The sequence below is a fragment of the Rutidosis leptorrhynchoides genome, chromosome 3, assembly GCF_046630445.1.
Source record: "Rutidosis leptorrhynchoides isolate AG116_Rl617_1_P2 chromosome 3, CSIRO_AGI_Rlap_v1, whole genome shotgun sequence".
In the NCBI taxonomy this organism is placed as follows: domain Eukaryota; kingdom Viridiplantae; phylum Streptophyta; class Magnoliopsida; order Asterales; family Asteraceae; genus Rutidosis; species Rutidosis leptorrhynchoides.
The window spans coordinates 23,503,131-23,575,219 of record NC_092335.1 but is presented as its reverse complement, the minus strand read 5'-3'; the positions used below and the strand labels follow the sequence as shown (position 1 = coordinate 23,575,219).

The 72,089-nt window shown below is 34.7% G+C and overlaps 2 protein-coding genes and 2 long non-coding RNA genes across 5 annotated transcripts; 3 read left to right on the top strand and 1 right to left on the bottom strand.

Annotated features, from left to right (window-relative positions):
• Positions 1-17,342: 17,342 nt before the first annotated feature.
• Positions 17,343-18,488, top strand: LOC139899771 (leucine-rich repeat extensin-like protein 6). The gene has a single exon (XM_071882606.1). The coding sequence runs from the start codon at positions 17,343-17,345 to the stop codon at positions 18,486-18,488; it is 1,146 nt and encodes a 381-aa protein (XP_071738707.1).
• Positions 18,489-21,465: 2,977 nt separating this feature from the next.
• LOC139895850 (mannose-1-phosphate guanylyltransferase 1-like) lies at positions 21,466-24,528 on the top strand. The gene is made up of 5 exons (XM_071878401.1): positions 21,466-21,747; positions 22,946-23,071; positions 23,167-23,229; positions 23,324-23,563; positions 23,649-24,528. The coding sequence occupies exons 2-5, from the start codon at positions 22,961-22,963 to the stop codon at positions 24,318-24,320; spliced, it is 1,086 nt and encodes a 361-aa protein (XP_071734502.1). The 5' UTR covers positions 21,466-21,747; positions 22,946-22,960; the 3' UTR covers positions 24,321-24,528.
• A 25,507-nt stretch (positions 24,529-50,035) lies between these two features.
• On the bottom strand, positions 50,036-51,413 carry LOC139895849 (uncharacterized). The gene is made up of 3 exons (XR_011776051.1): positions 51,231-51,413; positions 50,861-50,895; positions 50,036-50,350 (listed from the first exon to the last, which is right to left on the bottom strand). It is a non-coding gene; the product is annotated as an uncharacterized lncRNA (long non-coding RNA).
• Positions 51,414-67,435: 16,022 nt separating this feature from the next.
• LOC139895848 (uncharacterized) lies at positions 67,436-70,317 on the top strand. Of its 2 annotated transcripts, none has more exons than XR_011776050.1 (3): positions 67,436-67,529; positions 67,620-67,804; positions 67,981-70,317. It is a non-coding gene; the product is annotated as an uncharacterized lncRNA (long non-coding RNA). The 2 variants fall into 2 exon arrangements; XR_011776049.1 differs by having other exon boundaries at positions 67,930-70,317.
• Positions 70,318-72,089: the final 1,772 nt, after the last annotated feature.

Sequence of the window (72,089 nt, the reverse complement as noted above, 5' to 3'; positions counted from 1 at the left end):
CGCCATGAATAACTAACTCTCCCCCACTTGGGGTCTTCAAGCGAATAAATTTTTCATGGCATGCAATATCGGCTCTATTATGATCGAGCCAATCCATACCAACCACGATATCAAAATCACCCAAAGTCATCGGGATGAGATCGATTTTAAAGTTTTCGGCACCAAACACAACATTACAATTTTTACACACATCAACCACTAGCACCGTCTTACCGTCCGCTATTTCAACTTCTACCGGATGACTTAACTTAGCTAATGGTTTATTAAGTTTAGGCACAAATTTTGGTGACACGAACGACAAGTTAGCACCACTATCGAAAAGTATCCTTTCCGAATTAGAATTAACCATGAAAGTACCTGAGACAACTTCGTTCGATTGTTTGGCTTCATCATTGGTCATCAAATGATTGCGACCCCTAGCCGTACCCTCCGCCTTCTCTAACCGCTTAACATTATCATTGCGCAACTCGGGACACTCGGGCCTTTTGTACCCTTCCTTACCACAATTGAAACAAGTGATTTTGGTTGCGGAGGATAAACTTGGACATTCACGAGCCATGTGGCCCTTTTGTCCACAATTGTAACATGAATAAGAAAAATCCCTGGAAGCTCCTTTCTTCCCACTACTAGCATTACCGAAACCCTTTTTGTTCTTTTTGTTCGAAAAGTTCGAATGGTTCGAACCTTCACTCTTTCTCTTGCCAAAAGTAAAGCCGCTCTTCCTCAATACGAGCGCCTCAAAACCCTTGGCCATATCAAATAACTCATCAAAAGTTTTCACCACCGTTACACTAATCTTATCTTGATAACAATCATTCAACGTTCGGTAAAAGTCTTCCTTCAACATCTTATCATTCCTGACATACTCCGGGCAAAATTGGGTCTTGGACAAAAACACGGATTTGAGAGTGTTCAAATCCATCGACCCTTGCCTCAAGGAACGTAACTCGTCCTTAAGCCTAGTAAGATCGGCTGAAGTTCGGTATTCCTTGAAAAATTCGGACTTGAATTCATCCCACGTGAATTCCATGCATTGCTCTTCACCATAAACTTGGAGCTTTGCGTCCCACCACAGCTTAGCATCACCCCTCAACATACCACATCCGTACCTTGTCTTCTTATCGGAAGGACATTCACAAGTACGGAAGGCCCCCTCCATATCGAAGATCCAACGGGCACTCTTTAGAGGGTCTCGTTCACCTTCAAAGTTGGGAGGTTGAGAATCCTTGAAGTTCTTATAGAGAAAGTCCCGTCTTCCCATATTATCTTCGTGAAGAACGGCCTTCACTTGCTCCTTGACTACATTGACTAATTGCTCGTCAATCGTATCTAGAAACATTTTCTTAAGATCCTCTAGGAACTCTGCCTTTTGACGTTTAAAGATGACCTCAACTTTGGTCGTGAACTCAACGTCCTCACTCGTACTTCCATCATTGGTGTCGTGTCCATTTCTCATCTTCATTCTATAAAACGGAAAAGATTAAACAACGAAACGAAGGGACGTAACACATATGTATATACATATACACCACACTACCGCATCTTGCTCAACAATCATCGTACATCGCTTATTTGACATGATTTGAACCCGTAACAATGGTAGCTAATCATTGTTACGCGAGCACGTCGCATTAACTTGCTAGTACAACGTCTATCTCACTTGATGATTGCTAACACAACACAAAATAATTAACGCAAGGTTAGTTCTCATAAACCTAAGCACTAATCAACTCCCGGTCCGACCCGTCTCCTACAAGTCCCGCATAAAGCGCTTACACAAATAAATCTAAGTCTAGGCACCTATCTCAAGTCGCCTAAATCCCTTAGACCATGCTCTGATACCACTTGTAACAACCCAAACCAAACCACGAACAACCCGCGTAAAAATAACAAATAATTTTTTTTTGCTGGAACAGCATATGGCGCGGCGCGCCAAACTGGTCTGTCCCAAAAGTCATGAAACGCGAAAAAGATCGGCCACTTCCCGACATAATTAGACAAAATGCTTTTAACAACATATTCAAACATGTAAAACTAACACAATTCAAACATAAAATAAGTTTTACAAAGCGGGGCCCACTTTGGCCGTTTTACGAGTTTAATACATAACGTGAGTTTCGACCACCAAAAAGTTTAAGTACCAAACTACGCGATGAGCATGGTGTTTGGGATTAAACTACCCAAGTCATGGTCAAACTCCAAAAGCTAACACATCCAAAAGGCGTCCCCTAACAAGCGGGATCTCTAATCCAACCGTATGCCCTTACCCTTATCCACGCCGGAACCTATAAAATGGTAAACAACGAGAGGGTAAGCTAACGCTTAGTGAATGCAATAATTACACACATACATATATAATATATCTATTTGCAAAAACTTACACGCATACCGTATACATGCTAGCAAACACAATTAGCTTATCGTCATAAATACAAGCTATAACCTCCAATAACCAAACTAGCATAACAATAGCATATTTAACTTGAACAAATATAATATGCATACACTACAACACAATAACCATGGTTAACCAATCGAATAAGGAACGGTGTTTAAAGACCGTCGGAGTTCATAACTACCATTATTGTACTTAACACTTCGTACACTAACCCCACGGGTGGCATCTTAACACGTCGATACTTCACCTCGAGTGGCGCCTTAACACATCGGCACTTCACCCTTCAACTTACTTGGAGTAGCATCTTAGCACATCGATACTTCACTCCGGGTGGTGTCTTAACACATCGACACTTCACCCCGGGTGGCGTCTTAACACATCGACACTTCACCCGTCATATTACTTTGAGTGGTGTCTTAGCACATTGACACTTCACTCATCACGTGAAATGTGATGTCTTAGCACATCGACACTTCACATCTCACGCTACAACAAATAAATACATTATATACCTACGCATATAATCATTCCACTCACCTTACGCCTTTGGTGAATCAATAAACCAAGCTTGAATCTTCAAGGTAACGCACCTATTATAATATACACATAATCAATCAACCATTCAAGTTGGTCAAACCCACAACACTCACTACTACTAGGTTATTTTGACCAATTTGGGCACTTAACCCTAAAAGTGGGTCATCTTTCGCCAAAACCCTAACATTAGCCAAGTTAGGTCTTAAAACACCTTTTAACACTAGGTTTATGCATTAATCACAAACATTAACTAACTTAGGTCCATTTTGACCCATTTGACCACTTAAAAGTCAATACACATTTTGGATCATCCGCTAACCCACTCGACACCCATTTACATTTATATAAGTGTTCTAGCAATTTACTAACTACTTAAGGTTCATTAACAACAATTAATACTTGAAAAACCCTAGTTAGTCATCTTTGAGTCAACATAACCCAAATTCACCCACAACACCCAATTTACTAACAAAGTGGGTTTTAAGTTCACCATAAACCCTAACTCTAACCCTTACACAAAATTGAATCAAGAAATCAAGATTAGAGCATACCACTACCACCAAAACGTAGCTAGGAAGTAGATGAACAACTTTAGAACTTGAGCTTAAGCAAGAATCCTCCTTCTTCTTCTCCAAAATGAGTTTTCTCTCACTAGGTTATCACTCTCTCTCTAGAATTGAATGGATGAGGTTGAAGTAGATGAAAATGGAGTTAATGAGGCCCCAACAACTGGTTTAGGGCCTTAAAGTCGGACCCCATGTGATTTTACCAAATTACCCCCAAAATATCTAATTTTAAAAAGAGGGAATCTGTCACAGACCAGTGGCGCGGTGCGCTAAACGCCCAGACCAGATTCTGCCTTCTTTTTAAAGTATGAAACAAACATCCACACTTCAAAGATCATATTTACACATATGTACGGTGAAATATTTGGGTCTTACACTCATATGGTTCTTTAATATCGCACCTCATTCTTAAACGATCAAATTCCCGTGTGATTTTGTCCACACTTTGAGAACGTTGTTGTAAATTGTGATAATCTACAAATGCTTCTTGACGATGATTTTCAGGTAAAAACTTTCCCTTCATCAACTTCTTCATCTTGTCCCATGTCTCCACTTTGGATTTTCGGGCGACAGCCCTATCGCGTTTTACATGGCCCCACCACAGCGAGGCGTGTTTTTGTAATTTAAGAGCAACTAATTTTACTTTCATTGCTTCTGGAATTTCTTTGAGATCGAAAATGTTCTCGACAGTGCTCAACCAATCTTGAAAATCGTCCGGGTGTGTGGAACCCGAGAATTCTGGGATTTCAACTTTCATCCCGATATTACGGAGTGGGTCCTCTCGGTAATTACCACGGTCCTCCTGGTGGCGATGAGCGAATGGATTATAATCATCATACTGATCATATGTTCTTTCAGAATCATATTCTTGCTCAGCCTCTAATTCAGCCAATCGCCGCCTTAACTGGTCGATCTCCAAGTCTCGAGGATTAGCATTTCTACGGCTACCTTCCCCAGAATAACCCCTGTAACGTGTATGCTCAGCCATAACCTTGCTCTGGATACCAAATGATGCACACGATCGTGGGCTAAACAATCACACATGTCAGGAATTTCACCACAAGCCAAATGTCGACTTGTATATTTTATTCAATAAGAAAATGTCAAAAAACTTGATAACTGCCAACAAAGATAGAACTCACGTTCTATTTAACAAACAATTCAAATTGAAAAAATAACAAACTAATGGATAAAAATTATCCTTATTATCTGCTGGAAGACTTCTGCCATCAGCCTTTCCCAAGACGCCATCCACTTGGCAGCCCAACAAAATACTCATGCAGCCCAATGGGCTTGGGCCCAACCTGCACCATAGCTGCATCAGTATGACTGTAGTTATGATCCCTAAATACCACTCTATAATTGAAGATGTATGCTTACATGTTTAGAGAGTATGTGAAGGTGGACCTACTAACGAAAATGGGTAACTGGATAAGTTACTATGAAAGCTCACCAAAATTTCTTTTGTATCATCTCCATTACTCTCTATTATTATTTTTTTGTTTTTTTTTTATCATGATAATACTCTAATATTGTTTAGTTGCTAAACTATTAAAATTTTGCTAAAGGGGTGTTGTGTTGCACATGTGATGTAACATATGTGGCCTATTGAGTTAATTGTCTTATATAATAGTAGAAAGTACAGAGAACATATGGTTCAATTGATAAGGTTTGGACTTTGAGATTTATTTGAGTTATAATAAAGAAAACATGATTATATGTTGAATTGAACACAAAATGATGTATGACATGATACATTGCATTTGAAAAGAAAGTTAAATCTTTGATTGAAGAAAATAATGAAAGATTTATTATTAGTAAATGAAAATTATATGCTTGAAGCTGAAGTAGATGCAATGCCTAATAATTGTAATCGTTACTCGAATAGGTTGAGGATGCGATGTGGGATCTATTCCATTGTAGTTACAACCCGAGGATGGTTATATATGTGCAAAGTAATATGTAAATATGTTTCTCTTTTGAATTGTAGCCCGAAGCTGATGTTTACAGTAGTCACAAGATCACTTCCAACCTACTAATTGCTTATGTTATTTTTTCCTTGTGTATTATATATAGGTTGAAAAGGTACAATAGGGTGGTAGTGAAGTGGGTAATATTGATGATCCCAACAATGATGACGATGAATGGTTGACTTCACCACCTAAAGTGCATTTTGATCGGACGAAAGCTGATTTCTTCAACTTCATCATTTGACTTGATTTGTTTCTTATATAAAACTTTTGTCGATTAAATTAATGTGCTCATATGTAATATATTGTATTTGTAATTTTTATTGACGAAACCCGCAAATCTTGCGGGTCTTAAGCTATTGTTATTATGTGTGGGATTTCTTCAACTTCATCATATTACTTTTAACACTTTTGACCCGTTCACGTTATAGGTCATTATTCTTATAGGACCAAACTCATACTAAAGAATACTTGAAAAGTTTATTGCATAAACCCGCGATTTCGCGGGTCTTAAGCTAGTTTAGTGTTATAGAAAAGTTCTAATAAATTATTGTTATATTTAATGTTAAAGTTTCAATAATACAAAGGACATAATTAATTTTTTAGTGATATTTTTGTTGTTATTTAGAGTATGAGCTTATAATTTTGAAGCAAAGAAAAATACTAAGGTGTAAAATTTTCATAAGACGGATGAAGTATTATTTAATTTCTTTTAATACTTTTATTTAATATTTAATTTATTTTAAATAATGAATTATATCATATTTAATTCATCTTAATTCTACATATTCTATCATTTAATTATTGAAAAGTCCACATTTTAACATCAATATATTTAATTAAATATTTTAATATCAATAAGATTTAATTGAATTTAAATCTTATTATTTAATATCTATTTATTTTATTATTATTAAAAATCCATATTTCTTTTTATTATTAAAAGCTCGTATCTCTATAAACATAATCCCATTCATTCTTCTTCCTTCTCCTACAAACAAAGAACAAAACTCGTTTCTTCTCCTTCCTTCACATGAAAAGAACAAAAAAGAAAAAAGAAAAAAAAAAACAAGTTTAACAGACGTATATTCAAATTATATACTTCAAACGTTGAAATCTCAAAGTCGGATATCCGACTCTGACCCTAAACGCCAACTCCTGACGCTGTGACGAAGTGGTCCAACGATCGAAATTTTAGCGTCGCCGATGCCCAACGTTGAATCCGACCTACGACTCTGCATGCTCTTAGCTTTTTTGTGTGTCATAATAGGTTGATAAATCATTACTCATACTAGTATGTTTTCATACTTATGTTATATATGTAGGATCATTTAGGCTAAACAACATGAACTACATATAAGCTCATTAGTTCCCTATTATGCTAAATCAATTGGTGATAGAGAGGGGTTCCCATGTCTTTATATGCATACATTTGTTTCTTTTAATTTTTAATGTGAAACTTTAGTTTGCACTCGTTAATCGATTATAATTTGTCTATGTTACTCGTTCATCACACATGTAACATTTAATGCGGCTTTTCCGAACACGTTCAACACCATCTCGACTCTTTCCGGACCCCTGACCTCTTCCCCCTTAACTTTCACAATCATCTCGATTTGAACCTCCGCTGCGCATAGTGATTACACCGGTGTCTCACCACCCTCGAGAACTTTAACATTTCTGATTAGGTTGATCCAATAAGCTTTTACACCATCCAGAAAACCAAACCACACACGCTCTACTGATTTCTTGTACTGCCGGTTAGCTTTTTTCACGAACCACAAGATCAAAGTTAAAGCTGCAAATACCATTTGTAAGGATTATTTTAACCTACCAACATGATATAACCTATGATCCCTAGTACTCTTAAATCAGTTGGTAATAGTGAGAGGTTCTCGTTAAAGTGATACATATATTACTTTCGTTTAATTTTTGATGTGGGACTTTACGAACCCATTAACCGATTATCTCATAAAATAATATACGTATATGTATATTTATTGTGTATTTTCAAAAACTTCTACGCATCTACAAAAAGGAATATGAATAGAATTGTGCTTTTAGAACTAAATTTTTCTACGTCAATGCATGCATACATATCTTCTTAGAAGGATGCAATGATGAATTAACAATTACGATAAATTAATTTGTTCAAAAAGTCCTATCATTACCAACTTTTCCAACCAAACCCAGCCCAACCCCTGATAAATGAATATTATATAACTCCATCTTTAAGTACTTTTAAAAAAGAATATATAATAATAATTTTTTTTTCTTCTAAAAAGCAAGTAAAACTTTAATTGATAACTCGGAATATTACATGACCCTATAATCTATACAATATTATACCGTGCAATGGAAAAGTATAAAAATTACAATCAGAAACCTATATCAAACTTGGACGAGGGGCCACTAATCACCTCGACACTTGTATAAAACGAGCTGAAAAGAAGCAACCAAACAGTACCGCACTTGCAATGACAAAGTTGGTAACTACTTTTCATTTAACCAAGTGAGGGTAGAGACCCTAGACTAACTAATTTATATAATAATAAATTAGTTTCCAGATATCATATAAATTTACATACAAATCTTGATATACAATAACATATAGTATAGTATGATATTAGGGAAAATTATTTCAAATTGCGTTGAACTTTCACGATATTCCTATTGTATGCATTCAACTTTCAGATCTCCTATTGTATGCATTCAACTTTTAAATATTTATTATTGTATGCAAGCCATGACTTATACATCAGGTTACTAATTTTAATTTTTTAACACAGTTGGTCCCTTGACATAACGACAGTTAGTTTATTATGTACTACGGCAAGTTAGATCATTTCTTCTCTTCTTGAAGTTCATCATCTTCATTCATTCATCCTACCAATATTACAAATCCTAAATTCTTTATAAAATCCAATTTGATATTTTTTCCCAAATCAAAATCAATTCTTCTCCAAGCCTAAACATTAACAAATCATATTCAAACATTAATCAATTTACTGCATATATACAAACTCAAAACAAATTATGAATTCCAATAACTAAAACAGAACAAAAATCATGAACATATTTCATTAGAAATATAACAGAAATTGATTTCAAATATTTAACAAAGTTAATTTGATCTCTTAACAAAGAATGATCAAAATGCCTTGATTCATAATCAGAACTGCAAAAAACGCATTATGAAATCTTTTTATCTAGCAAACATCTAAATAAACATTCAAAAATTTAATAACTATTTAAACTCTGAATATGAAATTAGTATAATACATAGGAAAGATCTCTAAATATGAAATTAGTACTGAAAACAGTGAATTCGGCAGAACCCAAGATCAAGAAAACGGAAATCAAAATGAAAAAAGGGAAACATTTAAATCACTACAAACATTTGAATCAACATATGATTTATACCCTTAGATACTGGAAAACCTCCATCACAAGCCGTCTTCATCGGTTGAATCCGGTTGGATCTGGAACCAATCACGAAGATCCGGTTGAATATGTGATCCAATCACGAAGATGCGGTTGAATCTGGAATCCAATCACGAAGACCCGGTTGAATCTGAGATCCAATAAGTGGAGGCGGAAACAGTTTTGGATCTGAATGAAAGAGTGAAATTAGGTGGTGGTTATAAGAAGAGGGCAAGTTCAGATGATGAGCCATTGAAGCATCCGATGATGTAATTAGTTTCTTTTGATGATTTGATAAAACATAAATTTATTTGGTTTATAATTTTGGGAAGATGCAGATGAAAAGATATGTGAAGGATCAATAATGTAATTTTTACTAGAAAAAATAAATTCTACAATATCTAACAAATATTAGGGGACCAATTATGTAATTTTAAAATTAAGGTAACCTGAAATTTACCTGCTATAGTAGGTTAAATACATACAATAGGACAATTTAAATAGTTGAATACATACAATAGGAGATTTGAAAGTTTGATGCATACAATAGGAATTTAGTGAAAGTTCAATGCATTTTCAAATAATTTTCCCATGATATTATAACATATATTAGCAAAGAAGTAGCTCGTGAGAGATATACTTAATTAAGTTCTTCTAAAAAAACTTATAAATAAAAAATTATGTATATTTAATGATCAATGTTGATTATATAACCTTTTGATATCTATTTAGTTTTGACTGTATTTAATCTCCAAGAATAAAGAAAATGTGAGCTAAATGATACGAGTATCACACATTGGTGACCTGTTATTGTTTTAATTGTATCTTCTTAATATGATTTTTGATTTAATTGATTCAAAAACTACTTGTAACAAAAAATTCTACGGATATTACTTTTATTGGAAGGAGTCCTAATAAAGCTCCGCCCGTGTATGTTTGTATTCTCTCAAGTTATAAATTATAGTAACATGTAATAATTTTTAGTACTAATTAAATTTGACTTAAAAATACTAATTTAATTAAATTATTAGAAATTGCAATTATTTTTTAATTGTGGAAACACAATTATTTTAGTTAATTATCATGATAATATTTATAGTTATACTTTTAACTAAACCATGCATAACATTGTATTACTTCACAAAATCTTATTAATATCTTCTCGTGTATGCACATTCATACGGAGTTTAATTATTTGTATATAGTACTTCTCTCACATAACTACAAGTAAATATAATAGTATCTGAATTGTTTTACTTAGTATATTACAATTTACAATTGCGATTACAATGACGATTTTAGTATTATGTTATCTTATCATTTGTTATGAAATTGCGTCATATAATTATCCCTTCAAATAAAATAAAATTGAGCTGTAAAACATAAAAAGATTCTTTTTTTCAAATATAGAAGCATTCCGCGTTTTTGTGTTGATGTCACAAGAACTATTTGTACCCAAATATAAAAGCCATATTATTTAACCTTTTCTTTTATATCTATGCTACTATAAGCTTGACTTGTCAGAATACAGCTACAAGGACCACATTATCATATGTGGTATTTTAACTTTAGGATCAGAGAAAGTTCTTCTCATCATTTCCTAGAATAGAAGATCACAAGGTGACTTATGTCTGCTCTTTCAACGGATACAAAGGATCCCACCAAACAGCATATTTCCTTTTTCATAGAGTGGTTCCAAAAAGTGTAATGGAGCCAAACTCCAAAGTAGAATTAGCCGTTGTATAGTATGTGCATATAAGCACACTTAGCAAATGCAATAAACTGTAAGATTGTATCAATTCAAGCTCAATAATATAAACTGATCAATACAAACTCATTATAATCTGTTAATTCTTATAAATTATCATGGTATCAGAGCTAACGGTGTAGATCAGGGGGTCATTACAACCGTTTTTCTGCTTCAATCATTTACCATAAAAATCAAGCTGCCATGTCTAAATTTGACGGTAGCTCAATTAGTCAAAATAAGAACTCCGAGCAGTTAAGAGTCATCAAAAACACTTACCTGAATGTTCTCTGCCATTCATTACCGGTCACCATCAAAACCGATAAATTCAAAGCCTACCAACAAGGTGAAAGGTTGAATAAGGCGGAGATGGCGGCAACGGCGGGAATTGGAACGGCAGCCGGAGCTAAGAGTGAGGTAACCAACAACGGCACTTCCGTAATCAAACAGAAAAGCCATACTTTTGCAACTCAGACATCAATAAGAGGTACAGGGCTGAGATTAAAAACCTCAAACCCTAATAAAAACTCTCTACTTTTTAATTCGCATAAACCGATCAAATGGGTGAGGAAAAAATCCTCAAGCCCAAATTTCGACCCTGGTATTACACCCAATTCGTATAATCCGGCCAAAATAGTGAGGAAAACGGCCTCAAACCCTAAGGTTGCATATGATTGCTATGAATCGGGTAAAGCAATAAACCGAAACTTAAAATCGATAGATGATGAAGCAACATTTGTAAACCATAATCGCTTCAATTGTCTTGAAGAAATAGGTGAAAAGGGGAATTTAGATCCTATTTTTGGATCTGTGCAAAAAACCGATGGTACAAAAAGAGTTGGTATTGGTATGAACTTTAAATTAAAACACCAGTCTTCTCAAACAAATATATCAAATAACCCTTCAAGTAATAAAGAGTCAAAAGAAGTGTTAAATGACTTTTCAAGAAAAAAAGAGTCAAAAGTGGTTAACGTGTTTTCAGTGAAAGAGGAATATAATTGTTGTAAATCATTTGACTTTGTCAACCCACTCAAAAATAATAAATCATCACTTGATGGAAATAAACTAACAAATAATATTAAAACTGAGCTGTTTGAGACGAAAAATAAACCTGTCCAAACAAGTAATTTTTCAGAAAATATACTAACTAATAATATTAAAAATAAATCTTGTTTTATCGGAAAAGCAAATATAGTTTCAAATAACATAAAAAGAAATGAATGGATTTTTGATTGTGGTGCTACCCACACCATGAGTTTTGAAAAATCCGATTTTTATTCCGAATCAAAACCTCGGGTTAACAACATTCAAACTGCAAATGGAGGTGTTGTACATGTAAAAGGGGGTGGAAATATTGAAATTACGCCGACTATGAAACTATCTAATTGTTTATATATTCCCGCCCTATCTCATAAGTTGCTATCAATTAGCCACGTTACAAAAGAACTAAACTGTTCTGTTCTATTACACCCAAATTTTTGTGTCCTACAAGATATCAGGACTGGAGTAATTATTGGACGTGGAACCGAACGGGGTGGGTTATACTATGTGGACGAAGTAACCCAACAAGGTACCGTGATGCTTGCTCACGGAACACCTACGAGGGAAGCTTGGTTATGGCATAGAAGGTTGGGTCACCCATCAGTCGGATATTTACACGCTTTATTTCCTAGTCTTTTTCCGTCTAATGTAAACTTAAATTGTGAAACTTGTATTTTGGCTAAAAGCCACCGAAGTACGTTTAAACCTAGTAATACTAGAAAAGAAGTACCTTTTGCTTTAATCCATTCTGATGTGTGGGGTCCAGCACCGGTTGTTGGGGGGAGAAATTTTCGGTACTTTGTCTTATTTATTGATGACCATTCACGCATGACCTGGATTTATTTTTTAACTCACAAATCAGAAGTGTTTGAAAAATTTTCTCACTTTTATAAAATGGTACAAACTCAATTTAACAAAAATATAAAAATTTTAAGATCCGATAATGGGGGTGAGTTTGTCAATACTTCAATGAAACAATTTTGTGAAGATAAAGGGATTATTCACCAAACATCTTGTGCTCATACTCCCGAACAAAACGGAGTAGCCGAACGAAAAAATCGACTACTCTTAGAAATGACAAGAGCTTTATTAATTGAATCCAAGGCCCCGAAGAGTTTTTGGCCCGAAGCCCTTGCTTCCGCTACCTATCTTATCAACCGTTTACCCACTAAAATTTTGGGCACAAAAACTCCTAAAGATACTCTTTCCCAATTCCATGCCCTTCCGACTTCATTTAGCATTGAACCTCGAATATTTGGGTGCACGGTCTTTGTCCATATTCCAAAACATGAGCGTACTAAACTTGATCCATGTGCGGAAAAATGTGTCATGGTTGGCTATGGAATAAACCAAAAAGGATATCGATGTTACAGTCCCAAGAGACGTCATGTTTTTACTACAATGAACTGTGATTTTGTCGAAACTGAATATTTTTATGATACCCAACTCACGAGTGAGGGAGAGAAATGGGATAATGACACTCTCAGTTGGATAACCTGGATACCTAAACCTGGTAACATTCAAACACCAACACTCAATCCCGACAATATCCAAATACTAACACCAAATCCTGATCCCGAAGCACCAAATCCTGACCCTGAATCACTAAATCCTGAACCCGAATCACCAAATCCTGATCCCGAATCACCAAATCCTGATCCTGAATCACCAAATCCTGGTCCCGATTCACCAAACATTGAACCAAATGAAACCTCCTCAAACAATGAACATCAAACTCATGAGGAACAAAATGACACCAATTCCGATGAAACCACCCAACGATATGTCCTACCTCAAAGAGTCAATAGAGGTGTCCCACCTAAACGATACTCGCCAGAAAAAGAAGCGCAAAGATCAAGGTATCCTATGGCTAATATTGCACAAGGAAACCTATCCAGTGAAGCACAAAAATTCAATTCTGCTTTATATTCTGAAGAAATCCCAGAAAGTGTTGATCAAGCCATGAAATCTGAAAAATGGAAGAAGGCCATGGAAGAAGAAATGGAAGCACTCCAGAAAAATGACACATGGGAAAAATGTGTTATTCCTCAAGGAAAAAAACCAGTAGGGAATCGATGGGTGTTTACAATAAAATACAAACCAGATGGTACCATTGAAAGATACAAGGCTCGACTGGTTGCGAAAGGGTACACTCAAACCTATGGGATAGATTATTCTGAGACCTTTTCCCCAGTTGCAAAGATTGATACTATCAGAGTTCTTTTTTCCATCGCTGCAAATGAAGATTGGCCATTTCATCAATTTGATGTAAAGAATGCTTTTCTCCATGGCGAATTAAAAGAGGAAGTCTATATGGAAGCACCACCTGGATTCTCTGACAACTTTAAAAACAAGGAAGTTTGTCGACTTAAAAAGGCTTTATATGGGCTAAAACAATCACCACGGGCTTGGTTTGGGAGATTTACATTATTCATGAAAAAATATAATTTTAAACAAAGCAACTCGGATCATACTCTCTTTTTTAAACGAAAAGGAAATTTAATTACATGCTTAATCATTTATGTTGATGATATGATAATAACCGGAAATGATAAAGAGGAAATTTCTAACTTAAAAATGAACTTATTTAAAGAATTTGAAATGAAAGACTTGGGCAGACTTAAGTATTTTTTGGGGATTGAGGTATTACGATCCCAACAGGGAATATTTATCTGTCAAAAGAAGTATGTTCTTGATTTTCTTGCAGAAACAGGTATGATTGACTGCAAACCAGCTGATACTCCAATGATTCCAAACCAGAAGCTATATATGGAAGATGAAACTGATCTTGCTGATAAAGGGCAATACCAAAGGATGGTGGGGAAACTCATCTATCTTGCTTACACTCGACCTGATATAGCACATGCAGTTGGAGTTGTGAGTCAATTCATGCATCAACCACAGGTTCACCATATGGAAGCTGTAATGAGAATCATCAGATATTTGAAGAAAACAGCGGATCATGGAGTTGTATTCAAAAAGAATGGGCACCTTGAAACACAAATTTATACGGATGCAAGTTGGGCTGGAGAAAAAGGAGATAGACGATCAACTTCCGGTTTCTTCACAATAATTGGAGGAAACTTAGTTGCGTGGAAAAGTAAGAAACAAAAGGTCGTGTCCCTATCAAGTGCTGAATCAGAATTTAGAGGTATCACAAAGGGAGTAGTGGAGGCATTATGGATTCGAAAACTCTTAACAGAAATAGGATTCCCTCCAAAAGAAGCTATTCAAATCTTATGCGACAATGAAGCAGCCATTGCCATTTCAGAGAACCCGGTTCAACATGACCGAACCAAACATATTGAAATCGATCGACACTTTATCAGAGAGAAGTTAGATGCTGAAATCATTTCTCTTCCATCAATCAGATCAGAAGATCAACTAGCCGACATCCTCACCAAATCAGTCAATGGAAGACTCTTCACTGAAGTTCTTAGCAAGTTGAATATTGGAAACCCCACTATTCAACTTGAGGGGGAGTGTTAGAATACAGCTACAAGGACCACATTATCATATGTGGTATTTTAACTTTAGGATCAGAGAAAGTTCTTCTCATCATTTCCTAGAATAGAAGATCACAAGGTGACTTATGTCTGCTCTTTCAACAGATACAAAGGATCCCACCAAACAGCATATTTCCTTTTTCATAGAGTGGTTCCAAAAAGTGTAATGGAGCCAAACTCCAAAGTAGAATTAGCCGTTGTATAGTATGTGCATATAAGCACACTTAGCAAATGCAATAAACTGTAAGATTGTATCAATTCAAGCTCAATAATATAAACTGATCAATACAAACTCATTATAATCTGTTAATTCTTATAAATTATCATGACTATCATTATTTATTCATGAATGCTTGTTAGTTGATCCAATCTAACCATAGTGATTCAAACCAAATTTGAGGGCATAAAAGTGTTGAGATTGTTGTTATAATTTAAGGAACTTATGATTATCATTTTGAGATCATTATATCAAAATGTATAATTACCATGTCCCATTCATAACAATCCGTGCGATTACTCAATCAATACTTATGTGAGTACAATTTTAACATTTGTACCGTCAATATATAATTGACTATCACTTATAACCGAATCTAACCCCAAAATGAGGTTACTACACTCCTATATATAGTGTTCATAATTCATTATCCAACGCCTTATATTCATGCGCATGTTCTAGATTCCATACGAGCGCCTTTATCACACATGTTTAATGTGCTGCGGCATTTACATATGCACAACGGCACAAATGATCATTTTCTATAACAATTTAACATTGATCGTATTTAACTATTATTCACTTGGTTCTTGTAAATTAACCACACATTTATATAGTGATATTTTCATTTTTTCAGAATTGATAAGAACTTTATTTGCTTAAGATTTGGGGTGTCTTTGGCGTACCAGTTTAGAGGAACTTATAAGAGCTTATATGAACTTGAACTTATGATTTTAATAAGCTCCGAATCTTAACTATGTTTGGTAGACATAAAAGTTAGAGTTTATGAAAATCATAAGCTTTTAAAAAGAAGCTACTAATAGTAACTTATGAAAAAAGATAGAGCTTATGAATTGAAATAATAAGTTCTAGCTAGTTTACCAAACACTCATAAAAAATAATAAGCTCCAGCTACTAACTTCAAAAATAAGCTACAGCTCTAGGCAATAAGCTACAGCTCCAGTTACAAGTTTCAGCTCCAACTAGTTTCATCCAAACAAACCCTTGATCTAAGACGATTTCCTGCCGTATGTCAAATATCAAATATTTATTATATTAACTCGAGGGGAAGTCAAAACATTGACAAGTTTATACGTATAATATTTCATTTCTATCTTATATTTTTTCATCATCATTTTTTAAAATAACGATACATGATGTCTTCATCAATAAATAATGACTCCCGAGAACCGATTAATCCAAACCGTGATCAAAAAGACTTGAAAATAGTAAAATACTAAGATCTAACTAAACAAAAGCAAGCTATCTTTTTTTTTTCTTTCTTTTTTTTAAAGGCAAACCCCCCAAAGTGTAGCAGGTGGCGATTGAACTTGGGTCCCTTTGAAACTTTCCAAGCATCTTACCACCAAGCCACCTCTTGGGGTTAAAAGCAAGCTATCTTGACACGCGCCTAAACAAAAAGTGTCATCCAAAACCAACCGAGACCAAACCATATCAACAATAAAGCCTACGACAATACAACAACAAACAAACAACAAAACTAATAACGCAAAAGAGACCAAGAGAACCAATTAACCGGCGTTGGAGGCACCTTGCGGTTCATTTTATCTAGACGCAAAGTCTTCCTATCTACCTTGTCAACGTAAATACCCTTATCCTCTATTTATCTTTATTTCCTTTCTCAAATACTTAGGCTCAAAACGTATAGTATAACTTTCTCTACCTTATTTATTTACTGTCCCATAAATCACTAGTTTTTTGGTTTATACTCTATACACACATTCAATAGTTTTATCTGTTCAATTCATAGTTTATAAACTAATACTCACGGAGTGTAGTTGTATGTATTATTGTCACAATCAAACGATGTCCCAACCACCTTCAATTGGGTTTCACCAACACAATCCTAAATTCCATTTAAATACAACACCTTACTTGCATTCCTCTTCATTAAAAATCAAAATATATTCCCAAAAATGACCATTATATCCTCATCCCAAATATTCACCTACATTGTTCTCCTCTCATTCTTCACGACCCTTTCTCATCAAGCACCATCTCCCCCAAACCCTAGACTTCAAAAAGCCTATTTTGCCCTCCAAGCATGGAAACATTCGATAACCTCGGACCCTCAAGGCTTCACCTCTAATTGGTATGGCTATAACGTTTGTAACTATACGGGCGTGTTTTGTGCACCTTCTTTAGACGATAAATACATCACGACAGTTGCTGGTATTGACCTTAATCACGGAAACATATCAGGGTCTCTACCAGAAGACCTAGGGTTACTCACCGATCTAGCGCTATTCCACATCAACTCTAACAAGTTTTGTGGAACGGTGCCAAAGTCTTTTGATAAACTAGGTCTTCTGTACGAGCTTGATATAAGTAACAACCACTTTTCGGGTAGTTTCCCCTTAGTCGTGCTTTCACTTCCTTCTCTTAAATTTCTAGATATCCGCTTTAATCAATTCAAAGGCGACGTACCTTCAAAACTATACGATCTTAAACTCGACGCAATTTTCATCAATAACAACCTTTTCGATTCTAGTATTCCGAAAAACATAGGAAACTCTCCCGTTTCGGTCTTGGTGTTTGCTAATAACATCAAAGGGTGTTTGCCTTCAAGCATAAAGAAAATGGGCGATACATTAAACGAGATTATTCTATCCAATACGAGCTTAAGTGGTTGCTTAACGCCCGATATAGGATCATTAAAGAAGTTAACCGTTTTCGACGTGAGTTATAACTCACTCGTTGGAATGTTGCCGGAAAGTATAGGAGAAATGAAGAGCTTGGAACAACTAAATGTAGCCCACAACAAGTTTTCAGGTGAGATTCCGTCTAGTATTTGTTCGTTACCGAAGTTGGAGAACTTTACGTACTCAGATAATTACTTTTGTGGTGAGCCCAAGATTTGTTTGAAGTTAGCGGACAAAGATGATCGGCAAAATTGTATTCCGGATAGGCCGGCACAGCAAAAGGTGCCGGAGTGCAAAGCGTTTTATTCACGTCCGGTGAATTGTGGCCGTTGTGGAGCTCCTCTGGTACCTCCGCCACCTGCTAAGGGATGGCTGCCACCGCATGGTCATCACCCATACACGCCACCAGCAAAATATTGAATTGAATAAAAATACAATATACATACATACAGTAATGAAAAAAAAAAAAAAAACGAATGTTGAATTGTTTATTGGAACATATAAATATATAGATATGAAAGTTGGAATTAATGTCGTGTGAGATATGTTGATGTGGATATGTTACATCTTCTCATTGTTTTAACATTTAATTAACTTAATAAATTCTTTTAAAATTATAGTTTCAATTCGACGGTGATTACTTAATTTCGTTAAAGTACATAGACAACAATTTTTGTGACCTCCCTTTTTATGGTTGAAATATGGTTTAATAGTTGTTTGATTCTTATACTTTCTATATAATTTAATGCTTCAATCGTTCGTTAAATTTGTTTAAAAAGTTATATAAATAACGTTTGTTAAGAATAAACCGAATATTCACCTAAAATACTAGTGGTAACAAGCTAGAAGAATGAGTCACACAACATGTGGTTATTTTGTGGACATGCCAATTATAATCATTTTGTGGTTATTTTGAAAACTTGTCGAAATCGATACAATTACGAAAAATATAATTAACTTTCATTTTAAAACAATATAAGGTTCAAAACAGACAGTTGATGTAGAGGAGTTTGACATGAACTCAAGAAACTAACATCCATAACAATCAATATTAATTAAATTTGCTCCACATTGTGATTTATCACAAAAGGATTTATCTAACGGTAATTCTTAAGTAAGGATTTTCATTAAGGTAAATAAACATGTTGGATAATTCTTAAGTAAGGATTTTCATTAAGGTAAAAAAAAAAAAAAAACATGTTGTACATGGCGGTTAATTAAACATTGATTTTAAAATGACAATAACTTAAAGAATACCCTATGGCCATTGTGGTTAGAAAATTTATATATATTATACGATATTTATAAATAACAAAAGTTCTTAAATATAAATATGATTCTTGTATATAATACTATACTAAATACACGAAGTTCCGTTAGTGTACGTAAGGGGAACGCACAACTAGGTAGAGTTCCATATTTAGCAACATACTTGCAACAATAAAACTCGCAGACATAAAAAATAGTTCATCCAAGAAAACATGGTTTACAAGTATCGATACACGTTTTGAAAGAAAGTAACAGAAATTTTTTTTATATATAAAAAAATCTAAACAAAATATGTTAAATTTTCATATACGTTTACACACGAATCAAACTTGAAATAAATCCATCCACAATCAGAATAATATGTACGTGTTTGGTGTTGACTGATATTATTATTTTGGATATTGACATGGCCTGATACAAAATTGGTCATCAAAAAACGAAGTTCGGGGTCAAATCTTCTTTACATGGTGTTTTTGGTCAATTTTTTTGGGACTATTTACGTTGAACAATCAATATTGACTTGTGTGTTTTACTCTTAAACACAAAACTTTATTCAATTGTTCTTGCAAATGGTTTTCACGATAGACCTTTAGGGGAATTAACAAGTGGGCTCCTAAACGTATCTTAAAGGTGGGCTTTATACATAAGGTCCATTATATGTTTTTCTGATTGTGATCCGTGTTCGTGTTGGTGTTTCATTTGCTCAAGGCTTGAGCTTAGTTGGCATAAGCTCTTTGATTAGTTTTAGATATGTTTACTGTTTTCGAGTTTTGATTTGGGTTGGGTCAATTGTATATTTATTTTTATCTATTAAAGAAAAGATTTGATTATATGTTATCGTTATTTTAGGGGGGGAAAGCTATAAATACGAGAGTTGGGATAATGTTCAACGTAGTTGGTTGCCTATAAGCTTTTATTTAACATGCGAGTGAAATGAAAATTATGTAAAAAATAAAAAAAGTACTCCGTATGTAGTAATATCTTATGGAGTTATGGGTTCTATTTGAAGTAGTGATATTTGTTTAAAAACTTCGGTAGATGAGTTGTATCTCATACACGATTTGATAGATTCCATGTAAAGATTAGTAAAATTAAAGCATCCTATATAGGTTTTAATAACATAATTTGTTAGCCATGTTTCTCCTTTATTTATGGACTGTTTAATTTTGCTTTGATTTCAGTTTTGACTTTATTTATGTGCTTGTGTCAAAGTACCTGATTTGGTAACTTGGATCCGAGAAGTCGTAAAATTAAAGTCAAGTAAACGCGTCATGTTAGGCTCCTCTTATGAGACCTCCCAATTGAGTTTTATGTTTCGTTTACATGGATTTTATTCTATTCTATGTTTCAAAACTTGACCAAATCCAACTTACATTTGCTATTTTTGCTAGCTATATAAATTAAAGTAATAATAATAATAGTAATAATAATAATAATAAATTTTTTTTTTGTAAGCTTGACTTCACTCTTCTTGATATATAACTCGTTTAGGTTTGATGATCAAAAGATTGGTGCTGCTTTTTATATTACTTGAAATTAAAGTAGTACATCTAACCTTGTTGTAGTTCATATGTTAGTGGTCTAGTTCATATGTTAGTGGTATGTCTCACTTAACGAGAGATCAGGAGTTCGACTCCGTGTGGTGCAACATTGCACACAAGGTTGTCCCTTTAACTTTGAATTTCAACCAAGGGTGGCTTCTACACAGCGCGTTGTGGGGGCAGTAGAGGAGGGGGTTTTACCGCTCATGCCCTCGGATTGGTCGGATTTCTCCAGTAGTTGAGATCGGGTTATGCAATTGCCTGGACATGAACCCTAAAAGTAGGATGTAGAACAGTGAACAAGAATTATGGTTCTCCCAAAAATGTAGAATAGATTCGAACACAACACAAATTGTTCGCCCGTTCCTTTTTTATTTAAACGTCGAGTTTTCATGATTCTCTAACCTAAAAAGGTTTTGATTTGATCCTTGGGGTACATAGTCATACAAATAAATCCAGCTAACATTATTTGTAGTTTTTGGATTTTGGCCAAAAATCTTATTACACAGCGAATATACCGTACGCATATACAGACTAGTATATAAATGTGTGTGTGTGTGTATGGAAAGATAAAGATACAACAAGCCCTTTTTCTCCGTAGACATCAATCATCGGAGAAGCTTCTTGTTAATAAATAATAAATAATTTAAAAATTCAACAACTGCGTGTAAAAACCCCTGACTATCAGTCGTTTGGGGCTCTTAATTTTTTATATAATATTATTAATTAATTAATATCTAAATCTAAATCTATATCCATATTTATATTTATTCGGAGTACAAGGGAAAAAAAGTGTGGGAAATTAGGGTTCAATTTGGGTTCGAACAGAGTAATAATTATCAAAGTTAAGATCTTTTTCGTCCGCCAAGGTAATTCATATCTTTTCATTTCTCGAATTCGATGATGAATTGAAATTGTCTACTCCATTTTACATTATAAAGGTGTCGGTTGTTTCTTTATGATAATTGACCCAATGTAGATAGGTTTAATCAATGCAAATCAGGTTTTTAGTAACTTGTGAATTCATGATTTTAATTAAAAAAAAAAAAAAAAAAAGTCAATGGTTTTTGTTTCTTTTATGTGAAATTGATAAGCTTTTTGTTAAATTTAGGTACAGATCTGGTATTTGGTTATCTTCTTATGCTATCTGTTTAATTGGATTAAATCATTTTTTGGTCTAATTATCTAATTAGGCTTGTGATTTCATTTCTTGCTTCCCAAATCGAATTGTTGTTTTGATAATAGTTGTTAATTTATGGTGGTTATAGTGGATCACATTAATTAAGATCATCTGCATAAGTTATTAGATCACAGCAAGAAACACCTTGTTTGAAACTCAATTATATACCTCATTTGATTGAGTTACCATCTGTTTGACTTGAATTAGTTACTTAATTCTCTTAGACAAAGTAGAACAAGAAAAAAAGTTGTCTTAAACAAAAATTCTTAGTTCGGTATTAAATTAAGTAAGTAACACACATAGCTAGTAGACGGTTTAAGGATTTATTTGACACTTGTAAGCAAATATCTATAATTATAATACTTTTTCAACATTAGTAATGTTTATGTCATTACTCATTAAAGTTAAGAGCTTCAAGGCGTAGTATATCTGAATTTGATGACGCGTGTCAAAAGATTTCTTTTCCAATCTATCCGATTATGATACCAACACGTTATCCTTTTGTTCTTTGAATTTGATGAATGCGTGTCAAATTAGGACAGCATTGACAAATTTGTTCATGTATCTGAATATAGCGGTGTTTTATCATAACAAATTATTCGTATGTGTTTTCTGTTAAATTATGTATCCTCTTTTTCTATGAATGTGTTGCGATGATTAATGGATCCGTGTCAATTTAGATATAGCACCGACGTTTTTGTCCCTTTAGCTGAATTTAGCAATTCTTAATCATAGTTGATGATCTAGGAAACGTGAACCGAAAGTTTCTTAGTTATTCATCTTTCTAAGTTTATCACTTTAAATTGTTGAGCTTGAAGTACATTTTTTTTATAAATGTGTTCTGTTTACAGTCTCTTTATTAGATTCTGATAATTCTTGTTGTACAGAAAAATCGTCCGAAAATGAAGGCACTCATTCTCGTAGGAGGATTCGGAACTCGTCTGAGACCATTAACTCTCAGCGTCCCGAAACCACTCGTCGATTTTGGCAACAAACCCATGATCCTTCACCAGGTTTAATCTCATGCTAATTAAACTTAGTTTACAAAATATTTTATTTTATTTTTCTGGAAAGTTAATTAATATTGTATGATTATGTTTTGTGTTAGATTGAGGCTCTGAAGGCTATAGGAGTTACTGAAGTCGTTTTGGCTATTAATTACCAGCCAGAGGTAACTTTTAATCTTAATGTCCTTATCCGTAAAAATATGATACATTTAACCTAGCAAGTTTCTAACAAATATTAAAAATGTTGTTATAATACAGGTAATGCTCAATTTCTTGAAGGATTTTGAGGCTAAGCTCGGGATAACGATCACATGCTCACAAGAGACCGAGCCGCTTGGAACTGCGGGCCCACTGGCCCTTGCCAGAGACAAGCTTATAGACGATTCCGGAGAGCCGTTTTTTGTTCTTAACAGTGACGTCATCAGTGAATATCCATTGAAACAGATGATTGCATTCCATAAGTCTCATGGTGGTGAAGCTTCTATAATGGTCACCAAGGTATAGTTTTATAATTACCAAGTGGTTTCTGATTTTTTATTTTTATTTTTATAAATTTCTGGTTTTGATGGAATTAAATGAATAGGTGGATGAACCTTCAAAATATGGTGTGGTGGTTATGGAGGAATCAACAGGACAAGTCGAAAGATTTGTTGAAAAACCAAAAATGTTTGTCGGTAACAAGATCAATGCTGGGATCTATCTTTTGGACCCATCTGTTCTTGACCGAATTGAACTGAAGCCAACTTCGATTGAGAAAGAAACGTTCCCGAAAATTGCTTCTGAAAAGCTACTTTATGCAATGGTTCTACCTGGTTTTTGGATGGACATTGGTCAACCGAAAGATTACATAACAGGATTAAGGCTTTATTTAGATTCCTTAAGAAAAAATGCACCATCTAAACTGGCTACGGGCGCACACATTGTGGGTAATGTTTTGGTTGATGAAAGTGCTAAGATTGGTGAAGGATGTTTGATTGGGCCAGATGTTGCAATTGGGCCGGGCTGTGTGGTGGAGTCGGGTGTCCGACTGTCCAGGTGCACTGTGATGCGGGGTGTTCGTATCAAGAAACATGCTTGCATCTCGAGGAGTATTATAGGGTGGCATTCGACTGTTGGGCAGTGGGCCCGGGTTGAGAATATGACGATTCTTGGAGAAGATGTGCATGTATGTGATGAGGTGTACAGTAATGGAGGTGTGGTTCTTCCACATAAGGAGATCAAAGCTAGTATCTTGAAGCCAGAGATAGTGATGTGAAGATTGTGTCAATATATATTATAGTATGATATGATGGTTTCAGAGGGTAAGTTTATATACAGAACTTTTTATGTATGTTTCTTTGAATTATGTTTTTTTTTTTCTCCTCCTATTTTTCAGTTTTATTTTGTAAGGTGTAAAAGCTTAAAGGATCTCATTAGACATTTGAAGGTGCAAATATTATTTAAATGTTAAGGGGGTTTGTGATATGTTGTGGGTACGTCTATTTTTTTTTTTTTTTTTATGTGTTGGTTGATAATATAATTTAATTTTAAGCAGCCCCAAAAAGAACCGCAATGCCATACTTAAATTGATTTGGTCTTTAAAAGATGTGAGAATCATGAAAAACGTGAAAAGTAGGGAATCAATCAAGACGTAAATAATTGAATGATCATGATTATCTATTAGCTTATAATGAAACTCATTCCCCTCATTTTAATGAGTAATGATCCATTAACTAGTTTTGGGTAATGGACATTTCCATTATATGTCACTAAGCACTTACAAGTATTATGATTCCTATGCCTCAGGGTCCATTACTCCCAACCAAAGCATACCCCATAATTATATAAAAATTGGAGAATTGGTCGCTAGGCCACCAAAGATTATAAAATCGCATGAGGTGAATTTGATTGAAGACCCAACCAAACTAACGTTTCTTTCACATGCCCACTTGAATCATCAATTATAAGTCAAAAGTATAATTAAAATGGTTTGAGAAAAAAAAAAAAAAAAAAAAGCTTATGTAAAATATGAATTAGCTTGAATTTTGATTGTTTCAAATCGCTGAATAATCTTGAAATATGTGGTAAAATGTCAAAATTAATTTTAATTTACAATAAAATATCAAAATACTATTGTCTTATTTTAAGATTTTTATCATATATCCTTATGTGTAACAACAAAATATTCACATTTTTCATTAGATTTTACCCTATGTTTCAAAAAAACAGTCTCAGTTTGACTTTTGAGATCAATTTTTATGAACCTTGACCTTAAATAATTTTGAGGTCAATCATTATCAACTTGGACCTTAAATATGTAAAACAAGAGTCGAAAATCTTCATTGACATTCTTAATCTCTTATCAAATTCACCTAGGTAATTTGGAGCTCAGAACATATATAGTTGCAAATTTGTCTGTCAGCATCATAACCATCTTTCACAACATACAAGTATCATTCCAACTTACCATAATGAGATGCATAAACAAGCTTCATAGTACACGTGTACTTGTACATACATACATTGAATAATGAACGTGGTGAGCATGGAAAACAAGGTCAAGATCACTACATATTAGACCATTTGTATCGGGACTCATAAACGCCACCCAATGCCGATGTGGAGCTCAAGAAACGCCAGAAACGGCCGTAGCAGCGCGTCACTCCGGCGTTTCTGGTGCTCCCGTTCGATTTCAACGGCTGAAGAAATACGCGTTCATGCCATTTGTCACAACCTGATTTGTCCGAATTTTTATGACCGTTGGAATTAAAAAAAAAATCTAATAATTATTTACCTATTTATATATCTACAATTTAACCAAAATACACACATTTTTCCATTCATTCTTATTTTCTTATCAAACAACATACAATTTTAATTTGTTTACAATGGATAAAACATTCAAGATGCTAGAGTTTCTTATTGATGATTCCGATGATGAAAAAATTGTTAGTTTTGTTAATAGTTTAACGGAAGAAGAAGTCGAGAGAGAGGCTAATAGTTCGCGAGTCCCTCGAACCCAAGTTTATATTCCTAAGGATCGTGAAGATGCGGCTATAAGGTTATACAATGATTATTTTGCGGATTCACCGGTGTATCCCGAAAAGAATTTTAAGAGACGTTTTCGAATGCAAGGATTAAGGAAATAAGAGACAAGCAAGTTCACAAACAGTTAGAGGTTTACTTAACCGAGCACGTTTGAAACTTATTACCTTACTTTCGCAACACTAATAATAATAATAATAATAATAATAATAATAATGAGTAATTTGTTTTGTATTTTCTCGTTTCGTTTAAGAATTTTAAAACTATGTAATTTTCTTTTGGTAATTTAAATTAATGTACTTCATGTTTACTTATATTTATTTATTGGTTTTCCATAAAATATAGCCGTTTATTGTAATATTTCCTAAAACGATTACATTAATTCCTAGAAATAGAAAAACAACTTAGTTCCTAAAACGATTACATTAATTCCCAGAAATAGAAAAACAACTTAGTTCCTAAAACGATTACATTAATTCCTAACGGCTATCTTCAACAAACACCTTCATCAATCTTCGTAATCGCGAATATCGTATTGCTAAAACGGCGGAGATTCGGGTACATCTTCATTTTCACTTTCCTCAATGGCGTAGCTTTCATCCCTAAATTTGATGTAAAGCTTAACTGGTTCATAATGTACCAAGGCTCGCCCTACCAAACCAAACCAATCTTGGTCATCTTCAAGTAGTGTGGCAGGAACGTTGGGTTTTTTGAACAACTAAACCTGTTTGAACATTTGAGGTAGGGCGAGCATTGGTACCTTATGAAACAATTAAGCTTTATATCGAATTTAGAGATGAAAGTGAAAATATTGTTGAAAGTGATCAAGAAGTTGTACCTAAATCTCCAAAATGGTTTCAGGAATACGATCTTCGTGATTACGAAGATTGATCAACGTGTATGTTGAAGATAGCCGTTAGGAATTAATGTCATCATTTTAGGAACTATGCTGTTGTTCTGTTTAGGAAATAATGTAATCGTTTAGGAATTAATGCAATCAACGGCTATATTTTAAGGAATCACAATATAAACATAAAGTACATTAATTTAAATTGCTAAAATATAAAATTACATAATTTAAATAAAAAATACATAACAAATTATTCATTATTATTAGCGGTACGAAAGTAAGGTGATAAGTTCCAAACGTGTTCGATTAAATCTGCCTCCAACTGTTTGTGAACTTGCCTATCTCTTATTTCCTTAGCCCTTGCATCTCGATCCCTCAAATTCCTTTCTAACCGTTGTGGTGGGTTCTTTTGTGTCATTCTTTCTTCTCTCCGACCAATAACAAATCGTTGTTTTCTTGAATTATGTTATGCAACACAATACAAGCATACATATGTCCTGTAATTTTGTTGAAGTCTATAGATCTCGTCGGAGTTTTTAACATTGCAAATCTACCCTCTAATACTCCAAATGCACGTTCAATATCTTTCCTTGCACTTTCTTGAAACTGTAACATCCCATTTTTCCCGTATGTGGTTTAAGGTACGAAGTTGATTTTATGAACGTTTTATACTTAATCGTTTGTGTGATTAATTGATTTAAGTTCTAGTTTGAAGTAAGTGGTATATAGATATATATATATATATATATATATATATATATATATATATATATATATATATATATATATATATATATATATACTTGAGAATGTATGTATGTGTAAGTATATGCATGGGTTTTTGATGGTGTTAAGTCGAGTGAGGCTTTAGGATGGAGTTTAGATGTATATAGAAAGCGGGAACGAGGTGTACAAGTCGTAAATTCAATAGTTCGTTATGTTGTCGAAAAACTGATCATTTTATGCCTAATGTCGCGCCGGGGATGGCTGGGGCCGTGCCGCGGCATTTCATGTAAATCAGAAACAGGAAGCGAGCTAAACAGGATCGAAATCCCCTCAAATGTCGCGCCGCGATGAAGAGCGGCCGCGCCGCGACCCACTGGCTGAACTGACTCCGATTTCAGCTTTTTAAAAGGGTAATTCAAGGGTAATTTTGTCTTTTCACGTTTGGATCAGATTGTGGCTCAAATATCAGCCACTTATCTCATTTCTTCAATTTCTTTTCTCTTTTCTTTCTCCATTTTTCTCTCAAACACAAAACCCACTTAGATTTAAATTAAGATTTGAAGGTGAAGATTTGAGATTTGATCTTTGGAGCAAGAAGTAAAATTGTTCCCCTCGTTCTTAGCTACGAGTTGATAGTGTTGGTAAGTCTTAACTCCATGTTTTGAGTTTTAGTTAATTTATGGCTAGGGTTTGGTCATTTGAGACTTGTAAGACCCATTTGGGGATTTAATGGGTGAATTTGGGTTAATATGATGCAAGGAAACCCAAATGGTGTTAATCTAGGGTTTGGTCATGTAAATTGGGATTTTTAAGTGTTAATTGTGTTGTTAGTCACTAATACACTTGTAAAATGATGAAAGATTGTTAATGGGTTAAGTTCGACCAAAATTTGTGAGTCTAAGTGTTAAAATGGGTCAAATGGGTAATGGTTGACCTAGTTGGATGAGATGTATGAAAAAAACCCATAAATTGTGTTAGTTGGTGTTGTATGTAGTGACCCGAACTTTTCCATGTTTATATATATTAATTGAGATTGATATTTACATGATTAAATGTTTCCAACATGTTAAGCAATCAAACTTGTTAAGACTTGATTAATTGAAATATGTTTCATATAGACAATTGACCACCCAAGTTGACCGGTGATTCACGAACGTTAAAACTTGTAAAAACTATATGATGACATATATATGGATATATATATAGTTAACATGATACTATGATAAGTAAACATATCATTAAGTATATTAACAATGAACTACATATGTAAAAAAAAGACTACTAACTTAATGATTTTTAAACGAGACATATATGTAACGATTATCGTTGTAAAGACATTTAATGTATATATATCATAATAAGAGATATTCATACATGATAATATCATGATAATATAATAATTTAAAATCTCATTTGATATTCTAAACATTGGGTTAACAACATTTAACAAGATCGTTAACCTAAAGGTTTCAAAACAACACTTACATGTAACGACTAACGATGACTTAACGACTCAGTTAAAATGTATATACATGTAGTGTTTTAATATGTATTTATACACTTTTGAAAGACTTCAATACACTTATCAAAATACTTCTACTTAACAAAAATGCTTACAATTACATCCTCGTTCAGTTTCATCAACAATTCTACTCGTATGCACCCGTATTCGTACTCGTACAATACACAGCTTTTAGATGTATGTACTATTGGTATATACACTCCAATTATCAGCTCTTAGCAGCCCATGTGAGTCACCTAACACATGTGGGAACCATCATTTGGCAACTAGCATGAAATATCTCATAAAATTACAAAAATATGAGTAATCATTCATGACTTATTTATATGAAAACAAAATTACATATCCTTTATATCTAATCCATACACCAACGACCAAAAACACCTACAAACACTTTCATTCTTCAATTTTCTTCATCTAATTGATCTCTCTCAAGTTCTATCTTCAAGTTCTAAGTGTTCTTCATAAATTCTACAAGTTCTAGTTACATAAAATCAAGAATATTTTCAAGTTTGCTAGCTCACTTCCAATCTTGTAAGGTGATCATCCAACCTCAAGAAATATTTGTTTCTTACAGTAGGTTATCATTCTAATACAAGGTAATAATCATATTCAAACTTTGGTTCAATTTCTATAACTATAACAATCTTATTTCAAGTGATGATCTTACTTGAACTTGTTTTCGTGTCATGATTCTGCTTCAAGAACTTCGAGCCATCCAAGGATCCGTTGAAGCTAGATCCATTTTTCTCTTTTTCAGTAGGTTTATCCAAGGAACTTAAGGTAGTAATGATGTTCATAACATCATTCGATTCATACATATAAAGCTATCTTATTCGAAGGTTTAAACTTGTAATCACTAGAACATAGTTTAGTTAATTCTAAACTTGTTCGCAAACAAAAGTTAATCCTTCTAACTTGACTTTTAAAATCAACTAAACACATGTTCTATATCTATATGATATGCTAACTTAATGATTTAAAACCTGAAAACACGAAAAACACCGTAAAACCGGATTTACGCCGTCGTAGTAACACCGCGGGCTGTTTTGGGTTAGTTAATTAAAAACTATGATAAACTTTGATTTAAAAGTTGTTATTCTGACAAAATGATTTTTATTATGAACATGAAACTATATCCAAAAATTATGGTTAAACTCAAAGTGGAAGTATGTTTTCTAAAATGGTCATCTAGACGTCGTTCTTTCGACTGAAATGACTACCTTTACAAAAACGACTTGTAACTTATTATTCCGACTATAAACCTATACTTTTTCTGTTTAGATTCATAAAATAGAGTTCAATATGAAACCATAGCAATTTGATTCACTCAAAACGGATTTAAAATGAAGAAGTTATGGGTAAAACAAGATTGGATAATTTTTCTCATTTTAGCTACGTGAAAATTGGTAACAAATCTATTCCAACCATAACTTAATCAACTTGTATTGTATATTATGTAATCTTGAGATACCATAGACACGTATACAATGTTTCGACCTATCATGTCGACACATTTATATATATTTCGGAACAACCATAGACACTCTATATGTGAATGTTGGAGTTAGCTATACAGGGTTGAGGTTGATTCCAAAATATATATAGTTTGAGTTGTGATCAATACTGAGATACGTATACACTGGGTCGTGGATTGATTCAAGATATTGAACATACTTTGATATATATATATATATATATATATTGTTATAGGTTCGTGAATCAACCAGTGGCCAAGTCTTACTTTCCGACGAAGTAAAAATCTGTGAAAGTGAGTTATAGTCCCACTTTTAAAATCTAATATTTTTGGGATGAGAATACATGCAGGTTTTATAAATGATTTACAAAATAGACACAAGTACGTGAAACTACATTCTATGGTTGAATTATCGAAATCGAATATGCCCCTTTTTATTAAGTCTGGTAATCTAAGAATTAGGGAACAGACACCCTAATTGACGCGAATCCTAAAGATAGATCTATTGGGCCTAACAAACCCCATCCAAAGTACCGGATGCTTTAGTACTTCGAAATTTATATCATATCCGAAGGGTGTCCCGAAATGATGGGGATATTCTTATATATGCATCTTGTTAATGTCGGTTACCAGGTGTTCACCATATGAATGATTTTTATCTCTATGTATGGGATGTGTATTGAAATATGAAATCTTGTGGTCTATTGTTACGATTCGATATATATAGGTTAAACCTATAACTCACCAACATTTTTGTTGACGTTTACAGCATGTTTATTCTCAGGTGAATACTAAGAGCTTCCGCTGTTGCATACTAAAATAAGGACAAGATTTGGAGTCCATGTTTGTATGATATTGTGTAAAAACTGCATTCAAGAAACTGATTTCGATGTAACATATTTGTATTGTAAACCATTATGTAATGGTCGTGTGTAAACAGGATATTTTAGATTATCATTATTTGATAATCTACGTAAAGCTTTTTAAACCTTTATTTATGAAATAAAGGTTATGGTTTGTTTTAAAAATGAATGCAGTCTTTGAAAAACGTCTCATATAGAGGTCAAAATCTTGCAACGAAATCAATTAATATGGAACGTTTTTAATCAATAAGAACGGGACATTTCATTGTAGACTTTAATCACTAGCTTTTAGTGGATTATGATCAGGGCCGGTCCTGAATGTTCTGTTACCCGGGGTGAAACAATCAGATAATGCCCCCTATTCTATTTATAAACAAGTGTTGAAAAGCTAATCGACTTATATAACTCATTTTCACGTTATTTTTTTTAAATAAATTTAGTGTGACAATTTGAAGAGATAAACTACGATAAAAGTGATAATTCAAGTCTAGTTAAAATGTTTATAGTGTATTTTTCTTTTTCATACGTGTTTTAATTAATGCGTAAATTATAAAAGAAAAATATCAAGTTAATGTAACATGTGTCTAAATTGTTAGAATATTACTCGATCTATCCCGAAATATGTGTATATAATTCTATTTTTCTTTTGTTTCAAATTAATTGTCTACCTTCAAAAAAACAATCAACTTTACATTTTTATTCTCAAACATTTTCTCAAAAATTGACATCTTAAAAAGATTCATTTTCATACTATACCAAAATTTGTCTGTGACACACCAATAAAATAAAACTTTCAAAAAATGACTTTTGTTCATTTTAGAAATAATTAAATTAAAGAAATATAAAAATCAAGTAGTATGGAGTATTATATTAAGAAATCAGTAAATTTATTTTAAGAATTCACATTATTATGACACCTCTATTGTTAGACTAGAATTTCAAAATTCATATGTGATTGTACAATACGCTATATATAATGATATATTGGATTTTAATAAAATTAACACATCTGACAAAAGAAAAATAACTTTACAATATCAAGGAACAAAAGATTTTTTCTCTTTCCAACTTTTGATTTTTCCTTCTCCATGAAATTTCTAATCTGAACTTACAAAAAAAAAAAAAAAAAAAAAAAAAAAAAAAAAAAAAACTCAACTGAACTTACAAAAAAAACTCAGAATTCCAGATTTGATGCCTCTTAAAATGTGATGCCCGGGTGCGGTCGCCCCTGTGGCCCTACCCTAGGGCCGGCCCTGATTATGATGAGTCTTGACCATTAATGGGTGGTTTTGGTGTATGTGAGTCATTTAATGCATTTAGGCCATTAAATGCTTAAGTGTTAAATGTTGGTGACTAGTCCAACTAGTTGTGTATTAAATGTGTACTTAATGAATTAGGTACTTGCTTTGAAGCTTACGGAAATACTTAATCACCACCGGCGTGATAAGGTGAGTGGAGTAATTATATGCGCGCATATATAATGTATTTATTTGTGTAGCATGAGTTGTGAAGTGTCGACGTGTTAAGACACCACATCTCACGTGGCGAGTGAAGTGTCGACGTGTTAAGACACCACTCGGGGGTGAAGCATCGACGTGTTAAGGTGCCACTCCAAGGGATGTAACGGGTGAAGTGTCGACGTGTTAAGACACCGCCCGGGGTGAAGTATCGACGTGTTAAGATGCCACCCGTGGTGTTAGTGTACGACGTGTTAAGTACTCTAACGGTTGTTATGAACACCGATGGGAAATTCGAGTACCATTCCTTTGTATGATTGGTTAACCATGGTTGTGTGTTGTAATGTAGCATATTATATTGTTCGATTTATATGCTATCATTATGCTAGCTTGTGTGGTCGAAGGTTTAGCATTATACTTGTGATGGTATGATTATTTATATTGCTAGTATGTATGCGGTAAATGCGTGAGTGAGTGCAAGTAGGTTGTATATGTAATCGTATAATTATTGCACTCACTAAGCATTAGCTTACCCCTCTCGCTGTTTATCTTTTTAGATGCAGGTGCGGAGAAAGGGAAAGGGGTTGTTGGGCACTAGTTTCCCTTGTTGGATGCTTGAGGAAGCTTTTTGGAAGTCGACCTAGTGTTTTGGGTAGTTTAGCCCCAATCCATGCTCAAGTGTCGTTTGGATTAAAACTATCATTTTTAATAGGTCGAACTTGTATTACATTTGTTTAAGGGCCTTTGTGCTGGTTGTAAACATTAAACTTGTTGTATTGTTTAAATGAATTGTTTGGAACGGTTCACGTTATGTAACCGTCGAATTGGGCGTTAATGGTTTATTATTTTATTAAAAAAAATTGTCGTGTAGAATGCGGGTTGGGTTGTTTCAAGTGGTATCAGAGCATGGTCTAAGGGATTTAGGCAACTTGAGATAGGTGCCTATACTTAGACTTCATTGTGTGTGCGTTTATGCGGGGCTTGTAGGACTTCAGGTCGGATCGGAAATTGTTAGTGCTTAGGTTTATGTGATCTAACCTTGCGCTAATTGTTTTGTGTTGTGGTGGTAATCATCAAGAGAGATAGACGTTGTACTAACAAGTTAATGCGACGTGCTCGTGTAACAATGACTAGCTACCATTGTTACGGGTTCAAGTCGTGTCAAACAAGCGATGTACGACGAGTATTGAGCAAAATGGGATGGTGTATATGTGTATATATATGTGTCATTTCTTTTCATTTCGTTGTTTAACCTATTCCATTTTATAGAATGAAGACAAGAAACGGACCCGATACCGAAAATGGGGGCACGAGTGAGGACCCCGAGTTCACGGCCAAAGTTGAGGCCACTTTGAAAAAGCATCACACGGCTTTTCTTGAGGACGTTAGAAAGATGTTCTTGGACTCGATTGACGAGCAAGTAGTTGATCTTGTTAAAGAACAAATTAAGGCCGTTCTTCACGAAGATAATGTTGGAAGACGGGACTTTTTCTACAAGAACTTCAAAGATGCTCAACCTCCCACTTTTGAGGGCGAACGAGACCCACTTAAGAGTGCCCATTGGATCTCCGATATGGAGGGGGCTTTTTCGTACTTGTGAATGCCCTCTTGATAAGAAGATGAGGTATGATTGTAGCATGTTGAGAGGTGATGCTAAGTTGTGGTGGGATGCGAAAATCCAACTTTACGGTGAAGAACAATGTATGGAATTCACGTAGGATGAATTCAAGGTAGAATTTTTCAAGGAATACCGAACGTCGGCCGATCTTTCAAGGCTTAAAGACGAGTTGCGTACTTTGAGGCAAGAGTCAATGGACTTGAACACTCTTAAGTCCACTTTCTTGGCAAAGACCCAATTTTGCCCGAGTATGTCGGTAATGATCAAATGTTGAAGGAAGACTTTTATCGAACCTTGAACGATAGTTATCAATAGAAGATTAGTGTGAACGTGGTGAAAAGTTTTGATGAGTTGTTTGATATGGCCAAAGGTTTTGAGTCGCTCGTCTTGAGAAAAAGCGGCTTTACTTTTGGCAAAAGGAAGTTTGAAGCTACTAGTCATTCGAACTTTTCAAACAAAAAGCACAAGAAGGGCTCCGAGAGTGTTGGTAGTGTGAAGAAAGGTGCTTCCAGAGATTTTACTTATGCGTGCTACAATTGTGGACAAAAGGGGCATATGGCGCGTGATTGTCCGAAACCATCATCTACAACCAAGCTTACTTGTTTTAATTGTGGTAAAGAAGGGCACCGAAGGACGGAGTGTCCCGATTTGCGGGGTGATCATGTTAAGAAATTGGAGAAAGCGGCGGGTACGGCAAGGGGGCGAAATTATTTGATGACCAATGATGAGGCCAAGCAATCCAATGAAGTTGTCTCAGGTACTTTCATGGTTAACTCTAATCCGGCAAGGACATTATTTGATAGCGGTGCTAATTTGTCTTTTGTATCGCCTCGATTTGTGTCTAAGCTTAACAAACCGCTAGCTAAGTTAAGTCATCCGGTAGGAGTCGAAATAGCGGATGGCAAGACGGTGCTAGGGGTTGATGTGTGTAAAGATTGTAATGTTGTGTTTGGTACCGAAACGTGTAAAATTGATCTCATTCCGATGACTTTGGGTGAGTTTGATATTGTTGTGGGTATGGATTGGCACGATCGATATAGATCCGATATTGCATGCCATGAAAATTTATTCGTGTCAAGGCCCCAAGTGGTGGTATGGTTTTCTTAAGAGTGGCGATAAGCGAAGAAGACTCGTACCATTATGCACTTATGCACGGGCACGACATTTTCTTAAGAGTGGTGGTATGGTTTTTCTTGCCCATGTAGTTGATACTCGTGATGAGCCACCATTCATTCGTGAAATTCTGGGGTGGTTAATGAATTTGAAGACGTTTTTCTGGATGAGTTACCGGGTGTTCCGGTGAAAAGACAAGTTGAATTTCGCATTGAGTTGGTTCCGGGAGCAACTCCCATTGCTAAAACTCCTTATCGTTTAGTGCTGACGGAAATGCAAGAGTTGTTAAACCAACCCAAGAGTTGCTTGAAAAGGGTTTTATTCGACCGAGTGCTTCTCCTTGGGGCGCTCCGGTTTTGTTTATGAAAAAGAAAGATGGTAGTATGCGGATGTGCATCGATTATCGGGAATTGAACAAAGTGACGATCAAGAATCGTTATCCATTGCCTCGGATTGACGATTTGTTTGACCAACTTCAAGGTGCAACATATTTTTCTAAGATTGACTTACGGTCCGGCTATCACCAAGTGCGGGTCCATGAGGAAGACATAGAGAAAACGGCTTTTCGAACGCGTTACGGGCATTTTGAGTTTGTGGTCATGACTTTTGGTCTTACGAATGCACGGCGGCATTCATGGATCTTATGAACCGAGTGTACCAACCTATGTTGGACAAGTCGGTAATTGTGTTCATTGACGACATACTTGTTTATTCTAAGAGTATGAAGGAACATGAGCACCATTTGTGTGAAGTGTTGAAGACGTTGCAGAAGGAGAAGTTGTATGCAAAATTCTCCAAATGTGAATTTTGGCTAAGGGAAATGCAATTCCTTGGCCATATTGTGAATAAGGAAGGTATTCAAGTAGATCCGGGGAAGATTGAGACGGTGAAGAATTGGGAAAAATCGACTACGCCTACGGAAATTCGAAGTTTTCTCGGATTGGCCGGTTATTATCGTCGGTTTATCCAAGACTTTTCTAAAATCGCTTCTCCATTAACAAAGTTGACAAGGAAGAACGTGAGGTTTAATTGGGAGAACGAGCAAGAAATTGCTTTTCAATTGTTAAAGGAGAAATTGTGTCAAGCTCCGGTGTTGGTGTTACCGGAGGGGATTGAAGATATGACGGTTTATTGTGATGCCTCATTAAATGGGATCGGGTGTGTTCTAATGCAAAGAGGTAAAGTCATCGCTTACGCCTCTCGACAATTAAAGGAACTCGAAAAGAGATACCCGACTCATGATCTTGAATTGGCGGCGGTGGTTCATGCGTTGAAAATTTGGCGCCACTACTTGTATGGTGTCAAGTGTACGATTTATTCGGATCATAAGAGTTTGAAACATCTCTTTAATCAACGAGATTTGAATTATCGTCAACGTAGGTGGATGGATGTGGTAAAGGATTATGATTGTGAGATACTTTATCATTCGGGTAAGGCGAACGTGGTCGCGGATGCGCTAAGTCGAAAGAGTCAACATCCGGCAATACGAGTAGGATTGTTACGCATGATTATTACTAACGATTTTCTTGTAAAGCTTGGTGAGATTCAAATTGAAGCTTTTGTTAACAACAAACATGAGGAACGAATCGTGGGGCAAACGGAGTCCATTACCTTAGGCCCGCATGGTTAGTTGTCCTTTCAAGGTAGGGTGTGGGTACCCAAGATGGGCGATTACCGAAAGGTGCTACTTGATGAAGCACATAAGTCAAAGCATTCCATTCATCCGGGTGCAACAAAGATGTACTATGATTTGAAGAAAGAGTATTGGTGGCCCGACATGAAATGTGATGTTGTTAAGTATGTTGAACAATGCGTCACGTGTTTGCAACTTAAAGCCGAACACCAAAAGCCGTATGGTAAGCTACAACCATTGGAAGTTCCAAAATGGAAATAGGAGCACATTACCATGGATTTCATTACAAAGTTACCAAAGACGGCAAGAACCCAATTTGATACGATTTGGGTAATAGTTGATCGGTTGACGAAGAGTGCTTTGTTTCTTCCTATTCGGAAAACGATATCGTCGGAGACTTTGTCCAAGTTATTTATCAAGGAGGTGATATCGAGACATGGGATTCCTATATCTATTGTTTCGGATCGAGATACTCGTTTCACGTCTCGGTTTTGGAATAAGTTTCATGAAGATATGGGTACTCATTTGAAAATGAGCACGACGTATCATCCTCAAACGGACGGTCAAACCAAGCGTACGAATCAAACGTTGGAGGATATGTTAAGGGCGTGCGTTATTGATTTTGGTGGTAGTTGGGATGAGCACTTACCATTGGTGGAATTCTCGTACAATAATAGCTACCACACTAGTATTGGAATGCCACCTTATGAGATGCTTTATGGGCGTAGGTGTCGAACTCCTATTTGTTGGGGTGAAGTGGGTCAAAGAGAAATCGAGAGTACCGATTTGGTTCTAGAGACGAATAGTAAGATTGAGATGATTCGGGCTCGACTTAAGGCGGCCCAAGATAGACAAAAATCTTATGTCGATAAAGGTAGGAGACCGATTGAGTTTCAAGAAGGTGACATGGTGATGCTTAAGGTTTCGCCATGGAAAGGTGTTATTCGGTTTCGAAAGCGAGGAAAATTAGCTCCTCGATTTATTGGTCCTTTCAAAGTTTTGGCTCGTGTTGGTGAGGTTTCTTATAGACTAGAGTTGCCCGAAGAGCTTGCGGGAATCCATAACACGTTTCATGTTTCTCATCTCCGTAAGTGTCTTGCGGATGACTCGACTTGGGTGCCATTAGATGAGATTACCTTGAACAACAAGCTAGAGTATGTTGAAGAACCGATAGCTATTCTTGATGAAAAGGTTAAATTGTTGCGTAACAAAGAGGTGAGGACCTTTAAGGTCCAATGGCGTCATCGAAAGGGTTCCGAGTTTACGTGGGAATCCGAAGAGTTCGTTTTGGTTTACCTTCCCGCTTGTCATGCGGCTTGGATCGCGAGGACGCGCTCCGATTTAAGTGGGGGAGAGTTGTAACATCCCATTTTTCCCGTATGTGGTTTAAGGTACGAAGTTGATTTTATGAACGTTTTATACTTAATCGTTTGTGTGATTAATTGATTTAAGTTCTAGTTTGAAGTAAGTGGTATATATGTGTATGTGTGTGTGTGTGTGTGTATATATATATATATATATATATATATATATATATATATATATATATATATATACTTGAGAATGTATGCATGTGTAAGTATATGCATGGGTTTTTGATGGTGTTAAGTCGAGTGAGGCTTTAAGATGGAGTTTAGATGTATATAGAAAGCGGGAACGAGGTGTACAAGTCGTAAATTCAATAGTTCGTTATGTTGTCGAAAAACTGATCATTTTATGCCTAATGTCGCGCCGGGGATGGTTGGGGCCGCGCCGCGGCATGTCATGTAAATCAGAAACAGGAAGCGAGCTAAACAGGATCGAAATCCCCTCAAATGTCGCGCCGCGATGAAGAGCGGCCGCGCCGCGACCCACTGGCTGAACTGACTCCGATTTCAGCTTTTTAAAAAGGGTAATTCAAGGGTAATTTCGTCTTTTCGCGTTTGGATCAGATTGTGGCTCAAATATCAGCCACTTATCTCATTTCTTCAATTTCTTTTCTCTTTTCTTTCTCCATTTTTCTCTCAAACACAAAACCCACTTAGATTTAAATTAAGATTTGAAGGTGAAGATTTGAGATTTGATCTTTGGAGCAAGAAGTAAAATTGTTCCCCTCGTTCTTAGCTACGAGTTGATAGTGTTGGTAAGTCTTAATTCCATGTTTTGAGTTTTAGTTAATTTATGGCTATGGTTTGGTCATTTGAGACTTGTAAGACCCATTTGGGGATTTAATGGGTGAATTTGAGTTAATATGACGCAAAGAAACCCAAATGGTGTTAATCTAGGGTTTGGTCATGTAAATTGGGATTTGTAAGTGTTAATTGTGTTGTTAGTCACTAATACACTTGTAAAATGATGAAAGATTGTTAATGGGTTAAGTTTGACCAAAATTTGTGAGTCTAAGTGTTAAAATGGGTCAAATGGGTAATGGTTGACCTAATTGGATGAGATGGGTATGAAAAAAACCCATAAATTGTGTTAGTTGGTGTTGTAGACTTTAATCAATAGCTTTTAGTGGATTATGATGAGTCTTGACCATTAATGAGTGGTTTTGGTGTATGTGAGTCATTTAATGCATTTAGGCCATTAAATGCTTAAGTGTTAAATGTTGGTGACTAGTCCAACTAGTTGTGTATTAAATGTGTACTTAATGAATTAGGTACTTGCTTTGAAGCTTACGGAAATACTTAATCACCACCGGTGTGATAAGGTGAGTGGAGTAATTATATGCGTGCATATATAATGTATTTATTTGTGTAGCATGAGTTGTGAAGTGTCGACGTGTTAATACACCACATCTCACGTGCGAGTGAAGTGTCGACGTGTTAAGACACCACTCGGGGGTGAAGCATCGACGTGTTAAGGTGCCACTCCGAGGGATGTAACGGGTGAAGTGTCGACGTGTTAAGACACCGCCCGGAGTAAAGTATCGACGTGTTAAGATGCCACCCGTGGAGTTAGTGTACGACGTGTTAAGTACTCTAACGGTTGTTATGAACACCGATGGGAAATTCGAGTACCATTCCTTTGTAGGATTGGTTAACCATGGTTGTGTGTTGTAATGTAGCATATTATATTATTCGAGTTATATGCTATCGTTATGCTAGCTTGTGTGGTCGAAGGTTTAGCATTATACTTGTGATGGTATGATTATATTGCTAGCATGTATGCGGTAAATGCGTAAGTGATTGCAAGTAAATAGGTTGTATATGTAATCGTATAATTATTGCACTCACTAAGCATTAGCTTACCCCTCTCGTTGTTTATCTTTTTAGATATAGGTGCGGAGAAAGGGAAAGGGGTTGTTGGGCACTAGTTTCCCTTGTTGGATGCTTGAGGAAACTTTTTGGAAGTCGACCTAGCGTTTTGGGTAGTTTTGCCCAAAACCATGCTCAAGTGTCGTTTGGATTAAAACTATCATTTTTAATGGGTCGAACTTGTATTACATTTGTTTAAGGGCCTTTGCGCCGGTTGTAAACATTAAACTTGTCATATTGTTTAAATGAATTGTTTGGAACGGTTCACGTTATGTAACCGTCGAATTGGGCGTTAATGGTTTATTATTTTATTAAAAAAAATTGTCGTGTAGAATGCGGGTTGGGTTGTTTCAGAAACCGTTTAAAATTTTTACGTGGTTCGTCAGTTGGTTTATGGGGCGCTTTAACCAACATAGCCCAATATGGGTATATACTATCACCTAGGTAATGCCCTCTATGGTAGGGACGCCCGTTTACATCAAATGGTGAAGGTGGAGCAGTTCCATATTTTATAGTGTTGAACAATGGTGAAAAATTTAAAACGTTAATGTCGTTGTTCGAACCTACCTTACTAAAGAATGCATGCCATATCCACAAATCTTATAAGGCGACTGCTTCAAGCATAACACACGGTCCTTTTTTATCACCTCTTGTGTATTGTCTTTGCCAAGAAACATGACAATTCTTCCACTCCCAATGCATACAATCAATACTACCAGATTATGAGTTTAGTGAAGGTAGAGTAGAGATAAAAGATAGTGACATCCGAGATGATCTGTTACCTCATCTGAGGATTATCAAGAGAAATGTTACTTTTAGGAATCCAAGTGATGATGTGTTAAGTGGTATGGAAGCTATTCTCTTGATTTGTCTCGAGAAATGTATCAAAGTGAACATAGGATATCTAATTATTCAAATTATGAAATATATTCTTGATACCTGTTTGATAAATTAGACTTGATCAAGGATTCTTATCAGATAAAACCAGTGCCCGATGATTCCATTGTGGGATGACTTGTCAACCAGTGTTTCGTTGAATATCGTGTATTCGGATATTGTGTTTGTTTTAAAATTAAAATGCTAGTCTATTATCATTGTGACTATGATTCCAATATGTAAGAATTCGACAGTGATGACTCTATATATGCAATAGTATGTCTGTGTTATTTTTCATTTCTTGTAACCTACGATTGTTTAGTTTAAATATCTTGATGATTATTGTGGTGATTGTTTTAATGATGATACCCAATGTCACATGGTGGTAATATCTAATATTTTGTTTTTGAGTTTCCTACAGCTAGGTGAAATGTCTCAAGATCAAAGGCAATCTTCTGGGGACACTGTTGAGATTCCACTGTCAGTGAATTTACCAGGGTTAAAGGCTAGTCCATAATCAAATGTCATTGCATGCGTAGGGATGGAAATGAGCGATAAAAAAACTCGTGACCCCTGGGTACTCGATCCGCGATGGGCGGGTAAAATCATTAAACCTTGCCCGCGGACAGGGGTACGAGTAGAAATTTATACCCGACGACTGGTCGCGGGCGGGTCGCGGGTATATATACTACCTATCGCGGGTAAAACCCAACCCGTGAGAGACTTTTCTTAATTTACCCACGAATTAATACTTACAATTATTAAATTAAAAAGTTATTTTACTAGTATTTGAATAATGATTAAAAATATAATATTATATACAAGTAAAAAACTTAATTTTCATGTCATTATACATATAACTTGTACATATGGTTTTATAATTAATAAAATTATTTGGATTTTCTAATAAAAAGTTGTATATTATTATTACCCGCGGGTCACGGGTATCCGCGGGTCACGGGCATGGGCGAAATATTTTTACTCGAGGGTGGGTGTAACAACCCTGATTTTTCCGTTACTTCCGTTAACCTTCCGTTAGTTTATTTAACGGCGATTATTTAACTTTTGTGTGTTTATGTGTAATAAATGCATACTTGATCTTCGAAGGGTTACAATAATTAATATGGGTTGATATTAATTCAAATAAATATTTCGGATAATGAGATACGATAAAAACGATACGATTTTGATAATAGCTTTTTGAGCAACGAAACGCTCGGGTTTATTTTAATAATTAATTTTATTAATTATTAACTTTTTAAAATATTTAATTTATTGGGTTTTTAATAAATTAAACGATTGGTTGCGTTTAACGATCGGGTTAGCGTTCCGGGCCTTCGGTACGACTAAACGGCACTTAAAACGGACCACGATTACACGAAATTGCAAAACGAGAGCCCGGGAGTCACTCCCATGGGCCATTCGGCCGACCCCCTCCCCTCTCCCCTTATTTTGTTAAGTTTTGACTACTTGAGGGACTTATGTGCTAATTGTTTAAACTAGGGTAAGTATAAATGCAAGTATTAACACAAATTAGGTAAAACCCTCACTAGAAAAATTGTGAAGTCGATCCCTCCTCCCCTCTCTTGACCGTCGACCATCATCACCACCACCATACCTTCAATTTTCAATTTTTGATAAAACCTCAAGAACAAACGTTGTAATTCTCGATCTCCTCTACGCTTTGGTATAAACAATTTTGTGATCAAAGGTATATTTACATAAACCCTAATCTCTAAAATCAAATTTTTGTTAAGGTTTCATGGATTAGGTTGTCTATTGCTCAAGTCTTGATGTTTGATGATTACTAGATGCGATAAATTGCTCGTTGTGATTGTTTAATGCAAAAACCGAATTGTTTATTGTGTGATTAGTGAATTTTGATTTTTCAAATGTTGATATTATGTTATAATCAGATTCCTTGCGAAAAACTATTGAGTTTAGGCTTTGGAATCACCTAATTTCGTTTCCGTATGCTCTAGTTATGTCAATTTGAATTATCGTTGTGTTTTTGTTGCTTGATCAGAAATCTGGTATTGATAGACAACAAATTGGCATGTGAGACTTATACCACTGGAAATATAATTTAAAAACACTCAATTTAGACTAGGATATCATATCGTTTGCTTATGTATAGCCCGAGATATGCTTGAATTAGTGTAAAAGTAGTTTTATACAGCACTTGCATGAAAACGACCTTGTATGATAAAATTTGTTAACTTCTGTGGTTAAAGCTTTGCATATTTGAAAAGTAGATAAAAAGTACTTCATCTTTCATGTGGATATCATAGGCTAATTGTATCTATATCTTCGGATAATCGCGTGCGAATGTGATTAACTAAATGAGAATCGAATCTGTAAATTGCACACGGTTTTGTACTCTGTGGATTGTGTATATTGCATGAGAATGTATGATTCTGGAAAATGAAACTTAACATGATATGTAACTTACTATTAGTTTATGTCAATCTCTGAAACTTTATGCATTCGACACAATAGAGCTATACTTTATGTGAATTCTGATTTGAGCTGAAAACTGAATGTTCAACTTGCACGAATAAACTGTACAAATTGGCTAAACAAAAGTTGCTAGATTTTTGATATGTGTTAGATTAACTTGTTAGTGAACTATGGCCACTGTTCTTGTATCAATTTCATGTTCCTAACTCCGGTTATAGCCAAAACCAAATCAGTGCGCGGTCAGAAACTGACTTGGTAAACCCCAAATGTATCCCTTCTGATTCCTGACTTTTAATTGTTGTATGAGACCCTAGCCGGACTTTTTGGAATCAATTTTAAGTGTAGTGATGATCTGGAGTTTTTCATGTTTGCATGAATTTTGTACTATGAGATAATGTGCTAAGTATGCTACATGTTCATAAACTTTGTGCATAACGATAAACTGAAATTGTGAAAATGATTATTCATGACCTAAAACGTATTGTTTGACTTAGGTTTGACATGTTGACCAATATTTGACATGAACCTAATGATGTTGACTTTAATTGATCACATTGACCAAGTTTGACTTTCGGTTTGACTTCGGTTGACTTTGTTTGACTTGCATGATATAGTTGACTTTCACTTTGAATCGCGTCGAGTCGAGCAATAAGACAACGTACACTATGAAACCACACTTATATAAGATACTTATATTGACCAACCTACATACGTATACTTAGGTTACACTACTCGGGTCTAAACCGTACAAGTCATTTGTCTTTCAATCCGAGCTTGTTTCAAAGGTGAGTCTACAGTCCCGCTTTTTACATGTTTTCAGGGATGAGAATACACGCTGTTATATTTACATTTTCAAATACTTTGTATTGACATGAGTATTACACATATGCATACTGAATTTTGTTCAAAAAAAGCCTCTAGCTTGAATACTTTTAATACCATCGGTGTAAGCACAATTTAGATGGACGGATCCGTTAGGTTGACAACCTCACCCACTATAAAAGCAGTGGTGCATTTACTTTGAACATTAAATACATTTGAACAAGTGTATAACATTTTATGAGGTAAAGGCGGGTATAGTGGCTTCTATACTCGGGTTAATGCTAGTATTCAGGTGCTCGGTGTATGCAGCGATAGAATCTCGTGGTCAAGGAAACTAAACTGTTTTTCTGATAACTGTTTTTCTTCAGATACTGTTACATTACTTTAAACCTGTAGATTCACCAACATTATTTGTTAACCTGTTTTTGCGTGTGTTATTCTCAGGTCCTTAAGAGGTATGCTTCCGCTGTGTTTGCTGCATGACTGGCCATGGAGTCAGCATTTGATTTTAAAGAACATTATTTACTTTCGCATTTAAAACTTTTATACTGTTTAAATACTGTTGGCTTGTGGTTACGATCACAACAGTGTTTCTATTTTGGGATTATTGACTTATGTTTTTGAAAGTTAATTTTGAATAAAATTAAATGCGATTGCTTTAAACGTCTCATATAGAGGGCGTAACTATTAGCTGTGGGACCGGAATTAACACGCCGTCAGATGGTAATTTGGCGGGGTGTTATAGCGGGTAATGGGTCTCAACGTGCAAAAAACAAAACCCGACGGGCGGGTCGCGGGTATATAGAACCCATGCCCGTTACTTGCGGGGGCCATCCCTAGGCATGCTATATGAGAATGGCACTAAAGCCAAGAAGCAATTTGTTGATATTATATTGTTTCTTAAGCGATCAAGAATTTATAGGGCAATCACTGTTGAATGCACACCCTATTACTCACACAAGAGAATCTTCTGGAAGAATGCTAGAGTTGAGACGTAGGAAGGGAAGAAGTTGATTATTGGATCTTTGAACAATACAGTTGTTCGTATCTCATCACATACTATTAGGGAAGATATTGGATTCCTAGATGATGATAAATTGCCTACATCACTGCATCATAAGAAAGTTAGAAGTTGCCTCCTCAGATGTGGGTATGCAGGTGATATTACGAAAGCTATAAAGCGGACAAAGTTTTGTAACCAGTACAGATATCTAACGTTTGTATTGCTGAGATGTTTGAGTCCGATGAAGGGCGGTTATGATGAGATGACCGAGACCTACCGTTCGATGTTTACAACGTTGGTTTTTAACGCTGATTTCAATTTTCTCCGAGGTTATCTTCCAAGGCATGCTGCTAAATGTCAAAAGAAAGAGTCATTTGGTATTTCCAAGGTTTGTGCAGATAATGATTAACAAACAAGTGAATGGCCTTGCAATGATTCCACGAGACATGATAAGGCTGTTAAATCTGAACGACCTGACCTTCAATCGGATTATGCCGAAGAATAAATGTGTTCCTGAAGTACCTGTTAAACGATTGGTTGGTCATCTTGCTAATGAAAACTATGTGTGTCCAGAGGGTGTATCTTGTAGACACGAGGACAACACATCTGGTGTTGAGACTGAGATTCAAGTGATCCGAGACAAAGAGGTGACTCAACCGACTCCGAAAAAGAATGTTGGTCAACTGTATGATGAGGATGAAGGAGAGGACGTTGACGTAAGCCAATATGAGTTGCGTAAGAGAACCCATGATGAAGGTCCTAGTGTGTCAACGAAGTCGAAACCAAAGCGAATGAGAATTAGACCAGTTCAGAAGGATGGTGATTCCTCTTCAGCTACACAATCACCAAACGTTCCACCTTCTCAAATCAACATTGGTGTAAATGTATCTCAACAACAACAACAACAACAACAACAACAACAGCAAAATCAACCTGTAGTTGGTGCTACTTATGATCAGGCTACGACGAGCATGTTTGGTAAACGGCTGATTCAACTCTCGGCTGACTTTGCAAAGTTTCAATCTAAAGTTACGGATGATAAAGAGAAACAAAATTCCGAAATGACTCAATTGAGAAACACCACTGAACAACAAAAGTTGAAGATTGAGGAGTTGGAGTCAACTGTAAATAGTCAGGCGTTAAGGATTGTGTCAGTTCAGACCGAGTCAAGAGAACTGAAGGAAAGATTGGATGAGTGGGAAAAGAGAGTAGTTTTTGAAGATGAAGGAGAAGGGGTTGATCCATTTGAAATTTGGGATAGAGAACCTGAAGAGTAGGCCGTTGAAATTGCTAAGGGTTATGATGAGAACAATCCACTATACGTTACTCCACTTAAAGTAATAACTCTTTTTGAATATTTAGCTATGCAGGACCATCTTAACCATTATGTTGTTTATGATGATCTAGAATAGGGGGAGATCCCCTACAACCTAACTAGGGAGGAGATCGACAGGCTGGTGCGTCTAGAGTGAGAAGCGAGTGAATTTGCTGATGTAGGGACAACCACAACATCTTCAAGGGCTGATAACCTTGATGATGATTCTAGTGAAACTGTCACGACCCTACTTTTTTCGTTATCTTTTACCGTTTGTATTTAACGTCCGTTATTTGATAATCGTGCCACGTCATTTCTATGACTTATATTATTAATTTAGTAGTAATATATTCCTTATTATGTTTTATATGAATATTTGTATTCGTATTTAAAATTGTACGTTTCTACGTGTCATGGATTTCTATCCGGCGAATCATTTCAGTTTTAAAACCAACGATTAGACTTTTGAGATTTTTGAATTCAAATTATTTTAATTATAATATTTTTATATCATATGTGTATATAAGGTATTTATATATTTTATTTTTCGCGTGTGCGTAATTCCTCCGAAAATTTAATCGCGTAACGACGTTTTCGCATTTCGGGCTTCGTTCGGGCATTCGGGCCACAAGTATTTTTCCATTTGGCCAAAGTGGGCCATGAGGGGCCCACCCTACCTCCTATTTGGCCAAACCCCCTTATCGCCTCCCCATTTCCTTTTTTTTTTTGCATTTTATTTTCTCAATTTTCACATTTCCATTTCCTTAAAGCTAAATCTAGCAAGTCTCCTTTTCTCTCATCCTCCTCCCTTTTCTTTTTTTAGCCATCGACCACAACACACCAACATCATCTTCATCAAATTTTTACTCATTTCAAGGAGCTTTCATCATAATCGGATTCACCGTATCATTCTCTACGCATCTATACTAATCATTTCTTGATTAGGGTATAAACCGTAACCCTAGCTTTTTCAATCTTGATTATTTTTACTGATTTTTTATGTATGATGATGTTATAGTACTTGTGTATGATTGTATTGATGTTATTATGCGTAGAAATACTCGATTTGCTATGTTTTCGGTTTGATCAAAAGTGGACAGCCCTTGTTTCGTTAAAATCAATAAACTTAACATGTGTTTTTGATTGAATAAAGTGTATAGATGAGTACCTCTCATCAAGACAATAATTTTAGGCTTTGGATTCATGTCATTTCGAGTTTCGGATCATAAGTTATGCTTGTTTTAGTGTTTTGATGAAAATGAAATGTAAAAGCTTGTATGATCAGATGGGGTCAGACTTTGTGACCATTTTTGGAGCCTTTAGGGTGTACCATTGGGTTAGGATTAATGATTGGATGAACATTCATGTTCGGGTCATCGAAATCCGAGCCACGGATCACCCGGAATGGCTAAAACAAGTTTTTGAAACGGATTAAAGCAATGTTTGGTTCATGGCTGTATGACATGACTTATGAACTGATCTTAGGGTATTCTTGAGTGCACTAATGTGTCGGGTTGGTTGGTTAGAGGAGGATATATATAAAATTCGTCGAAAACCGACACCCGAGGCTCAAGTTATGACCCGACGAACTTTTAATTAAACTGATGGTTATAAAACTTAAACTTAGGTTATAAATAATGATCTGCATTATAATTAATTACTTATGATATAAAATTAATTATTTTTAATTAAGACTTGTGATATATATTTATTATATCATTTAATAATTATATTATTATTTATTTATTCTTATAATTAAACTGGGGGATGATTCTCACACACACTTTTTTGATCCTCACACACCAATTGAGTATTATTAGAAGAGTAAAAGGTTAAAATAGGTGTGTGAGGATCAAAAAAGTGTGTGTGAGAATCATCCCCCTTAAACTTATGATTTATAATACTTTTATTATTAATGAAAAATACTTATGATAAGTAGGGATGACAATGAATCGGATATAGATCAGTTGAGGCCGTATCCATATCCATATCCATTTAGTGTTTTTAATCCATATCCATATCCATATCCATTTATAAAAATTTCATCCATCCATATCCATATCCGTCGGATGAAGCGGGTTAATGGATAATCATCCATGTCCGTTTAAATTAATTTTATTTTTAACAAATATGATCAAAAGTAATATTTCTTAATAGTTTATGCGACTGAAAGTCACATTTTTACTAATCTATATAACAAATAGTCAACAAATATCCTATTAAACGTATAAAGATATTGATTACCTCCAAGTTTTTTACTTTTTAGTTATATGGAATCACATTTAAATCACCAAATTACGATAAATACATTTAACTAGATTGGTGCCTCGCGCTCCGCTGCGAGTTTTGAACAACCGCAATGAACTGAAAAAATTATTGGTCCTTGCTATTCTTTCCCTACTACCCCTCAAGTTGTAGGTTTGGATGATTTTTTTTTACCTGATGTTGTTGCTGCTGTTTATATAGTACACAATAATTAGCTTAACATTTACATGAGTTTTGTAGTTACATATGTTCCATTAAAAACTAAAAGCAAAACTTCAAGAAACAAAAGTTACTCTATCTGAATGCTTATCATAACCTAAATAAAAAATTAATTAAATGTACATATAAACTCAGTTGAGATATTATAAACTCTAATCAAATAACACTCAGTCAGGTCTATATCCTCAACAATCAACAAAACCTCAAAATCAGCTCGAACAATCAAAGAATCCAGATCTAAATTTCAGTTTAAGTCAAGATTTTTAGTAACTATAACCCTAAATCAAAACTATATTCCACAACTTAGCAAAGCCCATAGAAGAAAATTTTAAATGAACTAACTAATAATAAAACCCATATGAATCTCATAAAACCCACGTCGATTTAGCATAAAGTCAAGATTTTTAGCAGCTATACTACTCAAATCAACACTCTCTTCTTACAAAGATTTGCAACACAACAATAAAAAGAAACATCAAAATAAAGTCATATAAACAAAAAAATTCATATGTATTCCAGTAAACCAATATCTAATGTCACATAAAGTCAAGTTTTTTTAGCAAATAAGAAGAAATAAAATGACAAAAAAGTGAAAAAGCTTACAGAGTCAGATTCAAGATATTCAACATGTAAGAATGAAAAATGATTCAACCTTAATTTCTACTGAAATTCTCCACACAATCTTAAAAAACCATGTTGAAGTTCGAAGGAATTGCGCATTACCTGGAGATGAAGAGGAGAGTGGCCACCATTAATGAATGAAGTCGGTCGGATTGTACTGTTCGGAAAATTATCAAACTCATCATCTACAAATTGAAAACAAATTGTTGCATTAGTCTCACCATTTCTAGAGACTCAAGCCTCTTGGTTATTGATCCAGCATGTATAATTCTTATGTTAGGCATTCGATTGAAGAACTTGTTGGTCATAATGAAGCTAACTATATTCAATCCCCTTTATAAATGTCAACGTTAAGTAACAGCATTAAAGTGGACATGAACCTTTAATTAAGGTTGCTGACCCAAATGGCCGACATCACCCTTCATATTTTACCTTTCCCACCTTATACTAATGACAATAGAAGAACAATTATATATCTATTTCAAGATTATATATAATAATTCTTGAACAGAAGAGATCCACATTCAGCTTTCCTACGATTTCAGCAATAAGAGTTTTTGTTACCCACTTTCAATTTGGCATCAAGTTATAAGTTACCACTATAAGGTCGTAACCAAAACAATACGTGTTCGCAAAACACAATCAACAACCGCCTAGAACAATACATACAGAAAGGAAAAGAAGACAATATTTACCTTTGATAAGTCGAAAAATGGAACTTAGCAGGTACCTACATTCACAAACCGAAAATAACAACGGAAAGAACACATTACTAACTGAACTAATTAACCACTTACAAAATTAATAGAACAACGGTCGTCACCACGACCGCCGTCACCATAACAGCAAAAACATAAACCGTCTTTAATTTCCTCGAATTATACATTTGGTGATACAATGAATCAAAAATAACTTGGAACTAATAAAGCAAAACCCTAACTTTTCAGCTTTCCCTATTCTTTATATGAGGATTTCCTCTTTCTAATCGCAACAAATCACCAGAATATGGTGTGAGCAACAAACTGAACAAAAAAAGAAGAAAAGGAGAAAACAATCGTTACTCACCAGAAACTCCAGGAAAGTGGGATTTGGTTCACTACCGTTCCTTACCTTTCCACCATCGCCATCGCTGTTGTGCCAGCGAAGTCGCCATCAGTTGATAATTGGGGAGGGTGATTAGGTGTGAAGAAATTTAGAAAGAGGTAGAAAGATTGATGAAAGAGTTTGAGAAAGTGAGGAAAAAGTGGGTGTGATAATAGGTAAGGGTATGTTTATAAATTGAAATACCAGCTATCTTTGAGGATTGGGATGGAACGATCTGGAACAAATAATAGAGTAAAACCAAAAGAGGGGAAAAAAAAAAAAAAAAAAAGTACAGTATAACAGTGAAGAGTGACCCTTCTAGCCAATAGGATTAAATAGGATTACAAGGATGATTACGCAAGTTAGTATATAGTTTAATTATTTTAAAAAAACATATTATAAGAAAAAATTTATAGTTTTAGAGAAAATATAAAGCAAGAAGAATATAATCAATGAAATATCACTACATAAATGATATTAATTCGAGTAATAAATTTATATATTTAATTATTTCGGGTGAAAGCGGGTTCATCCATGGATGAAACTTTTTCGTCCATATTCATATCCATATCCATATCCATTTCGGTTCATCCATATCCATATCTATATCCATTTAGATCCTCCATATCCACGAATTATCGGATGGATCGGGTGAATATCAACTGGATCGGGTATCCATTGCCATCCCTAATTTGATAAGTATTAAACTTATGTTATGAGATTATTATATCAAGACTTACAATAAATATTAATTATTTATTTATTATAAGGTCTAGTTATTATTTAATTATAATTTAATTATTAAATACGTATAGTTTAATAATTATATTAAAATACTTATGATATGATTAATAATTCATTATTAATTAATAATACTTATGATATGATTAAAAATTTATTATTAATTAATAATACTTATGTTATGATTAATATTTATTTAATTAATTAAATATTTAGGTTATATTAATTATATCATTAAAACTTATGTTAACTTGATAATTCAAATTAATTTAATTAAACTTATGATATGACATGATTATACAAGTATGACTTTAAATAACATTATAACTTATGTTATTAATATAATTTACACTTTAAATTTCAATGTTGACTAAGTTTGACCAAGGCTGACTTTTGAGTTGACTTTCGGTTGACTTTGATTTTTAGTTGACTTTTATTGACTTTTCTAATTAAGGAAACTTTCATAAGATAATAACTTTCTAAAAATAGAAACTTTTCTAAAATAGAAAATTTCTAAAAATAGAAACTTTCCTAAAATAGAAGCTTTCCTAAAATAGAAAGTTTCCAAAAATGGAAACCTTCTAAAAATAGAAACTTTATAAAATTAGAAAGTACGTGTTATACGCTGTCCTGATCATACCGAAACATACCGAGTGTTGTTCTATGCTTATTTGCAATAAGTACTATACCTATCATACTAAGATTTGACCTAAGTTAGTTATTTATATCGACATACTTTATTTATAGGTCGGTGTTGTGGTCATTCTTGATTACTTTACCATTTATTGTTCGCATTTCTGTGTTGTTGCTTCATTTACGTTAAGTGAGTTATAGTCCCACTTTTCATACTATTTTAAAGTACTTTTGGGATGAGATTACATGCAAATTTTTGTTTTACGTTTAGACACAAGCGGAAATAAATTTAAATTATTCATTATGAGTTGAATGAAAATATTCCCTAATCTGGTAACTGTAATCACTGGTTTCTACTGGTGAACGCGAATCCTATGGATAAATCTATCGGGCTTGACAACCCCATTTCGAGCTGGAACAAAATTTTTTGAAAACTAAGCCGTGCATATTTCGTTCCAGGTATTCCATACGTCCAAACCCACCGAATAACCAAGTTAGGAGTCGTTCTAATCTAGATAATCACCCTAGGTTCGACTATTTCGACCTAGATACGACCCGTTATTCGATTAACCTTGTTTTAGAAGTTTTCTAACTGCAGATCGAGTTACAAACGATTCAAGATCCTTAGAATCGACGTCTACATTAAAGAAACAGAATCGGGTTTGCTGACATTGGAACTAACTATCTTTACTGAGTTTCATCTACATATATAGCATAAACAGCCGAACCAAACAACTAGCTAAAATGACCTAACCAAAAACTCAAGCTCAAGGTAAAACACAACAAACGTTTCAAGCAACAAAATTAGGGTACTGTAGTGACCCGAACTTTTCCATGTTTATATATATTAATTGAGATTGATGTTTACATGATTAAATGTTTCCAACATGTTAAGCAATCAAACTTGTTAAGACTTGATTAATTGAAATAGGTTTCATATAGACGATTGACCACCCAAGTTGACCGGTGATTCACGAACGTTAAAACTTGTAAAAAACTATATGATGACATATATATGGTTATATATATAGTTAACATGATATTATGATAAGTAAACATATCATTAATTATATTAACAATGAACTACATATGTAAAAACAAGACTACTAACTTAATGATTTTGAAAGGAGACATATATGTAACGTTTATCGTTATAACGACATTTAATGTATATATATCATATTAAGAGATATTCGTACATCATAATATCATGATAATATAATAATTTAAAATCTCTTTTGTTATTATAAACATTGGGTTAACAACATTTAACAAGATCATTAACCTAAAGGTTTCAAAACAACACTTACATGTAACGACTAACGATGACTTAACGACTCAGTTAAAATGTATATGCATGTAGTGTTTTAATATGTATTTATACACTTTTGAAAGACTTAAATACACTTATCAAAATACTTCTACTTAACAAAAATGCTTACAATTACATTCTCGTTCAGTTTCATCAACAATTCTACTCGTATGCACCCGTATTCGTACTCGTACAATACACAGCTTTTAGATGTATGTACTATTGGTATATACACTCCAATGATCAGCTCTTAGCAGCCCATGTGAGTCACCTAACACATGTGGGAACCATCATTTGGCAACTAGCATGAAATATCTCATAAGATTACAAAAATATGAGTAATCATTCATGACTTATTTACATGAAAACAAAATTACATATCCTTTATATCTAATCCATACACCAACGACCAAAAACACCTACAAACACTTTCATTCTTCAATTTTCTTCATCTAATTGAATTCTCTCAAGTTCTATCTTCAAGTTCTAAGTGTTCTTCATAAATTCCAAAAGTTCTAGTTTCATAAAATCAAGAATACTTTCAAGTTTGCTAGCTCACTTCCAATCTTGTAAGGTGATCATCCAACCTCAAGAAATCTTTGTTTCTTACAGTAGGTTATCATTCTAATACAAGGTAATAATCATATTCAAACTTTGGTTCAATTTCTATAACTATAACAATCTTATTTCAAGTGATGATCTTACTTGAACTTGTTTTCGTGTCATGATTTTGCTTCAAGAACTTTGAGCCATCCAAGGATCCATTGAAGCTAGATCCATTTTTCTCTTTTCCAGTAGGTTCATCCAAGGAACTTAAGGTAGTAATGATGTTCATAACATCATTCGATTCATATATATAAAGCTATCTTATTCGAAGGTTTAAACTTGTAATCACTAGAACATAGTTTAGTTAATTCTAAACTTGTTCGCAAACAAAAGTTAATCCTTCTAACTTGACTTTTAAAATCAACTAAACACATGTTCTATATCTATATGATATGCTAACTTAATGATTTAAAACCTGGAAACACGAAAAACACCGTAAAACCGGATTTACGCCGTCGTAGTAACACCGCGGGCTGTTTTGGGTTAGTTAATTAAAAACTATGATAAACTTTGATTTAAAAGTTGTTATTCTGAGAAAATGATTTTTATTATTAACATGAAACTATATCCAAAAATTATGGTTAAACTCAAAGTGGAAGTATGTTTTCTAAAATGGTCATCTAGACGTCGTTCTTTCGACTGAAATGACTACCTTTACAAAAACGACTTGTAACTTATTTTTCCGACTAGAAACCTATATTTTTTTTGTTTAGATTCATAAAATAGAGTTCAATATGAAACCATAGCAATTTGATTCACTCAAAACGGATTTAAAATGAAGAAGTTATGGGTAAAACAAGATTGGATAATTTTTCTCATTTTAGCTACGTGAAAATTGGTAACAAATCTATTCCAACCATAACTTAATCAACTTGTATTATATATTATGTAATCTTGAGATACCATAGACACGTATACAATGTTTCGACCTATCATGTCGACACATCTATATATATTTCGGAACAACCATAGACACTCTATATGTGAATGTTGGAGTTAGCTATACAGGGTTGAGGTTGATTCCAAAATATATATAGTTTGAGTTGTGATCAATACTGAGATACGTATACACTGGGTCGTGGATTGATTCAAGATAATATTTATCGATTTATTTCTGTACATCTAACTGTGGACAACTAGTTGTAGGTTACTAACGAGGACAGCTGACTTAATAAACTTAAAACATCAAAATATATTAAAAGTGTTGTAAATATATTTTGAACATACTTTGATATATATGTATATATTGTTATAGGTTCGTGAATCAACCAGTGGCCAAGTCTTACTTCCCGACGAAGTAAAAATCTGTGAAAGTGAGTTATAGTCCCATTTTTAAAATCTAATATTTTTGGGATGAGAATACATGCAGGTTTTATAAATGATTTACAAAATAGACACAAGTACGTGAAACTACATTCTATGGTTGAATTATCGAAATCGAATATGCCCCTTTTTATTAAGTCTGGTAATCTATGAATTAGGGAACAGACACCCTAATTGACGCGAATCCTAAAGATAGATCTATTGGGCCTAACAAACCCCATCCAAAGTACCGGATGCTTTAGTACTTCGAAATTTATATCATATCCGAAGGGTGTCCCGGAATGATGGGGATATTCTTATATATGCATCTTGTTAATGTCGGTTACCAGGTGTTCACCATATGAATGATTTTTATCTCTATGTATGGGATGTGTATTGAAATATGAAATCTTGTGGTCTATTATTATGATTTGATATATATAGGTTAAACCTATAACTCACCAACATTTTTGTTGACGTTTTAAGCATGTTTATTCTCAGGTGATTATTAAGAGCTTCCGCTGTCGCATACTTAAATAAGGACGAGATTTGGAGTCCATGCTTGTATGATATTGTGTAAAAACTGCATTCAAGAAACTTATTTTGTTGTAACATATTTGTATTGTAAACCATTATGTAATGGTCGTGTGTAAACAGGATATTTTAGATTATCATTATTTGATAATCTACGTAAAGCTTTTTAAGCCTTTATTGATGAAATAAAGGTTATGGTTTGTTTTAAAATGAATGCAGTCTTTGAAAAACGTCTCATATAGAGGTCAAAACCTCGCAACGAAATCAATTAATATGGAACGTTTTTAATCAATAAGAACGGGACATTTCAGTTGGTATCCGAGCGTTGGTCTTAGAGAACCAGAAAATTTGCATTAGTGTGTCTTATCGAGTTTGTTAGGATGCATTAGTGAGTCTGGACTTCGACCGTGTTTTCTTTAAAAATGATTGCTTAACATTTTTGTTGGAAACTATATATTTTTAACATATGAATATTATGTGATATATTAATCTCTTAACGTGTTTGATATTATGTGATAGATGTCTACCTCTAGAACAAGTCCCATTGACTCACCTAATAATAATGAAGAGTCAAATGTAAATTGGAATGATTTGTGGACTGATTCACAAGTTCCCGAAGAGGAACCGGAAGAAGAGTCGGAACCGGAAGAATAATCAGAACCGGAAGAAGAATCGGAACCGGATGAAGAAATAGAACCGGTGGGGGAAATAATAAAACGGTTAAGTAAAAGAAAATCCTCAACCAACCGACCAAAGTTAATTATGGTCAATGGTGTTTCCGCCAAGGAAGCAAAATATTGGGAGGATTACCAATTCTCCGATGAATCGGATTCCGACGAGAATTCCGATGATGTTATAGAAATTACCTCAACTGAATTTAAAAAGGCAAAAGAAAATAATAAGGGAAAGGGCATAAAAATAGAGAAATCTAATTCCAACCCCGATGAACTTTATATGTATCGTCAACCCCCGAAGTCCTTAAGTTGTAACAATGACCCGGGAACCTCTAAACCACCAGGTTTTTCTAAACCAATGTGGACAACGACGGCTCGTATTAGGGGAACATCATATATCCCTAGAAACTTGGCAAAACGAACCAAAACCGAAGAAGAAGAAACGAGCGAGTCGGAATAAGATAGTTGTATTCGTGTGGTGTAATATATGTAATATAGTGTTCTTATGCTTTATGATATATGTAAAAATTGCTTGTATTAATAAGTATTTTTTTATGAATCTAACTCTTGTCTATTTTACAGTTTAAAAACACAAAATGGATAGACAACCCAATATTTTAAGAGACCTACCCGGAGACATGATTGATGAAATCTTGTCTAGAGTCGGCCAGAATTCTTCGGCACAACTATTTAAGGCGAGATCAGTTTGTAAGACATTCGAAGAACGTTCCAAGAATGTCTTGGTTTATAAGAGACTTTCATTTGAAAGATGGGGGATATCACATTGGGAAACCCATAAGTTACGATGTGTTTACTTTGACGCATATATTGCGGGGAACCCAAATGCTATTTTACGCAACGGGTTAAGAAATTATTTTGACTCAATATATCCGAATATTGGACTTCGTGATTTAGAAAAAGCGGCTAACATGCAACATAAAGAAGCATGTTATGCTTACGGATTAGTAATGTTCGCTTCTCACCAAAGTGAGAACAAGAACATCGGGCTACAACTATTAAACAAAACGTTTCCACAAGTGACGGAGTCGGTAATTGGGGTAAGAAATGAGGTTTTTAGATTATTACGGGACTGTTGGACATTACGTAACCCTCGTCCCTTTGATGACGTTACAACACGCTGTCTTATCAACGGCCATAACGGTTATGTTGCACAAGACCAAGGATGGGAAGTAGTCCTAGTAAAACCAGAATGCATGACTTGTTTCTGGACGTATGAATTACGTGTCTTTATTGCCTTTGCTGAACGACTTGTGTACTAGCTAGAATTGTCTTCACAACTATCTTGTATCAAAGTTATTGTGTGCTATATTTCATGCTTTATGTAAAATAAGCGGTATTGTAAGTTTGTAAAATATTGTATAAAAGTTTGAACGCGAAATATTATTATAATCAGTTTTTCATATAGAATTGTAGTAGTTGAATTGTATATTAGCTACTAAGTATGAACTTAACGGGTAGGTACTACCCGAATTTAAACTTATAAAACGCTAATATGAAGAAAAAGCTTTTATAAATGAGTTCATATTATGCTACGAAATACTATTAACTACTCTTAATATTCTGTATGATTAACTTGTTCCATTTAACTATTTTGAAGGAAATGGCACCGACTACTCGACACACCGTGAATATGAATGAAGAGGAATTCCGTACTTTTCTAGCTTCAAACATAGCCGCAGTACAGGCTGCGCTACATACCAACAATAACCTTGGATCTAGCAGTACAGGAAATCGTGTAGGATGCACCTACAAAGAATTCACTGCCTGCAAACCTTTGGAATTTGATGGAACCGAAGGACCGATCGGATTGAAACGGTGGACCGAGAAGGTTGAATCGGTGTTTGCCATAAGTAAGTGTACTGAAGAGGACAAAGTGAAGTACGCTACGCATACCTTCACAGGTTCTGCGTTAACATGGTGGAATACCTATCTAGAGCAAGTGGGACAAGATGATGCGTACGCACTACCGTGGTCAGCATTCAAGCACTTGATGAACGAGAAGTACCGTCCCAGAACCGAGGTCAATAAGCTCAAGACAGAACTTAGAGGGTTACGAACCCAAGGATTTGATATTACCACGTACGAAAGACGATTCACAGAATTGTGCCTATTGTGTCCGGGAGCATTCGAAGATGAGGAAGAGAAGATCGACGCGTTTGTGAAAGGATTACCGGAAAGAATCCAAGAAGATATAAGTTCACACGAGCCCGCCTCCATACAACAGGCATGTAGAATGGCTCACAAACTAGTGAACCAGATTGAAGAAAGAATTAAAGAACAGACTGCTGAAGAGGCCAATGTGAAGCAAGTCAAAAGAAAGTGGGAGGAAAACGGTGATAAGAATCACCAATACAACAACAACAGCAATTACAACAATAATCGCAACAATTATCCCAACAATCGCAACATCAATCGCAACTACAACAAACGGCCCAACAACAACAACAACAACAACAACAACAACAATCAGAAGCAACTATGCCAAAGGTGTGAAAAGAATCACTCGGGGTTCTGCACCAAATTTTGCAACAAGTGTAAAAGAAATGGTCATAGCGCGGCGAAGTGTGAGGTCTACGGACCAGGGGTTAATAGAACGAAAGGAACAAATGGTGTCGGAACGAGTAATGGCGGAGCAAGTAGTGTCGGAGCAAGTTATGCCAATGTAGTTTGTTATAAATGTGGAAAACCAGGCCACATTATTAGAAATTGCCCGAACCAGGAGAACACGAATGGACAAGGCCGTGGAAGAGTTTTCAATATTAATGCGGTAGAGGCACAGGAAGACCCGGAGCTTGTTACGGGTACGTTTCTTATTGACAATAAATCTGCTTACGTTTTATTTGATTCGGGTGCGGATAGAAGCTATATGAGTAGAGATTTTTGTGCTAAATTAAGTTGTCCATTGACGCCTTTGGATAGTAAATTTTTACTCGAATTAGCAAATGGTAAATTAATTTCAGCAGATAATATATGTCGGAATCGAGAAATTAAACTGGTTAGCGAAACATTTAAGATTGATTTGATACCAGTAGAGTTAGGGAGTTTTGATGTGATAATCGGTATGGACTGGTTGAAAGAAGTGAAAGCAGAGATCGTTTGTTACAAAAATGCAATTCGCATTATACGAGAAAAAGGAAAACCCTTAATGGTGTACGGAGAAAAGGGCAACACGAAGCTACATCTTATTAGTAATTTGAAGGCACAAAAACTAATAAGAAAAGGTTGCTATGCTGTTCTAGCACACGTCGAGAAAGTACAAACTGAAGAAAAGAGCATCAATGATGTTCCCATTGCAAAAGAATTTCCCGATGTATTTCCGAAAGAATTACCGGGATTACCCCCACATCGATCCGTTGAATTTCAAATAGATCTTGTACCAGGAGCTGCACAAATAGCTCGTGCTCCTTACAGACTCGCACCCAGCGAGATGAAAGAACTGCAAAGCCAATTACAAGAACTTTTAGAGCGTGGTTTCATTCGACCAAGCACATCACCGTGGGGAGCTCCTGTTTTGTTTGTCAAGAAGAAAGATGGTACATTCAGGTTGTGTATCGACTACCGAGAGTTGAACAAACTTACCATCAAGAACCGCTACCCACTACCGAGAATCGACGACTTATTTGATCAACTACAAGGCTCGTCTGTTTATTCAAAGATTGACTTACGTTCCGGGTATCATCAAATGCGGGTGAAAGAAGATGATATTCCAAAGACTGCTTTCAGAACACGTTACGGTCATTACGAGTTTATGGTCATGCCGTTTGGTTTAACTAATGCACCAGCTGTGTTCATGGACCTTATGAACCGAGTGTGTGGACCATACCTTGACAAGTTTGTCATTGTTTTCATTGATGACATACTTATTTACTCAAAGAATGACCAAGAACACGGTGAACATTTGAGAAAGGTATTAGAAGTATTGAGGAAGGAAGAATTGTACGCTAAGTTTTCAAAGTGTGCATTTTGGTTGGAAGAAGTTCAATTCCTCGGTCACATAGTGAACAAAGAAGGTATTAAGGTGGATCCGGCAAAGATAGAAACTGTTGAAAAGTGGGAAACCCCGAAAACTCCGAAACACATACGCCAGTTTTTAGGACTAGCTGGTTACTACAGAAGGTTCATCCAAGACTTTTCCAGAATAGCAAAACCCTTGACTGCATTAACGCATAAAGGGAAGAAATTTGAATGGAATGATGAACAAGAGAAAGCGTTTCAGTTATTGAAGAAAAAGCTAACTACGGCACCTATATTGTCATTGCCTGAAGGGAATGATGATTTTGTGATTTATTGTGACGCATCAAAGCAAGGTCTCGGTTGTGTATTAATGCAACGAACGAAGGTGATTGCTTATGCGTCTAGACAATTGAAGATTCATGAACAAAATTATACGACGCATGATTTGGAATTAGGCGCGGTTGTTTTTGCATTAAAGACTTGGAGGCACTACTTATATGGGGTCAAAAGTATTATATATACCGACCACAAAAGTCTTCAACACATATTTAATCAGAAACAACTGAATATGAGGCAGCGTAGGTGGATTGAATTATTGAATGATTACGACTTTGAGATTCGTTACCACCCGGGGAAGGCAAATGTGGTAGCCGATGCCTTGAGCAGGAAGGACAGAGAACCCATTCGAGTAAAATCTATGAATATAATGATTCATAATAACATTACTACTCAAATAAAGGAGGCGCAACAAGGAGTTTTAAAAGAGGGAAATTTAAAGGATGAAATACCCAAAGGATCGGAGAAGCATCTTAATATTCGGGAAGACGGAACCCGGTATAGGGCTGAAAGGATTTGGGTACCAAAATTTGGAGATATGAGAGAAATGGTACTTAGAGAAGCTCATAAAACCAGATACTCAATACATCCTGGAACGGGGAAGATGTACAAGGATCTCAAGAAACATTTTTGGTGGCCGGGTATGAAAGCCGATGTTGCTAAATACGTAGGAGAATGTTTGACGTGTTCTAAGGTCAAAGCTGAGCATCAGAAACCATCAGGTCTACTTCAACAACCCGAAATCCCGGAATGGAAATGGGAAAACATTACCATGGATTTCATCACTAAATTGCCAAGGACTGCAAGTGGTTTTGATACTATTTGGGTAATAGTTGATCGTCTCACCAAATCAGCACACTTCCTACCAATAAGAGAAGATGACAAGATGGAGAAGTTAGCACGACTGTATTTGAAGGAAGTCGTCTCCAGACATGGAATACCAATCTCTATTATCTCTGATAGGGATGGCAGATTTATTTCAAGATTTTGGCAGACATTACAGCAAGCATTAGGAACTCGTCTAGACATGAGTACTGCCTATCATCCACAAACTGATGGGCAGAGCGAAAGGACGATACAAACGCTTGAAGACATGCTACGAGCATGTGTTATTGATTTCGGAAACAGTTGGGATCGACATCTACCGTTAGCAGAATTTTCCTACAACAACAGCTACCATTCAAGCATTGAGATGGCGCCGTTTGAAGCACTTTATGGTAGAAAGTGCAGGTCTCCGATTTGTTGGAGTGAAGTGGGGGATAGACAGATTACGGGTCCGGAGATTATACAAGAAACTACCGAGAAGATCATCCAAATTCAACAACGGTTGAAAACCGCCCAAAGTCGACAAAAGAGCTACGCTGACATTAAAAGAAAAGATATAGAATTTGAAATTGGAGAGATGGTCATGCTAAAAGTTGCACCTTGGAAAGGCGTTGTTCGATTTGGTAAACGAGGAAAATTAAATCCAAGGTATATTGGACCATTCAAGATTATTGATCGTGTTGGACCAGTAGCTTACCGACTAGAGTTACCTCAACAACTCGCGGCTGTACATAACACTTTCCACGTCTCGAATTTAAAGAAATGTTTTGCTAAAGAAGATCTCACTATTCCGTTAGATGAAATCCAAATCAACGAAAAACTTCAATTCATCGAAGAACCCGTCGAAATAATGGATCGTGAGGTTAAAAGACTTAAGCAAAACAAGATACCAATTGTTAAGGTTCGATGGAATGCTCGTAGAGGACCCGAGTTCACCTGGGAGCGTGAAGATCAGATGAAGAAGAAATACCCGCATCTATTTCCAGAAGATTCGTCAACACCTTCAACAGCTTAAAATTTCGGGACGAAATTTATTTAACGGGTAGGTACTGTAGTGACCCGAACTTTTCCATGTTTATATATATTAATTGAGATTGATGTTTACATGATTAAATGTTTCCAACATGTTAAGCAATCAAACTTGTTAAGACTTGATTAATTGAAATAGGTTTCATATAGACGATTGACCACCCAAGTTGACCGGTGATTCACGAACGTTAAAACTTGTAAAAAACTATATGATGACATATATATGGTTATATATATAGTTAACATGATATTATGATAAGTAAACATATCATTAATTATATTAACAATGAACTACATATGTAAAAACAAGACTACTAACTTAATGATTTTGAAAGGAGACATATATGTAACGTTTATCGTTGTAACGACATTTAATGTATATATATCATATTAAGAGATATTCGTACATCATAATATCATGATAATATAATAATTTAAAATCTCTTTTGTTATTATAAACATTGGGTTAACAACATTTAACAAGATCATTAACCTAAAGGTTTCAAAACAACACTTACATGTAACGACTAACGATGACTTAACGACTCAGTTAAAATGTATATGCATGTAGTGTTTTAATATGTATTTATACACTTTTGAAAGACTTAAATACACTTATCAAAATACTTCTACTTAACAAAAATGCTTACAATTACATTCTCGTTCAGTTTCATCAACAATTCTACTCGTATGCACCCGTATTCGTACTCGTACAATACACAGCTTTTAGATGTATGTACTATTGGTATATACACTCCAATGATCAGCTCTTAGCAGCCCATGTGAGTCACCTAACACATGTGGGAACCATCATTTGGCAACTAGCATGAAATATCTCATAAGATTACAAAAATATGAGTAATCATTCATGACTTATTTACATGAAAACAAAATTACATATCCTTTATATCTAATCCATACACCAACGACCAAAAACACCTACAAACACTTTCATTCTTCAATTTTCTTCATCTAATTGAATTCTCTCAAGTTCTATCTTCAAGTTCTAAGTGTTCTTCATAAATTCCAAAAGTTCTAGTTTCATAAAATCAAGAATACTTTCAAGTTTGCTAGCTCACTTCCAATCTTGTAAGGTGATCATCCAACCTCAAGAAATCTTTGTTTCTTACAGTAGGTTATCATTCTAATACAAGGTAATAATCATATTCAAACTTTGGTTCAATTTCTATAACTATAACAATCTTATTTCAAGTGATGATCTTACTTGAACTTGTTTTCGTGTCATGATTTTGCTTCAAGAACTTTGAGCCATCCAAGGATCCATTGAAGCTAGATCCATTTTTCTCTTTTCCAGTAGGTTCATCCAAGGAACTTAAGGTAGTAATGATGTTCATAACATCATTCGATTCATATATATAAAGCTATCTTATTCGAAGGTTTAAACTTGTAATCACTAGAACATAGTTTAGTTAATTCTAAACTTGTTCGCAAACAAAAGTTAATCCTTCTAACTTGACTTTTAAAATCAACTAAACACATGTTCTATATCTATATGATATGCTAACTTAATGATTTAAAACCTGGAAACACGAAAAACACCGTAAAACCGGATTTACGCCGTCGTAGTAACACCGCGGGCTGTTTTGGGTTAGTTAATTAAAAACTATGATAAACTTTGATTTAAAAGTTGTTATTCTGAGAAAATGATTTTTATTATTAACATGAAACTATATCCAAAAATTATGGTTAAACTCAAAGTGGAAGTATGTTTTCTAAAATGGTCATCTAGACGTCGTTCTTTCGACTGAAATGACTACCTTTACAAAAACGACTTGTAACTTATTTTTCCGACTAGAAACCTATATTTTTTTTGTTTAGATTCATAAAATAGAGTTCAATATGAAACCATAGCAATTTGATTCACTCAAAACGGATTTAAAATGAAGAAGTTATGGGTAAAACAAGATTGGATAATTTTTCTCATTTTAGCTACGTGAAAATTGGTAACAAATCTATTCCAACCATAACTTAATCAACTTGTATTATATATTATGTAATCTTGAGATACCATAGACACGTATACAATGTTTCGACCTATCATGTCGACACATCTATATATATTTCGGAACAACCATAGACACTCTATATGTGAATGTTGGAGTTAGCTATACAGGGTTGAGGTTGATTCCAAAATATATATAGTTTGAGTTGTGATCAATACTGAGATACGTATACACTGGGTCGTGGATTGATTCAAGATAATATTTATCGATTTATTTCTGTACATCTAACTGTGGACAACTAGTTGTAGGTTACTAACGAGGACAGCTGACTTAATAAACTTAAAACATCAAAATATATTAAAAGTGTTGTAAATATATTTTGAACATACTTTGATATATATGTATATATTGTTATAGGTTCGTGAATCAACCAGTGGCCAAGTCTTACTTCCCGACGAAGTAAAAATCTGTGAAAGTGAGTTATAGTCCCATTTTTAAAATCTAATATTTTTGGGATGAGAATACATGCAGGTTTTATAAATGATTTACAAAATAGACACAAGTACGTGAAACTACATTCTATGGTTGAATTATCGAAATCGAATATGCCCCTTTTTATTAAGTCTGGTAATCTATGAATTAGGGAACAGACACCCTAATTGACGCGAATCCTAAAGATAGATCTATTGGGCCTAACAAACCCCATCCAAAGTACCGGATGCTTTAGTACTTCGAAATTTATATCATATCCGAAGGGTGTCCCGGAATGATGGGGATATTCTTATATATGCATCTTGTTAATGTCGGTTACCAGGTGTTCACCATATGAATGATTTTTATCTCTATGTATGGGATGTGTATTGAAATATGAAATCTTGTGGTCTATTATTATGATTTGATATATATAGGTTAAACCTATAACTCACCAACATTTTTGTTGACGTTTTAAGCATGTTTATTCTCAGGTGATTATTAAGAGCTTCCGCTGTCGCATACTTAAATAAGGACGAGATTTGGAGTCCATGCTTGTATGATATTGTGTAAAAACTGCATTCAAGAAACTTATTTTGTTGTAACATATTTGTATTGTAAACCATTATGTAATGGTCGTGTGTAAACAGGATATTTTAGATTATCATTATTTGATAATCTACGTAAAGCTTTTTAAGCCTTTATTGATGAAATAAAGGTTATGGTTTGTTTTAAAATGAATGCAGTCTTTGAAAAACGTCTCATATAGAGGTCAAAACCTCGCAACGAAATCAATTAATATGGAACGTTTTTAATCAATAAGAACGGGACATTTCAGGTGCGACCTTTTAAATTATCATTTATGATATCCTGACCACTATTTTACCGAACGGTTCTCAATTTTAGAAGATAAAACATTTAAAGATCCGTAAATATATGACGATGTTTTGAACTTGTTCTGCGTATTTGTTTCGGGTAATGATAAATGAAATACACCTTTCGATATATCCATCATAAAAATGTAATTACATATTGTAAAATAAAACATGTTAATGTATATTTGTAACGGATACATCCAAAAGTAGACTAAATTACCAAAATTGTCAATGTGTTTGTCAGTTTTAGTCCATATTTTTACAAAGTTGCAGTTTTCATCCTTAAATGCATAAAAACGTCTCAAAGTAGTTCCTCATACTAACTTTTGTTAACTATCCATTAAGTATACAACATGTGATCTACACGTGACCATTCACCCTTTATTTTAAACGATTACCACCTACAAATTGACATAAACCCTAATCGATTTCACATACTAAAGCATCAAATTCAAGCAATTCAAACTCACATCTAATTCCATGAGTGTCTATTGTGTTTGTGGAAATCACTCGGGTATCGAATTTCAAGGACATCAAAGAACTTCGACAAAAGGTTTTACTGCTGTGTTGGAAGTGTAATTTACGTAAAATTGGAGTTGTCAATATATCTCGTTTGTAATTTAATTTTTTTTTTTTTTAAACAAATGGAATTTACTTACTGTAAACATCTGCAACGTTGTAGTAACACGGTTATGGTCTCTTTGTCCATCCAGGTTCGCCATCCATTATAAATAAATCGCCTTTTCCTTATGAAGTTCTTAATGTTTTGCAAGTTTCAAGTTTGTTGAGATATCGTAGAGATTATAGGGATAGGAATATGGATCGTTTATTTCAGCAGGAGATGAAAACAATCTGGACCGTCCATATCGACCTCCTCAAAATTTACAACATCATCTAACATTATTCTAAACCAAGTTCCCAAACTTCTTTTTCCTTTCTCTCTCTTTCGCCGAACACTACAACACAAGTCAGGTCTTCCTATTCCCGATCTACTTTTTTCGCAGGTATAATTCGCTATTTATAAATATTCCTTACATAATTCCGTACGTATATGCAGTGGTACCAGTTACTGAATCTGATATGTTTTCAAACAGTTTTGTAATTGAGTGTTAAAAGATCGAATAGGAAGATGTTTGGAAGAGCGCAGAAAAAGAGCGGTAATACGAAATATTACGAGATCCTCGGTGTCCCTAATAGTGCTTCACAAGATGATTTAAAAGAAGCTTATCGGAAAGCTGCTAATAAAAATCATCCTAAAAAGGGTGGCGACCCTGAGAAGGTACTAACCCTAACCCTAACCCTAATTTTATCAATTATTTTACAAAACAGATTTCTTTGCTAGAATTAAGATGCTACTTGATTAATAATGTTGTATTGATGTATTATTGATGTACGTGTTGTCAGTATCAAGATGATGATTTGTCTTATGTTTGTAAGTTGGTGTCTATAATCTAGTTCAAGGAGATTGCCCAAGCATATGAGGTTTTTGAGTGACCCAGAGAAGGGTGAGATATATGATCAGTATGGTGAGGATGCCTTGAAAGAAGGAATGGGTGGTGGAGGTAAGGAACTTATATCAAAAATCAAAGCTTTTAACCATGCCTAATACCCCTGTTTTTTTTTTTTTTTAAGCTCCAAGGAAAGCTAAGACAATAACAAATATAGTAACTAGCTATCTGAATACAAATATTGCACCAGAATTATGCATGTGGTAATCACTGCCCAAGACAGAATATGCAACCAAATAAAACTTCTAAATTGGCTTGGGCAACCACTTTTTCTTTAAGGTCTCAATTTGGAATTCCTGCTTATGAAGCTTAGACGAACATAGTTCTAACCTTCGTTGCATTTCTATCTGTTCATCCGCTCTTACCTCATTGTTGCCTTCATCCACTTTTACCTCATTGTTGCCTTCATCCGCTTTTACCTCATTGTCGCCTTCATCTGCTATTACCTCATTGTCAAACACATTTATCTTATTAATTTGATATTGCATAATTTAACATCACACTCACAATTGTACACAATCGCTTTAATTTCCTCATCACACTTCAATTTCTCAGCCTCCTTATTAAGCATATTTAATTTTTCCAACTTCTCTTCATATGACTTCAACCTTCTCAAAGCCCGTACGTTACAATTTTCTAGTTCAGCTTCCATTTTTGATATAAGTTCCTTAATATCTTCATAAAAAATTTCTTTTTCTTCGGGAGAACGAGCCATATTCTAATCGATCTTAGGTAGGTCTTCCATTATTTAATTTGTATAGCAACCTGAAAGGATAAAAACTTTTAATCTCCGCTAAATATATACATCCATAACAAACTAAAGAACTTTTTACATGTAATGTGATCCATTAATTAATAAATTAAAAATAATCTCGTTACTTATGCACAATTTTTACCTTAGCAAGTGTTTTTAACACAAATGCTAAGAAGTAGATAGGTAACAAGGTTATTTTAAATTTATTAATTTATGGATCACATTACATGTAAAAAGTTGTTTAGTTTGTTATGGATGTATATATTTAGCGGAGATTAAAAGTTTTGATCCTTTCAGGTTGCCATACAAATGAAATAATGGAAGACCTACCTAAGATCGATTGGAATATGGCTCGTTCTCTTGAAGAAAAAGAAATTTTTATGAAGATATTCAGGAACTTACATCAAAAATGGAAAAGCTGAACTAGAAGATTGTAACGTTCGGGCTTTTAGAAGGTCGAAGTCATATGAAGAAAAGTTAGAAAAATTAAATATGCTTAATGAGGAGGCTGAGAAATTGAAGTGTGATGAGGAAATTAAAGCGATTGTGTACAGTTGTGAGTGTGATGTTAAAATTATGCAATATCAAATTAATAAGATGAATGTGTTCGACAATGAAGCAATAGCGGATGAAGGCGACAATGAGGCAAGAGCGGATGAAGGCGACAATGAAGTAAGAGCGGATGAAGACGACAATGAGGTAAGAGCGGATGAAGACGACAGAAATGCAACGAAGGTTAGAACTTCGTTCGTCTCAGCTTCATAAGCAGGAATTCTAAATTGAGACCTTAAAGAAAAAGTGGTTGCCCAAGCCAATCTAGAAGTTTTATTTGGTTGCATATTCTGTCTTGGCAGTGATTATCACATGCAATATTTGTATTCAGATGCTAGTTACTATATTTGTCAGTCTTAGTTTTCCTTGGAGCTTAAAGAGTAAACTGGGTAGTTACCATGTTGATAGGGCTGTTAATTATTGTGGCTTTTTTTTTTTTCAAACTGAGAGTTGATGTTTGGATAACTGCTATCTTGATCTGGTTATTTGTAATCTTGGTGTAAAACATGAAAGTTAAAAAGCTTAGATTTGTGTCAAGATTGTGTGGTTTCTAATGTTTTGGGTCAGAATTACCACATGCAGTCTACTTGGCTGTTGTTTTTCTGGTTGTTTGGTTTCATGAAGAAAGCCATGCTAAAACTGTTGTTGTTTGGAGATATGTTGCATTGTGGGACATAAGGCTTCCATATGTGAACAATAATAATACAGAAGTCCATGCTAAACTAATTACGGATTATAAAGTCATTTATCTTTTTTTCCAATTAAAAAGAAGTGTACCTCTCGCTAAGTGCAAGTACTATAATTGTATGTGGATTGTAGATGAGAATAATATAAAATATACCTTTTTACGGAAATAAGATCAAACTAGATTTAGGTTACCGGTGCTTCGCGGCGGGCAATTTGTGACTCATTTAAACCTTTTTATATAACATATTGTATAAATGAGCATTACGTTTATCACAGTTTGTCAATCTGCAACAATATGTAATGAGAGGTATCTTTCAATGAGCATTACGTTTATCACAGTTTGTCAATCTGCAACTATATGTAAAGGAAAATGTTTGGGAAAATTATAGGATGAAGGAAACAAACCAATTTAGAAGTTTTGTGCGAATGAAGTTTACTATGGTATTCAGTGTAGTATAATGTCTTCAGAAAGTTTCTAAAATAACAAAATTGACATACTGTAGTTGCATGCATTAATTATACATATATAGAATTACTCTTTCAAAAGTTCGGGCGACTTCCAACCCTTTTGACCCATTTCCCCAGCAGTAGCATTCAGCAAGCAAAAGAATAATATTACATCAATTAATGGATAGAGTTTTAAATGCTACAGTTGCAACAAAAGGGTATTAAAGAGATGAGGAGAGCTAAACAAATGGTTCTCAATTTTACCTAAATCTTTTGATTGTACAAGATGAACAACTATAAACGTATCTTAGTTTTAGGACAACGGTAACGTTGATGAATGCATATCATTTACTAAAATTACTAATATGTGATCAAAAAATAGTAAGATATGTTGGTCCTCACTTTTTGATAAAAACATCTTATGTTCACATTTGACCTTTCACAACCCTTTAACCCATTCAATCAGCTGCTTGCCACAATTAACTAGTACGTATGAAAAATGCCAATTATCAATCAACTAATATGAATTAATATCACATTGTTTTCCCAACCAAACTGGCACCTTCAAAGCATGAGGCAGGACATCGAACAATAACATATTCCGATCAAAAAATAAGAGTCCTTAGGTACTAAAATTTACATTTTTTATTCAAAACATGTTTAAAAAGTGGAATTTTAACGATTTCGTTTTTAGTGTTCATAATTTATAGAGACAAATCTAAATACCAAAAGCAGCAGTCAGGAATGGTAAAAACAGTCCGGAACAGTGACGACAGGAGACATTTAAAGTATATAATTAACAATATTTAAGTTTAACAATTTAATAAGTTGTTTGTGTTGTTAGTTTGTTACCTGATTCTGCAGTTGAGGGCCAACTTTCAAGCGAGAAGTGATTCTTCGTGATTGTGAAATAACAAAAAACATGAACAGACATCGTAAGATCTGATTCGGTACCTCGAAATCGCTAGATCCACCAGCTTTCTCGGGTTTTCATCACCAACATGATCTCATAAATCATTATTATTATACTTCCAAAACTTTACTTTGGGCGACTTTCAACCTTTTTGACCCGTTTCCCCTTTAGAGACTGAAACCGCAGCAGCAATAACACTTAGCAGCAGCAGCATGAAACCACCCTCCCCAAGAAAATAATATAACTGCTATACAATAGCTATCCAAGTTCGTAAGGAAATAAAACTTCTTTAGCATTACTCGTGACGGAGTCGATGTCTTTCAGCAGCTTTACGAACATACTCTTCACGACCATCTGTAGGCATACTGTTAAACCTATTTGGCCAATTAAAGATGAGATGTGTTTATTATGATCCCACATTGGATGAGGTGCACTCCAAAAGATGGTTTATAACGTTGGGTGCTCCCTCCTTTGAACACATGTAATTTAGTTATTTAAAATGTTTGCACAAATAGTATAACAATATTGTAAAAAAAAAAAAATGATGTTTGATACCTTTAGGCCCTAAACAAAAAAAATCTAGTTATTTGAATATTTATATCTAATTTATTTATATTTACAAGTCAATGTTTATCAACGTTCGTCTCAACACCTCACTAATTCGTCTCCATCTCGGGCTGCTTTCGATGGACCAAACACTTAT

Excerpts from the sequence above, each read along its gene's own strand:
- LOC139895850 (XM_071878401.1), top strand. The coding sequence starts at position 22,961 with ATGAAGGCACTCATTCTCGTAGGAGGATTCGGAACTCGTCTGAGACCA. Across the intron at positions 23,230-23,323 it reads CTATTAATTACCAGCCAGAG|GTAATGCTCAATTTCTTGAA; the intron begins GTAACTTTTAAT and ends GTTATAATACAG. Across the intron at positions 23,564-23,648 it reads CTTCTATAATGGTCACCAAG|GTGGATGAACCTTCAAAATA; the intron begins GTATAGTTTTAT and ends TTAAATGAATAG.
- LOC139899771 (XM_071882606.1), top strand. The coding sequence starts at position 17,343 with ATGACCATTATATCCTCATCCCAAATATTCACCTACATTGTTCTCCTC.